The sequence below is a fragment of the Argentina anserina genome, chromosome 4, assembly GCF_933775445.1.
Source record: "Argentina anserina chromosome 4, drPotAnse1.1, whole genome shotgun sequence".
NCBI classification, from domain to species: domain Eukaryota; kingdom Viridiplantae; phylum Streptophyta; class Magnoliopsida; order Rosales; family Rosaceae; genus Argentina; species Argentina anserina.
The window spans coordinates 7,269,451-7,320,770 of record NC_065875.1 but is presented as its reverse complement, the minus strand read 5'-3'; the positions used below and the strand labels follow the sequence as shown (position 1 = coordinate 7,320,770).

The 51,320-nt window shown below is 35.0% G+C and overlaps 1 protein-coding gene across 1 annotated transcript; it reads left to right on the top strand.

The window, feature by feature from the left end:
- The first annotated feature begins 25,347 nt into the window (after positions 1 to 25,347).
- LOC126792830 (uncharacterized) lies at positions 25,348 to 26,208 on the top strand. The gene has a single exon (XM_050519310.1). The coding sequence runs from the start codon at positions 25,412 to 25,414 to the stop codon at positions 25,805 to 25,807; it is 396 nt and encodes a 131-aa protein (XP_050375267.1). The 5' UTR covers positions 25,348 to 25,411; the 3' UTR covers positions 25,808 to 26,208.
- Positions 26,209 to 51,320: the final 25,112 nt, after the last annotated feature.

Genomic DNA, 51,320 nt, shown 5'->3' with positions numbered 1-51,320 from the left:
TCCTAATTAAAATTGTCATAATTTGGACAGGGCAGAGGGAATATGGAAAATACGAATTACCATGTATGTGTGAAACTCAAGAGGAAGAAAATATCTGGTTCGTGAGTGTTTTAGCTAAGTTGTAACTTTAAGATGTTTCTAATATAAATAATTTGTGAGACGAACAACAATAAACCGAAAAGCTAATAAATGATTTATATATGTATATGTTTGCAAGATGTGGGTACATGAATATTCATGGGGATTCACATTAATTGTTATTTGTTGCAATATATAGTACTAGTGACGAACGCTCTAGACCGGGTCACATGAAGACTAATCTCTTACCAACTTTTTTCTTTTTCTACGAGCAATCGCTTACCAATTGAAGACTTCTTATATTTCTCAAAAAAAAAAATATTGAAGACTTTTTAATGCGGATTAAGAACTTGTTCTCAGGTAATCCACTTATCAAACATTTCTCCTTGACCAGCTACCCTTCAAATTAAATTATTAATCAAAGCACGACCAATCATTGGATTTATATTCAATTAATTTTGTCATTTAAGTGTATATATGAATATGTCTATAAGTTGAAGTGTCAATTCTTTGCCAACTACAAGTTACACTTGCTTATTCAAGAAATGAAATGAGGAGGAATGAAGCTTATTCAGGTCACTAAGTACGAAATGGGATGATTAACTTAGAAGCCGTTCTGCCGATGCCATTCATCAATTTCATCTATCTACCAAAAGTTCGGGTTGAACTGCACTATCTAGCTAGCTACAGTGTTCTTAGTTTCAGATTGCTCAAAAAATCTTCAGATTGGACAAAACAATAATCTTGGAGAGGTCCATCGAACAAGGATATCTATCAACGGTTAGGATATATATATATATTTTTAGAATGAAGTAACTTCATTTAGCATTAAGCCATGTAAGAGCACAAATATCAAATATAAGAGGTGACAGACAATCTCTCATACAAACTAGCCTAAGAAAGTAAACAGATGCGCAAAAACGTGCTTATTATACAAATTAAAGACTGAAAAGATCCGAAATAAAACGGAAAACACTAAAGCAAAAACTAAAACATAATAACTCTCTCGAATCTAATCTAACGACATATAACATTAACACATCGAGCCCATGACATCAATGCATACTCTCAATATTAGTGAAATCGAAAGAAAAAACAAGGAAGGTCTCCCTAACAAAGCTAGAATACTAATTGCAGACAATAAAACCTCTAAACCCTAAGTTTCCACAAAACAGATTCAAATTAGGACTGCGGGTGGCTTAAGTCGTGCTTGGCCCAAGTGAAATAGAGTGAAGCAAGGGAATGGGCCAACCAAATGAACAAACACCCAACTAACTAGCGTACCCACACCTTAAGCCCATCCCACCAACTAGGATTCCCTACTCTTTAAGCTACATATTTTTCTAGAGCCGGAAGTTAATCCATCCGCACATGTAAAATGTTTTAATTAACCGTTATATTTTGAAGTTAATCTATCGACGCATATGAAATACTTGGCTAAGTATTACAAGCTAGTAACAAAGTGTCCGACCACTTTGATAGCTTCAGTGTTCAATTTGGGAGTCATCTCACCCTTACAAGAACAATTTAATATCACTAATTTCGTGAACTTATTGAGAAATTCTTCGCCGACCATCATCGCCGCTGATCTGACATAACCCTCCACCATGGAATGAAATCACCGCCTACTTACCAAAACAGTCGATGCAGATTGATCAAACGTTCTCTTGAAAATGTGCCGCCGCTCTTAGAGAAAGACGACGTTCGGTCTGGAAAATTGAACCAGCCTCCAATGCTAGCACATACCCGTATCCTCGTCGACCCCCAACTCACCACTCACCCAAAGAGCAGGTTGGATGACATTTTTGTCGATCTCATGGTTTCAAATCTCATAAAAGACTCTAAGAGTACTCCACCTCTCTAGCCTCGAAACCGCAAGTGAGCCCTGCCAAAGAAGGAGTGTCGCCGCCCTAGTAAACCACGAGCGGCGCCCTGCCAAAGTAAGCACGCCGCCGCCTCCACAAAACCCTAGGAGGGCTTTGGCTTTAGCTCCAAGAAGTACGGAACGGTTAGGACCTATTTCTTCTAACGCCCTTGGGAAAAATTGGCACAATATTTGCCAAGAAAACAACAAATCACACAAGTGACACACCCTCGATCTTAATTTCATCTATATATTCTTCCTACCCTGATCGAGGAAGCTTCTTTTCATTTATATATAGTTGATTCTGGTAATTACCCTTTCACTCAACGACCTACTAGCCTTGGTTTTTTACTCTAAGACTAGATCTTGTATCACTCCACAACTGACAAATTTTCGTTGTAGGAAAGTTAATATATGCCAATGAGATTAACATATATATCAATCTGTTGTTAGGAACATGCACTATTTCAATATTAATAGGAGTAGTGTTAGTTAGGCGCGGCCTGCAATCTCATAATACACGTACATACGATCGACTTCCGTAGACTGTATCGAAGCTTCTTATTCAATATATTCTTTATAGTGTTGAACTAGTGCATGTTCACATATAAAGAACAAACGATAATCCAAACACACAACCCACACATACATGGTGGCTGAAAGCCTGAAGCCCCTGAAGCGCGAGCAGCCAAACGAAACTTTCCAAACCAGCAGACAGAGATAGACAAGAGTCGCAAATGCATTTTTGGTATAGTTAAGATAGATAGCTAATTATAAGATTCCGATAAGCTTAATTAGCCAGAACTCCCCAAAGGTGTAGGACCAAATGTACCAATCTCACCAACCACACCATCTCTAAGTTAATGGCCTTGATATGATCACTACTATAGTCCCTTGTTTAATTTCGTAGGACATTTATTTCCGGCCACTTTGAACGGTTGGAAAAGTGGTGGTTAGTTTCTTTGGTCCCGATTCCACTGCCAGTCTTTTCAATAGGTTCGTACTTCTGGTACTGATGCAAAATATATATATTAGAACAAAACTTTAGCAAAATGAGCAGACTATGTAAATGGAGTTCAAGGTAGATGACCGATTGAAATGATTATTTTTTTTCTGAAAATCCAAGTGAGTTTACAAATCATAGGATATGTATGCAATCAAATAGTAAAGCATGCTTCTAGTGAAAAGTACGTCTGGAGCCTGATCTAACCAAGTTTGGTTTATATTTGACTCAAAAGCCGGCTACTAACGTGTATGCTATTTCGTTAGCTTCCCTAGGAGCATAGACAAACTGTAAATCCTGCATGGTTGTACGTTCATCTAGGATGTCATCAACTATCTGAGAGAATGTCATTCATGTGTTGGTACTTGACATTTTGACAATCGATTACTTTCATGGACAATATTTTGTAGTATGAGCAGCTGGAGTGAATCAATACCCGTCCTTGTAGAAACTAGATAGTTCAATTTGCTTTGCAGACGCCCAAAGTGACATTACGTTCAACATGTAGGGCAAAACGTCATCTGCTTTCTTATGATGTTGCAATGGGCAATGGTAATTAATCTCCATCATATATATCCACTTTTATTTTTGGCTGGTAAGACAAGGCTGGCTGGAGAGTTAATGATCGAAGAATCGAACTTCTGATATAGTTTGCTGATGACTTTCAAGATTGCAGAAATTTATAAAATGCAAAGATACTGAGCTAATCGATCACCATGCATGGCTAGCCCTGTGCACATTAAGTGATTAAGAAGAGTAGGATTCAAGTTTGTTAATTCTGCTATTCCGAAAGCGCCCATATAATCATAATCAAGGACTAAAATATCAGCGAGAATAGAAATATCGAGAGTCCAAAAATTATAAATTTCGACGGAAATTTCGGAGAAATATCGATTTAAAAAAATAATTGAGGAAATTGATGGAAATTTAAATAAAAACATGGAAATTTTGAATGAAATTTTGAGAGATGTTTATTTGATCAATTATCTACTATATCTCATAAGAAATTATTATATAACTATTAGTCTATAGTGAGTTGTAGTAATTTAAAGTGAAACAATCGTCGAGAATTATTAAAACTTTACTTTAAATATTTGTTTTAATGGTTGGGACCCAAAAAGGAGGTTAGATCATCACGCTTTATATACATATGATACATTAAACATAAAATTACATCAGTGATTTAGAACCACATAGAGGATATATGAGGTACAAAATTTTCACCGTCTTCATTTTCTCTTTGAGTAGAGCCCTGAGTATATTGTGAAGAATAGTCATTAAATGATACCTCCTCTTTGTAGTTTTGCATGTATTGACTTATATGTCAACCATAAGGGTCATTAGTGATTAACTGTGAGTTTTGTTACTGGTAGTGCCCGTTAGGATCAAGCATTCCTCAACTTTGACCATAACCATAGCTTTGTGAAGATTGTCCATCAAATTAAGTCCATGTGTTTTCACTTGATTGCGTCTCATAAGGAAACGAATATGGTGGATAAGGCATTGTTGAATTTCCCTCATAAGGGTAAGGTCCATCATTGCTTTCTCCTAGACCAAATGAGTCAAAAGGTAAAGAATCATCTAGATGCCTTAACATGCTTCCTTGGCCTCTTTCCCTTGGTGTATAATGTTTTCCTATAGCACCGATCGATACCTAATTCTGCTCTTCTACTCCTGTGGTCTTCAACATGGGTTGCATGTATAAAGTGTGACTCACAAGTGAATGGGCTCATCTGACCTTCTTGGGTTCCATTGTAATCTTGAACTCCATCATTACCTACACCACCACCACCACCATAATTTTCACCACCGCTGTAACTTTCACTATCATCACCTCTAATGCTTGATGATCCTCCTAATCTTGTGCTAGAGTCATAGTTTCTTCTAGAAGAAATATGTGAGCCATGAGAGTAACGAGGTAAAAGATTAGATTGATGCACTAAGTCATCAATTGATTCATTCTCAGTTCCCAAAACATGTTCTTCAACAACTTGCCCTACATTTATTCCTTCTGCATGGGCTTCTTGTGCAACAATAGGAGATGGATTGCCTTCTTCGTCATCTAAATACAACGGTCTAATCCATTCATAAAGTTGATCTCTTTCTTCATCATCAAACTCAATACCAATATCAAAGACATCCAAAGGATCTTTTTGATCAACATGTTACTGACCTGCTTCTCTATCTGATGGAAACAATTATTTACAAGTGATTGGTGGGTTAGCAGCAATTTCAGTCGAACTCGTCATGGCCGGGTTATCGAAACAATTATTCTAGACCCGCGCTTTTGGACTCAGGCGGAGAATGTCTGTCAAATATCTAAGCCCCTTTACAGAGTATTGCGCGTCGTTGATGCAGAAGTCTATCCAACCATGGGTGCTGTTTATGAGCTCATGCATGTGGTGAAGCAAGACTTGGAGAAAAAACATGGAGCAAAATGGGTGGTCAAAATTATCAGTGATAGGTGATTTAAAACTTTGTTGCACAATTTGCATCCGGCAAGTATATTGAAAATCTATAGTTATTGTCTTTTTAGAAAATATATCTATAGTTGTTATATACATAATATACTTATTAATCATATTTAGTACTACTCATTAACTATATATTTATGTATATATATTTGATGTAGGTTATTATTTAAATCTTGCATACAACTATAGACCAAGCGTTGGAGATGATTGTGAGCTTATTGAAGCAGTGTAAAGTATTTTCTAGATTAGACCCAAAGTCTCCAACAATAGGACTATTTGGAAAGGAGGTTTATTTGATGCAACATGCTTCCTTTTATAACTTATGTTTTCAAAGCTAGTAATCATAAGCTGTAATTTATTTATTTTATTATTGTGATATCCAGCTTACATATTTAGAAGATGCAAAACTAAACTTTGGAACACCAACAACAATTGCAGCTAGATCAGAAATGTCTCTTAGTCAGTATATAACATATATTTAATAAGTTCATATGACTACTTTATTGAGAATTCGATTGACGTTATTTATTCTTAATATAGCATATTGTAATGTATGAAAGTAGTGCACTAACTGTGAGAAAGTTGGCTATTAAAGTATTATCACAAACAACATCAGCAATTCCATGTGAGAGGAACTGGAGCACATTTGCACTTATCCCTACCAAGCAGAGAAACAAGTTGGGATATAATCACCTGGAGAAATTTGTTTATTGCTATTACAACATAAAGCTTAAAATTCATGATAGAGAAGTATGTCATTCACATGTTGATCAAAAAGATCCTTTGGATGTCTTTGATATTGGTATTGAGTTTGATGATGAAGAAAGAGAGATCAACTTTATGAATGGATTAGACCGTTGCACTTAGATGACGAAGAAGGCAATCCATCTCCTACTGTTGCATGAGAAGCCCATGCAAAATGAATATATGTAGAGAAAGTTGTTCAAGAATTGGTTTTGGAAACTGATAATGAATCAATTGATGACTTAGTGCATCAATCTAATCTTTTATCTTGTTACTCTCGTGGCTCACATATTTCTTCTAGAAGAAACGATGACTCTAGAGCAAGATCAGGAGGTTCATCCAGCATTATAGGTGATGATAGTGAAAGTTACAGCGGTGGTGGAAGTTACGGTGGTGGTGGTGGAGGTGATGATGGAGTTCAAGATTACAATGGAAGCCAAGAAGGTCATATGAGCCCATTCACTTGTGAGTCACACTTCATACATGCAACCCATGATGAAGACCACGGGAGTAGAAGAGCAGAATTAGGTATCGATCGGTGCTATAGGAAAACATTATACACCAAGGGAAAAAGGCCAAGGAAGCATGTCAAGCCATGCAGATGATTCTTTATCTCTTGACTCATTTGGTCTAGGAGGAAGTAATGATGAACCTTACCCTTATGGGAGAAATTCAACAATGCCTTATCCACCATATTCGTTTCCTTATGAGACGCAATCAAGTGAAAACACATGGACACAATTTGATGGACAATCTTCACAAAGCTATGGTTATGGTCAAAGTCGAGGAATGTTTGATCATAACGGGAACTACTAGTACCAAAACCCACAGTTAATCACCAATGACCCTTATGGTTGGCATATAAGTCAATACATGCAAAACTACAAAGGGGAGGTATCATTTAATGACTATTCTTCACATTATACTCAGGGCTCTACTCAAGGAGATGACGAAGATGATAAAAATTTTGTACCTCATAGATCCTTTATGTGGTTTTAAATCACTGATGTAATTTCATGTTTATTGTATCATATGTATATAAGGAATGATTGTCTAACCTCCCTTTGGGATCTCAGCTATTAAAAAAAATATTTAAAGTCAATTTTTAATAATTTTCTACAATTGTTTCATCTTAAATTACTACAACTCACTATAGGCTAATAGTTATATAATAATGTTTTATGAAATATAGTAGATAATTGATCAAATAAACATCTCTCAAAATTTCATTTAAAATTTCCATGTTTTTATTTAAATTTCCATCACTTGCTCGATTTTTTTTAATCGATATTTCCCTGAATTTTTGTCGAAATTTCTAATTTTTGGATCATCAATATTTCCATTCTTGCTGATATTTTGTTCATTGGTATCACTTTTGAGAACTCCTTAAATATGAATAAAATTAGTGCTCTAGATACACTAAATTAAATTTATAATTAAATACGTAAAAATCATTGACTAAAATAATTATTATAATTAACTAAAACAACAAGTAAATTACAACTTAATATTTCTAAATTTCTAATGTACTTACCAACAAGGAACAAAAATAATATTAAATTAATTTGTTAGTCTCCTATATGATGTAGGATTATATTTGACATGAAAATAAAAATAATAAGAATTAATTTCAGTTTACCCCCATAACTTTACACCTAAAATCAGTTCACCCCTTAAATTTATATTTTAATCAGTTCACCCCCTATATTTTCAAATAACATCAAAGAAGGATAAAATTCAGATTTTCTTGGTTAAAATCCAATAAAAAACTATCAAAAGAAGGTTTCAAATCATATATGCAAGACCAAAATAAAATTCATAATAATTTTACAACAACACTGAAACTTTAAAATTAGGTCTCGTAGCATAATTATCGATATAATCCATATAAAAATCTGAATTTTGTCCTTCTTTGAAGTAATTTTGAAGTATAGGGAGTGATTAAGATAAAAATTCAATGGGTGAACTGATTTTATATGTAAAGTTTATGGGGATAAACTGAAATTAATTCAAATAATTATTAGTATAATTGATTAAAATAAAGTATGTTTAGAACTTAATAATATTAATATACTTACCAACAAGGAAGAAAATAGAATATAAACAAAGCCTCACTCACTAATATATTTAGAATTTGATGCTAATGTATTTAGAACTTGAAAAAGAATGGAGTTGAGTAAGGGTGAAACCGTGCAAGTGTGCAGTAATGCATTACATCCTAATGCATTTATAGTGTTTTAAAGTTTTCATTTGAAAAGTAGTTAAAATTTTGAATTGTAGGTAAATAATGTAATAAAGTTAGTAGGGATTGGACATATAACCAATTTTCTTTGTTTATTGAATTTATTACACATACAATATATATTATAAAGTGTCAGAATATAACACAAATTGACTTAGTAGAGTTAGTTAAATGATTCATTTTCTAATGAGGTGAACATGGTTCGATTCCCCTCAACAACAAGTTGGGTTTTATTTGAATTTTATTTGAAACATAGAATGAAATACATATTAAAAAGAGCCATATAGAACAATAACTTTGCGTGGTAGAGTCGGCTATATATCTTTGCTTGCAAAGGAATGACCAGGGTTTGATAATCCTCAAATGCTTATTTGAGTTTTAATTTCTGGTGGCGATACGTGACGGAATGAGTGACTATATCACAATATTTTCCAATAGTATCGATAATATATCATGATATATCTAAAATATCGGCTGGAATTACTATGGTATGTGAAGCATATATCCCTATCCGAAAAAATAAAACAAAATTATTACTGAAATATCGACGATAATTTCAATTTTTTAGTCCCTGATCATAACTAATTTTTGAAACTTTTCACTTGTCCAAATTCATGCACCGTAGTTCAAGTAATCATTGCTTAAACATGATTAGAGTCACTCCACAGAAAATTTGCACAATAAGAATCGATTCACATCGAATGTCATCAAACACAGCTTAGGAAGAGAGTAGCAGTTCAATGACATATATTGTATGTGCCTCTTATTACCAACCGAGCTCTACAACTTTGATTTCCACTCAATGAGTTCTTGGTAAAAAAATTTTTTGACATGTGCAAAATAAGAGTTTATATTCAACTATTCTCAATGGCAAACTGAAGTATCTATCATGCTCGCTTTTTTCACTTCAAGAATAGGGTATGGAAGTTAAATGAAGATGTAATTTTTGTTTCCAAAGAAATGATCATCAATCATTCAAGAATTAAGCAAATTAATGCTACTATGCTTTTACATATTCACATGCTACCACATATTTCTAGGGTAGATTATGACTTCAAGGTGCTTGTGATACATAGGCTAGACCACAGTTCTAAGAAACAACCGCTCATAGAAGAAAAAGTAACAACGTTAATTTAATCTATGCAAAACAAATAAACAAACAAACAACTGAAGGAAACGACCAAAAGGGGATGTTCTATTTGCACTTTCCAAATAGTTGTTTATACCTCCACTGTTATTAACACCTCCCAATTACTTTTAATTAAAGCAAACAAACTAAACACACCTCCTCTTGTTTACAATGATACCCTTCACCTCAATCCCAATACTCTGGATACCTAAACCCATTACTCTTGATTTTTCATTTTTATCGGGTTTTCGATCTTCTGGATTTTTGGACAATGAGCTCTGACAACTTTATTATTATCTTTTTCATCAGTGTCTACTGGGTTCCATAGGTTCTGACATTTTACATTGCTACGGTATCGAGAGGAAGATGAAATGAACTTTTACCAATCAATCCAAGGGTAACTTTAACAGCCCGGAGATTTTAATATGTATAAACTTGTTTACAAATTTCTAATTGTGTTCGTTTTGGGTTTGATAGGAATTTTTTAGCCAAGACCATAATCCAATACCGAAAAAGAAAACCCAAGCCAAATCAGATTTTAGAAAGAGAAAAAAAAAACATCTTATTGTAGAAATCCATACATCTTTTCTTTTAGAGCCCACAACTCTCTTGGAACCCAGCAACAATCTTTGACAAACCTAATAACCGCCATAAACAAGCATGAGGTGTCAAGAGGGTGGAGAACACGTTTTCCATTGATGACTCCTCTAAGCTGAGAAGTAAGAGCTGGAACCCTAGAAATATAGAGGTGGGCAATATTTCAATTGTAAGATTCAATTTGATACCTTTGATTCTTGCTTGAACCTCAAGTTCTAGCCCCAATTATGAACACTATAAATAGGACAGTAGGTGTTGTATTTTAAGATAGGTTCAGAAGTCTACGTCTGTAATAATCCGATTTTTTTCGGGGTCAATTTGTAAGGATTCGTTGAAATTTATGAACTTGATAAATTTATTAAATCGCGTATTTTTTTTCGCTTCATGACAATGTCAAATCGAAAACGGAACCACATTCGGAAATCTAAATCGGAAAAACGTTATGTTTTCGCGATACAGGAGTCGACCTTTACCCCGTTGCTCGTCTCCAAAAACTTCCTTCGTGAAAGTTGTAGAGTTTGTCGATACGAATTCGTGGACACGTCACGCGTTCTAATCGGACGTCGCACGTGAAAGTTATTAGCGATGGAAGTAAGTTTCCGATTTTAGAAAATGGTATAAAAGGGAATTAATTGGAGCTAGGGTTTCTAATTTCGGAAACCCTCACCCCACAGTCCTCCCTCTCTCTCTCTTTCTCTCTCTGTCTCTCTCCCCCCGACCCTCTCTCCTTCTCTCTCTTTCCGCCGGCGATCTCCTCCACCGGGCTCCGTGCTCGACACCGCTGGTGTCATTGGCACCGCACGGCCACGACGCGTCGACCGGTGGTGACGGTGACGCACCCCAGGTGGAGATCGAGCAGCTTCGACGGAGCATAGCCTCGGTTCCGTCGATCTCGACATTGCTGGCGTCGCAGGAGCTCGGAGGCACATTGGCGAGCTCCCTCTCTCACCCCTCGACGTGATACCACCGGCGGTGAAGCTCGAATAGAGCTGCAACTCCGTCAACCTCCCCCCGCTCGATCTGAGACTTTACGGCGGCGATTGCGACGGTTTCCGGCCGGTCCTGGAGAAGGCGAAGGTATGGTTGTGATCTCCACCTCTTGCTCTTGATTTCCCATATTGAATGCGTGTTGATTTGGTTGTTGTGGTCGGAGGTGGTGGAGCGGCGCGTGAGCGCAAGAACGATCAATACCGAACCTCTGTTTTACACTTCCTTGAATAGTTTACTGACTTTTCGAACCCCAAATGCTACAAAAATTTCAGAGCAAGTAAACATGGGTGTTAGAAATCCAATACCACTGGTCTCGCTGCCGGAACCGGTCGTAAAATCACCTAACCAGCCACGAATACTCGCCCGAGGTCAGTAACCATTTTGTCGAGCAGTTCACCATGTTCCAGGTCTCCAAATGGGCTCATATTTTGTGAGTAGGTAGCCTTGGATGTTAGGAATTAGTGGCCGCAACTATAACCTTAATAGCCCACCTAAACTTAGGTATACTTTGGGACTTGACCTCCAATTCAGTACTTGGAAGTTATATTGTATGTTGATATATAATGAATCTTCTCTCTTGTTGACGGCAAATTTGGCAATTTCATCTTGGATCTGTTTATGCACCTAGTCCAGAGGAGTAATGCAGGGGCGGCAGGAGGCCGTGGAGGGGATGAGGAGAGAAAATGGGTGAGATTTTGAAGTGGTGCATGGGCCCCACGCGCTGCCACTGTGAGCGATGCGTGAACAGTATTTTTCAAAGTAATTTCTGTACAGTAAAAGTAATTTACGTATAGTAATTATAAAGTAGTTTTCTGAAAGGTAAATCAGTAATTAGTATTTATTGAAGCAGTATTTACGATGGAATAGTTCGTATATGAAAAGTAATACGTAAACAGTACGTATATGAAAAGTAATACGTAAAACAACATGTATTTGAACAGTATTACATGAATAGTATTTACGTGAACAGTAAATCCGTAAAAACCAAAAATTGTTGAACAATAAAACATTAGTACTGTTTCGGCATTTGAGGTTTTACGTAACGTTTCTAATCACTTCTTATTCAATCTAGGTGACCGACGAAACAAGTAAAGGATTTGCTTTCGGAATTGTGGAAATTACGCACAGGAAAATAAGGTGAGTAAAATCTCAAAGTGACAAATCTACCGTTAGTGGAGATTCATAATTACGCTTATGTAAAATATTGAACTATGATATGTATATGATATAGTGGGTTGTGTATGTGTATAATTGGTAAAATCGATACATATATATGGGTTGTTATATTATATACTGTCATATTCCCGTTTTCAAATAAGTTCATTTATAGCATTGATAATTATTTTATTTGAGCATGAGTCACTTGGTTTTTGTACAATAACATGTGAGGATTGTTTTGTACGTGGTTTTAACTTGAGTTATGTTAAAACGTTTTCTATCTTCGGACGTGTTGGCATGTCGGGACCTAGCCTTAGCCGGGCGACTGTTACGATTCAGTTAGAGCTCTAGTCTGTCTGCCGGTGTACTGGCATGAGAGGTAACATATGGGTTACCGGCTTATGAGTACCCATATTTTTGGATATTGGGTAACAGATGGTTGCCCAATGTCTGGCGGCGTACTGCATGAGGGGTAACAAATGAGTACCTGGGTCTCATGAGTACCCGTATTATAAATGTATTTGGGTAAACAAATGGGTTGCCCGATTTCCCATGAGCACTTATATTTTCAGATATTAGGAGGTCTCGGCATGATTCTAAAGGAAGTCATAGAACTTGTTTCGATTTCTTTATGTGAGCTGTTTGGTGATTGTTTATGTGTTGGTTGGTTGATCACATGTATATAGTAGTTGAGGTTTTATTTTCTGTTTTTATCCTTGATACCGATCCCATATATCAAAACTCTTGTATATCTTTATGAATTCGTGTTAAGTGTTGTGATCCTAAGCCCTGGCTGGATCCTCGGTTTGTGAACGATACCCTCTTGCTTTATACTACTAATGATGTGTACATGGTTAAATATTGATGTCGAATAATCGAGCAATCATCAGAGAGAGAAAGTAACTTATTGTTGTAGGAGCATAGGTAGAAGAACTCAGGTTTGAATCATTTATTATTGTGATCAATTGTTTGTTTTGTAACTTTGTGGTTATTGTATTTGGATATGCTCTTAGTTTCTTAATCTAATTCCCTTTAGAATTTAGTCTTGTTACTTCTTTGATTAGTAAAGTTGCTATTTGGAATCATGTTTGTTTTGTTATGATTTGAGACATATGCTTATAGAAGAAAGAACATGTTTTGGTGATTAGTTCAATTGTATTGTAGTTCTTATTTGATATTATGCATGGTTTTGTCCAACATTGCTTAATTTGGTTACAACTTGTTCTGTCCATTATTTGAAAAGGTTTATACTCAATTGTGTTCTTTCACTTTAAACTTAGATAGTAGAAACTAAACTCTTGTCAAAATAATTTTAGTTTAACCAAAATCTGTTATTTTTCATGCTGATCTCTGACATTGAAAAATCATAAGTAGAAAAATTATTTTACTGCAATTTCAATTCTCAATTGATCCTTAACTTGTCCTGTACAATTGTTATGAAGACTGTCACAACCCGAACCTTGCTCAGTTTCTCATAGTTTTACCCTTATCATTTACTCGTATCGATAGTCGTTCTAAGTGTGGAGACTAAAAAAACTTGACTGTTAATTCGTATGTTATTTGTGAAAACTTTCACGTAAGTTGTTGAGCTCGACGATATGAGTTTGTAGACACGCGGCATTTTTAAAATGGTTATTGTATGTAAGAGTTAATAGCAACCAAAGTTAAGTGTCACAATTAGATTAAAGTTTATGTAAAGGTAATATTGTAATTTCACATTGGCACCCCCAATCTTTAAACTCTCCTACCTTCTCTCTCGGCCGCACTTTTTCCTCTTTCTTTTCTTCTCTTCCCTCAGACGAAAAGGGAAAGGTCAAGCTTAACAGCTTGGACCCCATCTGAAAACCTAGCCCCGCCGCCGCTGCTACTCCGGTTGATGCATGATTCTATTTGAATTCACCATGTGTTTGAATTACTTTTGGAAAATTTGGGGGTGTGGTGTCTCAAAGACACTATCTTGTTTTACTCAGCCTAACTATTTCATTTTTACCCAAAAAAATTTCTAGACAGAAAGTTTTCAAAAAATTACGGAACTAGTGGTGATCTTTGAAAATTCATAAGTAATTATATATATCTCTTTTTTGTGTGATTTCAAGTCTCATATATGATAGGATGTCTATTATGAAATCTATTAAGACACCAACTACAAAAGCCTCGCCAAACTATATCAATTTATATCCAAAAGTTTACTAGTCACGGAATCAGTAAATCAATTTTCTGATTTGGGACTTTTTGTTAAGTCACAAGGTTTGTCTAAAGTTTTTGTATGATTCTAAGTTTGGTGTTTTTATTTTCATATATACTTATCTTGTTATAATCTAATTAAGTCCTTAAGTTGCAAGATTAGGTTTGTCACTTTAAATGTTTGAAGTGTTCTATTTCAATAATAAAAAATTGTGTACCATATAGAGTTTCAGTATTTCTTTAAAATGCATTGTATAGGCATACACAACAGAATTTTGACAGAAAAATCTAAAACTGAACCTGAACTTTAAAAATTCATAACTATTTCAAGAAACATTGTTTTAAGGTGATTCTAAGTTTGAGAGTTTCTTTAGTGTGTCTTCTACAAGTTACTAGAAGAACATGAAGTCAAAATCCTAATGGTTTTGTATAATTTTTAACGTGAAGGTGACTGCTATAGTGTACTGAAATGTGTTTTGGTGTTTGGTGAAACTGTTTTGGTTAATATCATACTTGAGTCTTACTTTACATTATGAAATTGAGTTGGTTTATGATTGTTCCCTCTGATTGCATTATCTTATTTACTCAAACTTGCATAGGAAATATGAATTGCATTTGGATTTATTTTTTATGCAGGGACACGTACATTGGCGATAGCTTAGAATTTAGATAGGGGGATCGGGGCTCTATTCATTTGTATGATATGTGTAGATGTGTTGTTTGATATGCTTGTTGCTTGTTTAGTGGAATATTTGTTGATGTGCACTTTTGAATTGCTCATTATCCATTGATGCATCATTATACAAATACGTTTGACGTATAAGAGTAGTGAATGAAATATGAAATTGATCTTTTCGGTAGTTGAGTCCACAACCACAGCAGGTACCGTGCACCCATGTATGCCCATGATTGTGCAATTAGTATAGGATGTGAAAGGGTAATTTAGGACTGGAGAAAAGAGAATGGACAAGATGACTAGTAAAAGAGGGCTAGGAGTTTGATATTTGGTGGAAGTTAGTTCATATGGTTGACTACCCTGGGTCACCTTCTTGGTAAAATACATGGTATGAGACATGTAGGCTCAGTGTATTATTCTATGTAGATTAATTGGAGTAGAACATGCATTCATACATATTATATGCTAATTGTTTAAATATCTTTCTTTGAGATGAATATGTAATATCCTTCATCGGCCAACGGAGAGGGTGTGATGTGTCTTACATACATGCCCACATCCATCTAACACGAGGCCTTTTGGGTGCTTAATGGCTTCGGAGATGATAGGAACTCCGAAGTTAAGCTTGCTCGATCTAGAGCAATTCTAAGATGGGTGACATACTGAGAAGTTTCTCGTGAGCTCTTAGAAACAAAATCGTGAGGGCTATGCCCAAAGAGGACAATATTGTGTTAAGGTGGAGCTGGTCTAGGAATGTGATAGAATAACTCCTCTTAAGGTGCAGGTTGAGTTCACCCTTTAATAGTCTTCTAGGTTTAGATCTAGAATTACGATGTTTAGTGAGTGAGAGCAGTTAGAGTTGGTTAGACATTTAATTATGTAATAGCATTGTTCAGGAAGTGACTACTTAGTATACTATATGTAATCTTGTACTAAAATGAGAAGTCAACTTCTTTATGAAGGTATCAATTGTTATTTTATGTTTTCTTTAGTTTATTTCCTCGTTAACTCACACTTCGGATAAAAAACAATCCCTTTGAAAATCGGGGCGTGACAATAATCAAGGTCAAGATTAAGATGTCAAGCTCGATTCTTAAAGATTAAGAGTGATACTTGAGTTATAGAATTTTAGTTGAAGACCATATCTGCCACCATCTCTTATCTACTATAAATAGAGAGATGCTTGGTTAAAGTTGCATAGCACATAAGGGTCCTCAAATCCATTATAGAAGGATCAGAGAAAAATAGGGAGATAGATTTTATATATAATATAAGTGAGGTTTCTCCCATAATAGATTGTACAGTTGATGCATCTATCTTATATATTATAGAATAGGTATGCAGATGCATATATATTGGCCTAAGTGAATTTCGATCAAAATGACTGATGAACAATATTTAGTCATCGATATTCTTTCATAAGACAAGAGGTCTCATTCTGAACTAACTTTGTAACTACTATGAAAAAGACATCACATTTATAGCCTCGACTCGTGTCCTAGCTCGTATGAGAGCTAAATTTGCCTCAATTGTTTGTCTCTTGCCTTAAGCTTTCCTCTAAGTTAGTTTCTGCAATTTCAATAATGTTTTTGTTTCCCTTTGACTTTTTCAACTCATATGAAAAAGACAGTTGAGGATAAATATAAAATTGAAATGATAAGAATTCTCTTTATCTAAATGCAAAAATTAGATATCGAATTTAGGCGGTGCACATAGAACCCCCAAACCAAAAACCAAAGCAACATCTAAAAACTAGAAAGAAAAAATAGAATTGAAACAAAGAAGAAACATAAGCATAACTGCTTAAGCTTCTCTTTTTCCTTGGAACTCGATGTTGAAGGCTTGCCATCATACAAATATGCCAACACTTGCTCTCACGATACCTTCAAAATCTTCTTAAACTATCTAGGCAGGGTTCTTGCTCTTTACTCCCACAGGACGCCCTGGTTTTTTCTTCTTTCATCCGAGTCAGTGGAAACAACTTTTATGGTTTTGAGGGGTACCAACCAATGGCGAATCCAACCCAAGCTTGATTAGGCTGGAGCCTAGGTGAAGATTCAGCCCAGAAAAAAAAATCAACTTCTATATATAAAAAAAGAAAAAGAAAAAAAGAAGAGAAACATACAGAGAGCAGAGCACCAAGCCACCAATTCACCAAACCCTTTAATTCTACTTCTCTATCAATCAATCTTTCTTCCTGTCCAGACAGACCAACAAGGTCATCAGCAAAAAAGGCTGCTGGCCTGCCGCATTCAAAAGATTCGTGAAGACTCTAAAGCCACCATCAAGATTCAAGATCGCCAAGAGCCAAAGACATCGACGCCATCGCCGTGCCCATGAGTATATCCCTCATTTCCCTCTGTGTCACTCACTCTTGCAACTTGCTGAATTGTTACACTTGGTCAGCTGGTCCCAATCATAAATCAGAGGAGGACTAGAGGATCCCCCACTGCCGAGCACCGAGCAAGATTCCTGAATCTCGAGCTATCCTCTATCCCATTCATGAACTTCATATCCATGTTATGATTGATATATTAATGTATTATGTATAGATTATGATTAAATCTACATGTTATGTACTTGTGGTTTCTCTACAAGGAGTTATTTGCGGACAGTTTGACTCATTGTGGGAGTCACAGTTTTGTATTTGTTGATGAATGTGTTTTTTAAGTTTTGTTTGTAATATGTAGTTGTATTCTTTGTGGTAAGGTGCTTATGTGTCTTGTTATCATAGTTTTTCTTGTAGATGTTAAAAGGTAGTGTCTTTTTGTTTTAACTATGGATTTGGGTAATTGACTTTGTTGTGTTTTGATCTATTTCATAGATAAAGACCCTCTGTAAGTTATGATGAGAACATGAATATGATGTTGAAATTGTGGCTTTGATATTATTAGTTAGTAGATTTAGATGAGTGTGGAACAAAAGTTGTTTCATGAGCTGAAAGCGCATGTAGCTGTTGTTATCTTCTTACTTTTTTCACAATAACAAGCGCTAGGAATTGGCCACTACTAACTCTTTTTCAGAAACCTTTGACAAGAATTTTAATTCGAATTTGCCATACAATCTTCAGCTCTGGTATGTGAAATAGTTGCATAGTTGAATGCCTTTGAGTCATTTCAGTGATGCTCGTTCAGTTGTGTAAGTATAATCTACATATGTTTTGTGAAGAAATTTTGCTTTGTTGGACTTTAGAGAGAGTTGTGCATTTTGTTCTATAATGTATGAGGAAGAGAATGCAAAGTCATATCAGTATCACCCAAATTCTTTAAATTCTATATTGGTGCTTGTTTCTTTTTTTTTTGTGAAATGGTGGATTGATATTGGTTGAATTGGGTATATGTCTAGTGATTATACTCTTATGTGTCATTGCTATTGTTGTAGAACTTAGTACTCAATCATTTGTGTAAATGTTTCCTCACTTCTATGGTTCTGCCTCTTATGTTGAAAAATGTTGCATTGTTGGATTTATGAAATTTGTAGCTTTCAAATGGGACCATAAGATGCAAATTATTTTGTCTGTCTAAATTAGCTCATGTGACATTTCAAACAATGGTTCAAAAAATAGAAATTTCGACGGATAAAAAATTATTGAGAAAATTAATGGAAATTTAAATAAAAATCTTGGATGCAATTTCAAGAGCTGTTTTTTTTAATCAATTGTCTACTATATTTCATAAGAAAATCTTGTATAATTTTTAGTCTATAAAGAGTTGTAGTAATTTAAGATGAAAGAGCCATCGAGAATTCGTAAAAATATTTTAAAGTATAAACATCTAATTGACTTGAAAAGAATATAGTGAATAATGCATTGTTGAGCTTCTCTCATATTTCAATTTATATGAAAGTAGGTAAGTGGAAGAAAAATCTTAAGAAGAACAAATGAAATAGTAGTGGTACAATGCATTACATCTTTTTAATGTATTTATAGTATAGTAAAGTTAAAAAATGAAAGAAATTAAAAATTAGTTAACAACTGACTTGTAGTTGAATAATAAGGAAGGAAAAAAGAAACTTGTAAAATTAGTTGGGATTAAACAATTTACCAAATTAAAATTTGATCAGATTTGTAAGATGGTATATATAATAATAATTGCATAGAAGGACAATAACATGCATCCGTTGAGATGATTGGGTCATTGGGTGCCTAACCACGTGATAATTAAGGGGTGTCGACACGTGGCAGAACGAGGTTATGGTGGCGACACGTGGTTATGGCGCGCGCTGAACGTGCTTATATCGCGATATTTTCCAATAATTTCAAAAATATCGCGATATATCGGGAAATTTCGAAAATATCGGATGAAATTAAATTAGTATGTGAATGATATTTCGTTAGGCGAGAAAAACGAAATTAATGCTGAAATATCAGCGATAACTTCGATTTTTCAGTCCTTGATACATATAATGTTTATGATAATGTTCTTTATTTTATAAGAGGAAAAAACTGGAATCAGTATAAAAGACAAGATATATCCAGACTTGTATTTCCTGTAGTTATGCATGGCTCCTTCGATCCCCCCTCTGTGCATCTCTTCCCTCTTTCCCTTTCCCTTTCCCCTTCCCCTTTGATTATAGCGTTTTTTCTTTCTTCTAATTCTGTTTGCTTATTATGTTGCTCCTCACCTGAGTCCCCTCGACCTTTTTCTCCTCTTCCTCTTGGCTGGCTTTTGGCATTTCGAATGTACCCTCTTTAAAGTGCACGCTTATCTTGCTCCTCACTTCTTCTTCTAAGTGAATAGCTTTTGAAAAATTGATAGTTTGGGGTAATTCTAGGGTCTGATATACATAAAATGCCTCAACCTTAACTTAAAATTGTAAAATGAATAATCAAAATAGTACTATTGTCCTCGAATTGATATCATAATCAAGTCCTTAACATTGTAAACCCTAATTACCAAATGAGTCGTTAAAGTACAGTAAAATCTCTATAAATTAATAGTATCGAGACCGACAAAATTTATTAATTTCGTAAGATATTAATATATCGATAAATTAATAATTTATTAATTTATTGATTAATTAATAACTTTTTAATTTATCAAGGTATAATAAATATTCTGCTTCATTTTTTGGAAAAAAAAAGTTTTTACTTTGTTTATGAACTATATTGTTTAATTTATCATGTATATCTTATTAATATATTGTTTTTTCTGATATATTACATTGTTCAAATTATTATATTTTTGTATGATGATTCTATTAATAAAATCCTCATAAATTTAAAATTTATTATATAAACTATAGCACTATTAATTTATATATTTGATGGGGTCTATGTGAATTCTCAAATTTCTTTTATTTTATAAATTTAGCAAATTATTAATTTAACACGTTAGCCCAACAAGATCGGCAAAAATTATTATTTTAGCGAAGTTACTAATTAATCGGGTATTAATTTAACGAGATTTTACTGTAGTTAATATATTAGTGTTGAAAATTATAATATTAATACGTGCTGAAAGTGATAGTCGAGTTATCAAAGTTGTAACTACGTACAAATTAAAATATTTGATTATCACTTTAAGGACTAATAGTACTACTCTAACAAAGTGGTAGATAAAATTTACAACTTTACCAGTGAGTTACAACATTGAGGATAATATTTAATACTTTAATAACTCTTTTCACAATTTTAGGATAAAATTAATGCATATCATTTTTTTAGAAGAAACGTAAATAAAATTAATGCATATCATACTTTGCCTATGAGTAGATTTCTTCTACAAAAACCGGGGTACGTTTTTTGCAAAAGGTAAAAGGTAACAATACAATCTCCACGTATAGCTAAATTAAGAATACCACACACGGGCATGGAACCATCCATTCTGGCCATTCGTGCGGGAGTTCGTAGCAAAACCAGAACTCGATCCCGAACTAAACGTAGCTGAAATGCAACCACACATTCCAGAAATCTCTTGCTACCACTTACCAGTGGCCAAAACAACACCATCCTTCGCGGCTGACCATGTTAGAAACACAGCTAGCTGATCTTCAAAAATCCAAACTAATATAAATAGTGCGAGGTGTAAAAAAAAAACAATTCGGCAAACGCATGATATGAAAACGTTGAATATTGTTATCGACTTATCATCCATGTCTGGAAGATAATGAGATCTAACACTTCCTTATATACCAATTGTTTTTTTTAAGCGACTATATATCAAAGCACAAACCACAAATTAAGCATGCAAGAGTTGAAGATCACAATACTGATGCCTTTTTGGAATATACTCATGTGTTATCAGTAGATTTAGACGTGAGGGTTCCTCTTGTGCATGGAAAAGCTCAAGAAATGAGTTCACACATTCTCCCTATTAGGGAGAGAATTTTAGGGTTTTTGTTCCTGTCCGGCGACGTGCCCATTACCGTCGTCGGGCAGGGCTGGTCGACCCCAGGTGGGTCTGTGCTACGCCGGAAGGACTCGATCAACTCTTTTGTTCGTATTGGAGAGTTTCCTGTGGCGGTTTGCGGGCTGAGGAAGGGTGACGATGCGATGGCGGCTTTGCCATGGTCTGCTCGGAGTTGATTGGGTAGGCGATGGGCATCGAGTTCAGAGTTTAGGGGCTGTTAGGTGGTGATGGTTTCATGGCGGCGCAACATACCTCTGATCGGGCGACTTCAATCTGGATCATGGTACTTAGATCGGATTGGAAAAAGACGATAATTGGTAGCAGTGTTGCTAAGGGGGATTGTGTGTTAGGGGCTAGGGGATCGGCGCTGCAGGTTTGACGGAGTTGGTGGAATCGGCGACAAAGGCCGGTGACGGGTTATGCCAGACTTGGCTGGCGGCGTGCCTCCCTTTCATCCCGGGTTGAAACCTGGGCTTGGGCTCTATTTTTGGGCCCGTCTTGGGCTAAGTTGATATTGTTTGTTTTCAGCTTGGTTTTTTGCGTTTTAATTTTTGTTAAAATAATGCCCTGTTATAGTTTGACAGGGAGAAGTGGGCTTTGTCCTGGGTGGTGCACTTATCATGCGATGTTTACCCTAATGAGATTGCGAGTTCCTTGTGTCAAATGGTCGCAGCCTCCTAGTGGTAGGATGAAACTTGGTGTCACTGGTATTAGTCTCTAGTGGTAGCATAGTGGGAAAGCTAATAGACATATTATTTTATGGCTTTGCATGAACATTATCTTTCTGGTATGTCACCGAAATTGTAAAGCAAACAGAGTTGTCGTTGTACTCCTTGCTAATTGGTGCTTGTTAGAATGCATAGGTTATGTGGAGACACTTGATATTATTTCAGGGTGTTCTTCCAGTATGAGGTTTAGGTTTCATGTCTCCGCCTCCTTGTAATACGGTATGAGGGCAGCCGCCCAGATCAAAAAAAAAATACCACACACGGGCATGGAACCACCCATTCTGGCCATTCGTGCGGGAGTTCGTAGCAAAACCTGAACTCGATCCCGAACTAAACGTAGCTGAAATGCAACCACCCATTCCAGAAATCTCTTGCTACCACTTACCAGTGACCAAAACAACACCATCCTTCGCGGCTGACCATGTTAGAAATACAGCTAGCTGATCTTCAAAAATCCAAACTAATATAAATAGTGCGAGGTGTAAAAAAAAAAATTCGGCAAACGCATGATATGAAAACGTTGATCTACAATATTGTTATCGACTTATCATCCATGTCCGGAAGATAATGAGATCGTACCACTTCCTTATATACCAAATAAAAAAAAAAGGACCATATATCAAAGCACAAACCACAAATTAAGCATGCAAGAGTTGAAGATCACAATGCTGATGCCTTTTTGGAATATACTCGTGTTATCAGTAGATTTAGACGTGAGGGTTCAAGAAATATACACATGGAATATACTCATGTGCATGGAAAAGCTCAAGAAATGAGTTCATACATTCTCCCTATTACTCGTATTTGTCCTCAAACAGTATTTATGTGATGTAAAAATCTGAAATGGTCAAACACTGGTTATCTACGCGGGAATAGATATTCTTCGTGACTCAATATATACATGGATTCGATTTTGCTCACCCCCACCCCAAAGGGGTGATATCACCTCCCAATAAAAAACAAGCCACCTGTACCTTATGTTTATACTATAGTTATCTGTAGTTATCTTCTCAAAAATAAAAATGGTTAGTAAGAATAAAGTTTTGATTTTTAACTCCATTGATCTTCTCATTCACTTCTTTTGGTCTTTTATGGCAGTATCACCATTAATTGTTCCTCAAGTATCATCTCCCTCACACCGTAAGTCCATAACTAATTCATCAAGAATTAGAGTGTTGATTTTCGAATGGACAGATTCTCTAGAGTGGGAATTAGAATTGCATGAATTGGGTTCAAGCTTCAAAGACAAACAGATTAACAAACTTGATACCTTTATCAGTGAGATTATCACCACCAACAACCATGAATTGGGTTATTCATAGTGGGTGGTCACTGCCTGTTGCATTAGCGGCGTCAGAGTGATCAGGTGCCCGGATGTCTGGATCAAGATCGGAGAAGTAGGAGCTAAGATAAAAGAGGTGATAAGGTGAATCACCGTGAATGTGAATGCGAATGCGAAACTAAATTATTTTGCAAAGGTTTCTAAAGAGTTTGGTATTAGAGTTCTATTTTTGTGAGTTTTTTTTTTATATACCACTTTGGGGAGTTGAGTAGCAGAAGGTGAGTGTGAAACTAAAGTTTTGGGAGATGGAGAGGATAATCGACCATAGTTGCAGAGTTTCAGTTTTGAGAGAGAGTAAATTTTTATTTTATTTTTGATGATTAATTAACCTAATTATAGTTAAGTCTATAATCAACCTGGTTATACGTGACTGTTTTCTATTGGGAGGTAATATCACCCCTTAGGGTGGGGGGTGACCAAATTTGAGTCCTATATACAGAGCTCCCAAACTAGCACAAGAAAGCTGCGCTTGTGCTGTCATTGAGATTCAGTCGACGAGCAAGAAATGTGAAACCCCTGGGCTGACATTACGTAGTCCTACTTATTAACTGGTCAACCTTTTATAACAGAGTACAACGTTATCCAACTAATCCATTATCCAATGCATAGTACTTGGTCCTACATTTTCAGTCAAAAACCCATCATATATAACATCTTACTCAATTCTTTTCTTGCATAGCAAGTCTTAGCTTCTTAGTAAAATTAGTATCACATGATAATGATGATATATGTGTAGCTGCGTACGTACATATAATTACCAACTCCTTCGGGAAGATTTAGATCATTTCTTTAATATTTGAGTCAAATGGTGATCGTTAAGATATCAAATTTGGTGAAAGAAATGAACGCACTAAATCTGTAAAACCTAAATCGTTCATGCTTATAAGTTTAAATCTCAGTCGTAAACACCTTCATTTTGGCTGAAATTTTACAGAATCGATCTACACATTAGAATCTAAAAATTAAACGGTGAAAATGTTAAAATGTGATCGAGAAGTTGGTCAAATGAGATATCCCTTTAAAAGACCCTAAAAATGATCCTTTAGTGGAAGAGCTATGTATATACAGAGTGAAATTACATAGTGAAGTTCGTTATTTGGTTCATTTTTCGGTCAAATTTTCACATCTCTACCATACAGATTTTAGATTATAATGTATAGATCACTCCTGTAAAGTTTTATCCAATTTGATAATCGTTAAGATGTTGAAATATCACTAAATGACTAAACAAAACCTGCACCATTTGTGTAAATCACGATTGTGGAAAGCCAAACAACCTTCAAAATGTATGAAACTTTGCTCGAGTGATCTATACACTATGTTCTATTACATAAAGATGCGAAACTGTGACCGAAAAGTGAGCCAAATAACGAGCTTAAAGTGAGATCATAATTAAATTGGGACCATTTCCAACGTTAGCTGGGTTGTCTTTTTCAGTTTTTCTTGTTAATTAGCTGGGTAAAGTAACCAACGTTAGAGTTATCGCTCTTCTTCGATACTTCTCTCAAGATTTGAAAATTATCTATTCATCCATGCCATAGAAACATCCCATATATAAAAAGATTGAAGCAATTCAAGTGTACGGGCATCGACATCAAATATCTTAACCAATAAGCGATTCGATTAATCTTGACCAGTTCTCTAACACTGTTCAAACCAGTTCCTATCAAATATCAGACACGGTCTTCCATTCCAATACGCATCGTTTACCAATTGCCTGGCATCTTCATATATGAAATACGTTCCTTCGGATTCAAACAATATAATTATATAAGTTGTTATCAACATTGCAAACACATTCCTTTCATCACTTCGATCATTGATATTCATTATTCAAACCCCTTCAATCCCCATGAGCAACAACAACAGGTGGTCTTTGCTGAGCCGCCTAAGGAGGGCAGTGAAGAAGGTGAGCTTTCTTCTCGATCTCAGTATGAGCCGCTGGCGAATCGCCTCCATGTTCAGCCGTTCTTCTTCTAATGTTCTACGCATAAAGAGCTTCAATGATCGGCCGGCTGGACTGACCGCAGCTTGCGACTCCGATGAGAACACAGAGGAGGATTCCGGGTCTTCTAGGGGATCACGTCATCTTCAGAGGACTATAAGCTACCCGTCGGATCAAGATGATATTGATCAGAGAGCAGAGATGTTCATAGCGAATTTCCGGCGCCAACTTCAGATTGAAAGACAGATCTCTCTGGAGCTGAGTTACTGTAGAGGAAACAGTTTTCAGTTGGCATCTCCTTGATCACCTTAGCTTTGTGATGAGGGAGTTCGTTGACGTTCTGTGAATTTTCATTTTGTCAAGAGGAGCATTGGAGCAATGAAGAAATCTTCACACTTGCGAATTCGGAACCTATTTTAAGATGGTTCTACAGTTCTACTTCATTTTTTCATTCTTACATTTTGTGGCTTTATTAATTTGATTGCCCAACAGATCGAGTTGCGTACAGTTTATAGAATAAGTATTACTCTACACATTCTTTGTAATCTATGTAAACTCACGGTTCTTATGTATTGTCATTGCATACTGTGGACTTTCATTTAAATGAGATTTCAAGCCTAATAGCCAATGGTTTTGGGAAGAGCTGGAATTGAATAAATGAATATGTCTGGCCATTTTTTTCTAGTTAATAAATTTGCATTGTTATTAAGATTTCCGTCGCTACAATCTTTATGATTATCAACTTACCTCGTAGCATTATTCGTGTATACATGTTTTGTTTACTGCAAGGAATTTAGGTTCACTTGCATGTCTACGATTCTTTTCAATGGCCAGAAGAGGTACGCTAGCATGTAGATAATAAATGGGTGGGTATGCCCTACTTTATATATATATATATATATGTATATATTTAGAAAAGGTATATAGTATATACACCATATCTAATTAATTAAAACACACAAGAACCTGATTGTTGACAACTTTGGTTAGGCAGAGATCTCTGACTTTTCAACCAATGTCATTTAGGACGTGCTAAGGTACAGTAAAAAAGAAGTGTTTCGTAATTGTAAGTGTTTGATTAAGAGATAAAATGAATCCTTAGATAGTGATAAACTGAAATTATTAGATGGAACAAAGTGGTTAGGACACACGGGATGTTAAAACAATTCATTCAACCACATAAAGACACATGATTTGTTAATTACAGTGGAAACCTTCCCTAATGAAAAATTACTACAAGACTTTTAGCATAGTCTACACGATATCAAATCTACTAATGATCAATAGAGATATAGAATACAATGGTAGACGTACTAACGAGACTTCTTTACTAGCACTACACGCTAACTTACTCAATATTGAATCTAACTATAGAATCATATTAGATCTAATCAATGAAGGACTAAACACGTCTTCTCTTCAATCTTGATACTGAACACGATCAAGTCTCTCTTCAACTTCGATAATCACTGATCTCAATGAGTCACACATATGAACATGAGATGAATGAATGCTTTCAAACAAAACTACATATTTTGATTGACCACAAAGATCATTTGATTCTCAAGTGCAACAGTGCAAATAAGAATCAATACTTCTGGTTAAGCACACAACCAAATATAAATTATGTAATTAAAATTAGAGCTTTCACAAGTAGAGGTACTAACGGGACCTCTTTATTAGCATTACAAGCTAACATGTGAGAAGCTCTATTATAATAAACACTACATCATATATGAGAGATAGGAGATCAAAATAAACTCAGAAGTATCACAACCTATTCTATATGCTCCAAATCTCTAACCTTCACAATTTCTCAAATGCCTATTTATAAGAGAAGAAATCCCCCCCCCCCTTTACTTATAGCATCTCATACAAAGAGGAAAATATATCAATCAACAAATCTGCTATAATTTTAGGAAATCATTTTTCCATTTTAAAAAACAAAATAATTTTAAGCATATTAGATATTTTCCAAAACAAAACATCATTTAAAAACTCTTTTCAACAATATTAGGTATATATGTATGAATGCAATTTACCTTAAAATACAACTCATGATATCAATCACCACAGCTTGAATCTTCAATCTTTAATCAATTTCAATCTTTCACAAGTTCCTTTATCGGTTTGATTTTTCATTTCTTAATGAAATAACCTGTCATAAGGTTAACATAAATATTAATATCAAGATCTGAAAATTAAGGAAACAATGTCATAATCACAATATGAATTCTTTCCTTACGCACCAACATAGTAGAATAAAGAATCTAATTTCAATATAAATACTAATAAAATCAACATTAATAAAGGAATTTAATCAGATAATCAAGAACATAAAAACCTATTCAAAATAGGTTTCTTTACTTTTGGCACATATAAGTCCATATCAAATTAGAACTTCTTTTAAGCACATCACCTTAATTGTATAAAATAATTCTAATTCCACAAAATTAAAATTAAAGATAGAAAAACAACAAACTAAAAAACCGTATGCACATCGCACTTTGTATAGGAATGCCAATATAGATATGTACTTTCAATCTCCCTCTTTGACATCCCTATACAAAGCCATAGTTTTCATGATAATGCCAACATATGTCATCTCCTTGTTTTCAATCCGAATCACATAGCCGGAAACAAATCCGCAAAATAATACCAAGTTTTACGATGATAGACAATCATAGTTAGATCAATGTCACATGTGATCAGATATGCAAGTAATAACTCTTTGCTTAAGCACAAACACTCTCCCCCTTTTTGTCTAGGAATGACAAAGGGGTAGCAAAAGAGAGTAACATCAAGTCATGTAAATCAGATACATTCCAAGAACTCCCCCTAAGAGTGAGCATGACAAGAAGAATACATGAACACGAACCAGTTATGCAAAAAGAACTAGATAGAGCATTTAAGTGTGCAGCCATAACCAAAATATGGCATGATGACAACAAACCACACTTTGTTCAACCATCTTACATTCTTTTGACAATAAGCACAACACACACAAACCCTAGGAATGCCGAGAAAATAGCTAGGGAAGATATATAGTCGAATCATATCATATCTCGAGAAGCCAAGAAATTCACGCCATATTTAAATGCTAAAAGATTTCAATATTTTTAAAATATTTCAAACGAAAACAAAATCAAGAATATAGGAGAATCACGGGCACGTCTGGAATGCCCCGTGCCTCAGCTGCCCTCCTACTTTGTAATATTACGTGGTAGTCTCTCATTGGTGGAGGGAGCATCTGAAGGGCTGGCCCAACATTCTTCCGCTTATTTGGCTTTTGGCGCGTGTAGAGCATCCGAACCAGTCTCTCGGCTCACTTAAGCTGTACTGAGGCGAATGGAGCCGGTAACAAATGGAGTAAAATTTCCGTACAGAAATTTGTGATCTTCGCACGCTTTTTAAAACATAGGAGAAACAATTATGAGATCTTAAATTCGGCAAGGGGGACAGCAAAAAAAGTTGAAGTCGTGGTCAAATCCGTCGTCGGATTCCCAACAAGGGCCCAGTGCCATCACCATCTTCCTCGCCGCCTTCAGTACCTTCACCTGGGGCATGTACCAGGTCGGCAAGGGCAACAAGATCCGAAGGTCAGTCTCACTCCTTCATTTTTTTTTCGTGGTTTGTATCTTCTGGTCTGTTGGTTTGTGGTCAAATCATTAGTGTTTGTTCGAAATGAGCTGTAGAAATGTCGATTGTCATCGTGTATGTTTTCGATTTGATTGAAATTCTTGCAATTGATTGTGCTTTTGATGAATTTTTGTTAGTTTATGGAGTGTTTGGGAAAATGTGATTGGCATGATGATAATGATAATGGTGTGAGTTCTGGTTTTGGTGAGTGAGGAGCAAGTGAACTGAGCACATTGTGTAAAGGGAGGAAGATTGGAAGACAGAGTAATTTTGGGGAATTCGAACGAGTATTGGAGAGTTCTCGGTATACTGTTTAGGTAATTTGTTTAGAAGGGAGACTATCGAAATTTCGAGGATCATAGGAGAGCCAAGCAATTTTGATTATCGTTGAAAGCCGATGTTTATTGGTTTTCTTTCAGGCTTCTATTATTGTATCCTACTGTTGCAACTGTTTCTCTCAATTTGTGGATTTTGAAGGCAGCCGTTAGTTATTCATCTTTCAAATTGTCTGCTCTGCAGCCTTTTTCTTCATGTAAATTTGTGTGGTTCACAGCTTGTTCAATGAAGTATCAGAAAAAAATAATAATAATCAGCATTATAAATCTTTCTTTCTCTAAGATAGATCTCTCCAAGTCATTTACATTTTCATGAATCACCAACTCCCACGAGCTTGCAATAGGACCGTCTGGAAAGCGAGACTATCTATATCGTGTGGAGAAGTTCATATTGCTGATATGATAGTTTTGATTGTGTGATACAGATGCCAAAACCTTGTCTTCATTGTCGAGTATGGTTTCGTATGCCGGTGTGAGTATTGGTAAGTTGAGAGAGACTATTAACTATCTTCAGGCTCAATCCCAAGATTCAAGTTACTCGACTAGGGAGGTTGAGATCATGGGACCTCCGGAGCAAATCTCAGAACAAGAGAATTCCATTCATTAACTTCTTGCTAAGGTAATGATCTGCACTGTTTTTGGGGACTATCATCCTCTTTTCACGATTTTTTCACAGTTCTGGGTGTGATAGGCTCTCCATCTAAAGTTTTGATTCATGTTTCCTCTCCATCTTAATTAAGCTGTAGGAGGATATATTGGTCATTGGTTGTTAAAAGGCTAGACATTTGCAATAGAAAGTTGTGGTTGTAAGTATTTCAATAATCAATTGTAATCGAAGCAAGATTGGTTATCCCATCACCTGTATCATTTACCAAATAGTGTTATAGAATGATACATTTACACCTTAAATATTTTGATGAGATGATTTTCGGTTAGCTTTTAACCATGAGAATGAGAAAATAATACAGTGAACATATTATGCTTGACAGTTGCCTATGACTTGGTACTTAATTAAGGTTTTTGGTCGATTACTGAGAACTGTCCCCTATGAAACATAGTATTCAGCTCATAGTTAATTTTATTTGGAGATAGAAAGATCGGATCTACATTTACTTTGTGGTCCATGTGAATAATTTGCATTTATAATACTGGTATGTTGTGAAGAGATCGGGAAATAAGTTCTTATTGCCTCACTTACCTATTATTGCACACATTAAAGAATTATTGGCATTTCAATTCACATCTTGATACATCTCTTCATCATCTTATTTTACTTTTCTATTTATGCAAGTTAACCGTCAAATTTTTCTAGAAATTTTGTGTAACGTGAAGTATATGGTGGTGTAGCTAGGGATGGTGGTGGGTACATTTAGCATGACTCTTATGTAAATATGCTGTGATAGAATGTTTTATTTTGTATTTCTTCTGAAGCAAAATACTACATGGCAAAAACAATACAAGCAAGTATTCTTCTTTTTTTCTCTTAAAAGTTAGCCATACCCTAAATACCATATAGCAGCAAAACTCGAAAATATAAGGTATAACAAAAGACTACCACAATGGCTCCCAATGTAAGGTGTTAACTTGAGTTACCATACTTGCATATCAATCCTGGAACTATATATGTATGGTAATGTACACATCAGTCTCTGAGGTACTTGAATCTTCCCCAATTCCCTAGTTTACAGTTACAAGGAGAGAATAAAATAGTCATCAATTTACAAGGACATATGAACATGCAGTTTTTAATATTTACAGATCTCCCCTTATCTCACACTTGCCTTGGCAAATTCCTCCTGTTTCTGGCACTCTATATCAGCCCTTGAAGATTTACTTGTAATTTTCTGTAACGAATGTCTTCTGAAGTGGAGCCAATCCCTTTATCCCTTGAAAATCCTTCAATGCAATCAAACTATTGAGCATGCCATCAGTGATTCTAGATGCAGCAATAAAGTCACCAAATGCATGATTTGGACCTGCAAAACATTGGATAAGTATCAAAGTAGGGATGTGTTTTACTCAATTTATTCCAGGAAACTTGGCACACAAGTAAAACGGCATATTCAGAATCCAAATTTAGCTGATAGACAACATACAACCTCATGCAAGAGGTTGCAGTGATACTGCTAAACACAGCCCAAGAAACTAAAAATCTACTGGTATGCCAAAAGTCAAATATTACAACACTAGCTTCTGATCCTAACCCATTTCCCATTGCCCAAGAACTCGTCGTTCTTGAAATTGAAAACACAACTTAAAAGGAACCTATACAATAAAAATTGATTTATGAACTTACAAACTTTCTGAAGTAGCATCAATCAAATCTCCTCAACAAGAGTTCACAACCTAACAACACAACTTTCTCAATGCATCCCATATAAATCTAATACTACAGGTAAACTAGTTTGTCTATAAATATATAGACTTCATAACCCACTGTATATATGTTATCATACTTATGCAAGTTACCTCTGGCTACATCCCCTTTGACATCTAGTAAGCTCAGAAGTAACACCCTCCAACAACATGCCATATCATTGAACCCAATAACTTTATATACAGTCAGAATGATGTTTTCATTTTTTTAACTACTAACTAATTAAAGACCACTACTACTAATCAAAGAACAAAACTAGTAGATGCAGAACCTTGTGAATCACCTTTGTTTTAGTGCAACATATGCTATTGGCACTGAATGACTAGAACCCAAATTTGTCAAGTAGCAACTGTTAATGTATGCTAGATCAGTTCGATAATGTTTTAAATCAAGATACCGATGAACCAAGCATGTGCAGCTTTAGTCTATAGGCATCCATACACAAACCCTCATCATGAAGATATATATATTACAGTTTCTAACTTATCTATTATACATGTATACAAGCATAGCCGATCATGGTCAGTTCTTTTGCCTTAAATGATTTTGGTTCAAACATAAATCCAATAGCAAATAAATGGTTCCATTTTGTGTAGCTACATATTTCCATTTTGTGGACTTAATCTCATATATTATCAAGCACAGACCCAGTATCCCAATAGTTTTGTAATATTGAAGTTTTTATAAATGGGTGGGAAGGTTCTAGTGTTTTATGAGCAAGACTTTGCGACTTAATGTTATTAGGAAGCTGAACTTCTAATCACAGGGTTGAGAGGTAAGTTCTAACCACACTCTGATCATTGTTTCAGGGATGTTGGACTTCCATATGTGATTTTCATAATAACAGTATCTAAAGTACTATTCAATATCATGTTTTGAACATTCCTTTACCACAATATCGATGTAAAAAGAAAATCATATGATGGGTAACAACAATTTGACATTTACATATATTTGACTTTCCTACCTACCTTCCTCCTCAACCTATGATTCAAATCTAATCAATATACACAGACAGTTACAGTAAGCCTCCAAAGCCTATTTAGTGTAAAAAGGTTTAGTAACAAAAAAATGTCACAGTACACTGTCGCTTTAAAGCTTTAGCAATTCCTTAAAAGACCGATGAAGAACCAAACAATCAGGTAGATGTCCATCACTACATTATCTATTACGAACAATCTTCATCACTAATCTATTCAACTTCTCATAATCAATTGTAAGAAATTAACCCAGAAAACAAAAACAAAAAACTAAATAGTTTCAGAAGGAACAATCCTGTAATCTTTTGGAAACGATGTTCAATGTCTACAGACTTCAATCACATCTACAGACTTAGTATTGGACAATAACACATACATGCATAAGCTTCAAAATCTAAAACCTTTCAACCACTAACCACTTAAGAAAAAGTTAAAGAGTAATCAGTTAATAAATTCCAATGTTCCTTCTTCCTTGTTCCTTGAAGAAATTGCAATTGTATGAGCAAAACAGAAGCATGCGGAGTGCAACAGAAGCATTGAAATTATATGGAGAAATCGTCAGTTCAAAACTAAAGCATTCAAACAGAACAAGAATAAAGTCAGATTGAGTAGAGGAATTAATCATATCAAATACCAACAACATGCTATACAGATAAAACGATTTCCAACACCACTTAGCACTTGAACCCGGTCAAGTAATTTATCTTAGAGATTCAGTATCAAGCTTATGGACAAGCTAAACAAAAATCCATACCACAATTCCTATTCCCTCAACAGTTTTATGCTCCCCGCTCTGACATGACCAAGTCGGGTAATCGGTTTCATTGAGACGGAGACCGGAGAGGGAGTAGCCATTGAGAAGTTCAAACCTGGATCTTGAAAATGATAGATAAATTGCTAGAGTTTGAATCGACGAGAAGATCTACAACAAAGAGAACGAAAATGGTACCTAGTAAGCTGTAGATGAAGGTTTTGCTCGATAAACTGAAGAGAGATTGGGCATTTGGTTGGTAATTACAAATCTGAGTAAATTAGGGTTTAGATGTATGAACAAATGCAAATGCAAATTTATCTTCAAACCCAAACCCCGGACCCAATTCATCCTGCTTTACCGTAAAATCGATTTGTTACCGGCTCGAATGGATCAATACAACTCCACTGAGCCGAGAGAGAATGAGACGCGGCAACCCACCGCGCGTTGGTGACAAGTAATAAACAATGAGGAAAGTGGCGGGACCAGGGCTATGCACCAATCACAGACTGCCACGTAATACGTTAAAATAGGCAGCTGGACAACGCCGAGAATCACAAGAATCACATAAAGGTTGAACCAAAATCCGATAAAGAATTACTGTGAGCAATATTATGTGATAGTTGACGTTCCTAGATTTCTGTGCATATATTAAACACATCCTAACTCCCAGTGGTTTGGAACTTACATCCCTGCAAGGTTAGACAAAACAGCATGAACATAAAAATTTGCATAATGACTTTTATCTACTCAAACCTAAATTTCCGGAGCCTTGGTGATCCAACGGAATTGTCCATTTGTGAGCCAAAAGTAGACATCTAGAGCTACAAATCCATGTATGGTATGCCTCTTTTGGACCACAGTACAATTTGTTTCGCCTTTTATCTGCCCAGATTTCTAAATTTTCTGCTCCGATCCTCCTGTACTCAACTAGAAGCTCCCGATGCACTGGAATTGGGAGTCTAAGTCTGTTAGCACCACTGAAAAGTAGACTCCCAGAGCTTTTGATCCATATATAGTGCATATTTTGGTTCCAAATGAGCTGTGAAAGACAGTCGTTCAAAGTGGACTGCTCTGCGAGACAGAAAAACTGCTTTGCTCAAAACGTGAGTATTTCTTTATTTCCTTCACTACATGACCTGCACACACACTAAAAGGATCATATGCGTTTTGCAAGGAAACAAACAGATAGATAAAGAAGACTAATGAAAAAGCTAACATGTCTTTTGAAACATGGTTCCATGGACCATATACTTTCAGATTTCAATTCCTTATTTTCCAGAAGCTTCGTATCCTCATATTCCTCATTCAATGCTTGCAAAATCTTTGCTTTTGAATTACATCCACATTTTCCTTCTCTTGACCAAATCCTCTGGCACATGTTCACATGCATTGAACCATCCCAGCATATGACCTTTGCTGCTAACCAGACCTCATTCCACTACTTGCTTGGCTGAAGCATACGACTGTTTTGATCATCAGCATGCTGCTTATCCTATTGCAGTTGCTTTACCATTGTAGCATCAACAGTAGAAAACATATCAACTTCAGCCTTATGACAATTAGTTCCTTCACCTCCAAAAACCCTTGTCTTAGTGTCCTTCAAATCTTTGCACTAACTATCTCAGGGTACCACCTAATGTGTTCAATTGAAGAGCCATGAGAATATCCTGCAACACAATTGAAAGTATTGGCTCTCCTAGTCAACTAAGGTAACCTTGGTGTGTTCTTGCAAAACTCAAACACTGTAAGATCATTCTCTCTTTTCTAATCGTATCTATCCTTGGTAAAATTATTTCATTTAGGAAGTGATAATGACTGATTGAGAACTTTTTTGGAAAAGATAATCTCTGCAAGTTGGTGGTTTTCAAATTATTATATTTTCCTTATTTAGCTGTGTTCTAAAGGAATAAATGAAATGGTTTTGGAAAATTATCTATGTGATCAACTTGATTGCTGTTATCGTTTATGGGGGAGTCTATAATTGTGGGGGAGTCTGAGATTCAAGGATCTCAGACTTCGCCTCTATATATAGATGTGTTCTCTATTCTGTGCAGGGGATGATTGAGCCGTGTCCATCTAAGAGAGTTCAAAGAGTCTGGAACAAACTCATCCTGCATCTAGTGTGCTTGTGTGATTTTGTGAGAAACACAAAAGCTTAGAATATTATAACGTTAGTCAAAGAGTGAAGAATGAACCTATGTAGAGATCAAGACTGTGACAAAGAGTTCTTGTTCTCTTAAACAGGTTGCAATTGTGATATAGAGTTGCTCAACAAATCCTACTGTGTTAGAGTAGGTTGTTCTTAGTCTTAGTTGTGATATATCAAATCATACTACTATCTATTAATTTTTTTTCATATTCTATTTCAAATTCATTTATTATATACAACTCAAAAAATGCATAATAATCACACAAACTATCTTCTCGAATTAATTCAATCACTCTTCCACTCGTTTCGTAAATTCATAATAAATTGGTATACCATATTTTTTATTCATTGATAGTAACATCAGAGTATATTTTTAATCTCTAATTAACGAGTTTTGTTCATCAACGTATATGAAATATTTTAACCTCTAATGAACGAGTTTTTTTTTTTTGGCTCAAATCGAAGTTTATGAAAAATTCTATATAGTTATATAGTTTATACATTAAATCGTCTACATTCAATTTGATGTTTATCAACTTCATTAAATTTTTTACTAATGATGTTTATAAAAAAAGAAGGTAATCAATTAAATCATTTAATGCAATTTGATATCCCATTTTTGATTGTCTAGCAATAAATATAAAGGATAATTATCTACATTTGTATTTTATAATAGATAAGTAAATAATTATTTCCCTTATTGTATTTTTATTGTTATATGTTTTTTGGTAATTTTATATGCATTGACTAAATCAAAACTATCTAGGTAAAAGATGGAGGTCAAAGTGCCATTTTTAGAGGTATGAATAGAAGCTCCCTTTAGATATACACCCAAAAACATATACCTGTTTTAAATAGACCCATCACTTCAACTTACACCCAAACCTATTTATTACGTTGATTTTTAATTATGAAAAATATATTTTAGACATGGGTAATAGAACATAGAATTTGCAAGATTACTAAGTTTGTTATTGAAACAAATAATAACTCATACTACCTCATTTTTCCACAGATTGCGCCTACCTATTTTTTTTCTCATCCTTGATTGTAGCTTTACTCCCATATCCTTAATTGAAGTTTTTAAATTAATCACTACAACCAATATCAATGTTATATATAAGAGGTGATATGATTTCATCAGTAGGGTCAAAACTAGTTGTGTTAAAGGTATCTGTGGATTTCTAATTCGTATTTGTTTTGTGGATTTCTTCTAGCGAAAAAGTATATGTTTTTCAATACTTCTATTCGAGATATGATTCTCCATGATAGGTATGTGTTGAATTTTCTTTCTAGCATATAGGTACATATGTCTGTTTCTAGTCTTGATTACAATTACATAGTATGAATATTTTTGACTTGTCTTGTGTGGTGTTTTTAGGTGTTTTTTTTTTGTTTGCTTAGTTTGTTATGTTTAGTAGGTATAAAGGGTGGGAAATCATGAATCTCTAGTTTTCTATTTTTTGTTTCCATACTATCATGATTTTATAACGAGTTTGGAGGTAGAGAAAAAGAAAAGAGTTTTTGATGCATTCAATCAATGTGATTAACACAGAAATAAAAACTACATTAATCTAATTTTTCCTTGACCTTGCATGTAATTTCTCTGACCTAATTTATTTCCTTAATTTACATGTACACCATAAATCCAGAATTTTTCAAATGCAATAAACATGTAAAATTAGGTTAAATATTGTTAAATTGTGAATTTCATTTTTCAATCATAAAGTTAAATTGTGAATTGAACAAAAAAAAAGTTAAAATATGTTATTATTCAATAAAACCCTATAACTCTATAAGGAAGGTTGAAAAGGGTTTTGGGTGTACATCAAAAAAAGAAATGGGTGTGGGCTAATCTTAAATGAGGGCTTGAAAAATGGATTTAACACTAACTTTCTCATTAATTTTCTTCTTCAACGGAATGTTTTCCTCATTCTGCTAAGCCACATGAGTTATAATATGCTCCTTCCTAGTCACAGTGGCCATTCATGTTTGCACAATCAAGTAAAAGCAATTTAATATCATGATGACTGTCTCTATTGAATATCAGCATTCACGGTTCAATATTGTTGGCCACTGAACTTTTTTTATCTACTTTCGGTGGATGCGGAGCCAACAAGTTCAGTCGAACAGCGTAATGAGTCTAAGGGGTTATCCTCCACAGTATCCTAGTAGTGATTATCTAAGCAGCAAGATCACTGGTATGGCCGAGATTCCTTTTCATGTGCCTCTTCTAGAGACGCAACTCAAGACTCGAAGACCCATTTTGGAATTCAAGAACATCAATCAAATGCAACGGTGCTAATATTGATGTGGCCAAAATGGTCTTTCAATTATAACTTTTTTTTGTGCATTGTAGTATATGATAAAGTAGGGTATCGTTCTAGGCCGGAACTGAGGGTACTCTAATCAATTACGTTATCTAAGACACACTAAGATAAACAAATAATAATTATAAACCTAAACAACTACGACTAGACACAGTTAAACTAACTAATGACTCAATAACACAAGTAGACACGGTCAATGTATATAGATATTATGACGATCAAGAGGATATAGTGCTAGGAACTTCAGAAATTCACTACCAATATGATCAAGACATGTTATACATCATAATTCTAGTATGTAGTGAGAAAGATATCAATCAAGAACAAACCATGAACACATGCATAAGTTCTATATTACTCCCATTATGTTATCTAACTTAGTGTAGCACTCAAGTATAAAATCATTCTAAGCATGCGATCTCAAACCTCTTAGTGAAAGCACATAACAAGTCTATTCAATGGATGCAAAGATCATTAAGCATATATGGAAGTGATTGATAATATAATTCATTCTAGCTAGGGTGAAACGCCAACCTAGTATGCAATTCTAATTGATCTTCTCTAAACTATTATTCTATAGTTTTTGCTACTTATGAATAGGATCACTTAGCATAAGCCCTAATTGTAGCAACAATTACATGCTTCATATTTATAGAAAAACCAATAAACACTAAACATGCAAACGATATTAATAATACAAGATCAGAAGAATCATTCTCACAAACATACCTCAAAATTATAGATGCATAAACATATTGTCGCTTACATAAAATTGGGCTCAAACCTCGCCCCTAACTAGAAGGGTTTAGCTACTCATAGCTTCTGAACTTAAGCAACTAAGAATGACAGAAGAATTGTGTGAAGGGATTTGTTTTGAGGTCTCCTCTTAGCCTCTATATATAATGAACGCATAATATTTCATATCGTTTGATTTAGATGTCCAAAATATCCTCTAACCAATGAGAAAGCTTTCCTTTGTGTAGAGAACAAGTTAGCAAAACCCTGAATGCACCTAGACCTCTTTGCGTCTCTCTTTCATCTCCAATCTTTAGGATTTCGATTATGATAATATTTCTCCATATTTTCCTTCTTTATCATGTATATTTTGAAGATAAATTCCAAGGAATATCCAAAGGATCTTCAATTGCACACAAAGTCTCGTTCCTTTAGGATTTCTGGATTCAGCAGGACTGACCTTTGTGTAATGATTTAGTCATAACTTCTTGTAGACACTATGGATTAATGGCTTGTTGTGATTCCAAATCCTACAGAAACTAGACTCCTAAAACTTTCTATCTATATATAGCACATTTCTGAGTTGATGCGAGTTGTCCTGAGGAGTCCGTCGAAGTTGGATGACGTGCACATGCAGATTTCTTGATCTTGTAGGATTTAACTTTCCTTGCATATCTTCTTCTTCCTTTTCCTTCTAGGATTCGACATTTGATGAGGTTTCCTAATCCAAATAGGACTCTTCTTTTCCTTTGATGATTCGAAACCTTCACAGTTCTCCTGATCACAACAAGAATCATAGTCCTTTCAGCATTTGCATTCTTTTCTTCCTTCCTTCTTTGGTTCTATTTTATGTGTTTTAAGGTCCTTTTTTGTTCTTCTTACATCTTTTGTCCTATTAACAACAATATGAGTTATAATTAATATTATTAAGGAATTAAATACACTAAAAATGGGGAGTAATGTACTACAAATATGAATATTTATACACTCATCATATCCTAGTAGTGATTATCTAAGCAGCAAGACCACTAGTATCGCCTATATTTTTTTTCCTATGCCTCTTCTAGAGACGCAACTCAGGACCTTAAGGCCCATTTTAGAATTCAAGAACATCAATCAAATGCAGCTCATAAATATCTTGAATCAGTAATGATTCATAAAAAAAATTCTGCAAAGGATTCATCTTGTGCATCTACTTTCTGATTCATTAAGTCTGTTGTCACACTTGTACACAAACTGGTCAAAAAGACCGGAAACAAAAGGCTTATATCATTCTATTTGATGGAAGCAAAATAATCAAATTTTATTCTTACCATAACCTTAACCATCGTAAGATGGCTTACGTACCAATACACCATCGGAGTAAGTGTGTCAATTTCTCGAACTAGCATGTTCCATCTTTAATTCCACATATATCACTAAGTAAGTGTAGTGACCTACACTGATGCTAATTGACAATATTATATGGGACAATGTGGTTAGAAACTTAATTAGATGATGTTAAAACAATCACACAACCACATAAGGACAAATGATTTGTTAACTATAGTGGAATCCTTCCTCAAAGAAAAACCACTGCGAGACTTTTAACGTAGTCCACATAATATCAATTCTACTAATGATCAATAGAGATACATGATACATAAGTAGATATACTAACGAGATCTTGATACTAAACACGATCAACTTCAACTTCTATAGTCATTGATCTCAATGAGTCATACATAAGTACACAACTAAATATCTATGATGTGCTTAAGATTAGAGCTTTCACAAATATAAGTACTAACGGGACCTCTTTACTAGCATTACAACCTAACATGTGAGAAGATCTATTATAATAAACACTACATTATATATAAGAGATCGGAGATCAAAATAAACTCAAAGGTATCACAACCTATTTAATATGCTCTAAATCTCTAACCTTCACAATTTCTCAAATGCCTATTTATAGGCGAAGAAACTTTCCCTCTCACTTAAAGCATGTTTCATACAAAAAGGAAAATATATCAATCAACAAATCTGCTATAATTTGAAAAACAAAATAATTTTAAGCAGATTAGATATTTTCCAAATCAAAACATCCTTTTAAAAACTCTTTTTAACAATATTAGGTATGATATGCATGAATGCAATTTATCTTAAAATACAACTAATGAGATCAATGACTAATTAGATCAATCACCACAGCTTGAATCTTCAACCTTCAATTAATTTCAATCTTTCACAAGTTTCTTTATTGGGGTTCCATTTTTCCTTTTTTTTAATGAAATAACTTGCCATAAGGTTAATATAAATATTAATAGCAATATTTGATAATTAAGGGAACAATGTCATAATCACAATAGCACTTCTTTCCTTACGCACCAACATAGTAGAATAAGAAATCTAATTCCAATAAAATCAGCATTAATAAATGAATTTAATCAGATAATCAAGAACATAAAAACCTATTCAAAATAGATTTCTTTCCTTTCGACACATATAAGTCCTTATCAAATTAAAACTTCTTTTAAGCACATCACCTTAATTATATAACATAATTCTAATTCCACAAAATCAAAATTAAAAATAGAAAAACACAACAAACTAAGGAACCGTATGCACATCGCACTTTGTATAGAAATGCCAATATAGATATCTACTTTCATAAACCATGATATATAATAGGACATATAGATGGCCTCACCATTATTTGACCTCGTAAGCAATCCTTCAATCAAATGGATTTCTCGAGAAGAAAAATGACGATATTCCATAACCTTTGAATAAATGAGCATAAGAATAGGTAAATATCATTGCTTACCTCTTACCAGCCAATTCTTGGTTTTACTAATTTCGATCCCCCCCCCCCCAAAAAAAACCAACTACCACCTAGAACATATCAAATGTTGTCAAAACCCCAATGATTTTGAGGCTCCATGTGAGCCAAATGGGGAGAATTTTTATTGTTTACGGATATGGAATATATTGCATAATGAAAACTAGCCATACCGACTGAAGTTTACACTTTGAGGGTCATGCGAGAGAAAATGCCCAATACAATTTCATACGTCTAGTCAAGTAGGAGATAAATGTTTTTTTTAGAACTGATGCAAGTTCATATATTAATCATGAAAATGTATGAAACAACATGAACGCATTTCGCTCTTGCAAGATACAATAGAATTTGAAATGTGCAGAACAATCAAAACCCTAGACTAGAGCTCTAACCATCCCTATGTTGAATCTTTGAAGAGAGGCATAAAGAACGTCACCAAAGGAACCAGAGAAGTCGGTCATCAAGGAGAGTGTAATATGTAGAATGCACCATAAACATGGAATGCCCTTGTGGGCCACCAAGGAACCATGCGAAAATACTGAGGAACCTAAACACTTTTAATGTTGCAAACCTAGAATATAGCACCACACGTAACACATAAACAAGAGAACACACCAGGTGATACAACTTCCTGGATCCCAAACTTGAAACACACAACGAGTGGGCCTTGAAGCTTGAGCCTAACCCATGTTAGCATTGTCCAAACCAGTCCAGACCCAAGAGAAAAGGGTGCCCAAATCAATTTGATCATCTCCCGCAAACTGCTACCAACACCAATGCACACATCGTCATCTCACCCCCCCCCCCCTCCGTCGTAGGGGACCTGAAGGTGTCAAGTTCCAACTCTACCGCAATAGGGTCCGCTAGGGTTATCCACTCATACCCCACTTTGTAAAAAAAAATTCTTCCCTACAATTAACATGTCGCCAATGCCAAACACGGAGGAGGTTAGCACACCGATCGGTCTTGTAGTCTATAACAAAGAAAGTGTCGTTCCTAGATCCCAAATGCGGGTCATTGTGCCCAGCCCAACAACGACATACAGCCTCCTCCAGAAAGAGGTTGCTATTTATAATTTGGGAAATTAGACCATTGCTAGATTTCTCATAAACTCATAAATGATAGTTCATAAGTTATAGATGTTACATAATAAATATAGAAATGACTTCCTTTACATAAGTTACGATCGTTACCTCCATAATTTTATTTCACACATTATTAATGTCACACATTAAACCTGTTATTATATAATTTAATCTTATTGAATCCAAAGTTATAAAATCAAAGTTACTTAGGGTTAGTTTAGTATTATCGTGACCTTTAAAAATTTTGCTTTTACTGTACTATGAAAAAAAAACAACAGTGAATTTGGGTTTAGAAAATATTACTTTTATAAGTGTTGTCAATAAATAAATTGTTTGGTTATTGAATTTCAATAAATAAATGTTTGATAAATTAATAACTTCTAATTTTTCACTCCTATTGTTGTGTCAGATATTATTTATGTGGAGAGAACTTGGGATATTGATCATCTTAAGCCGATTCTCGAGAAATATGATTTTGAAGCCATCAAAGCCATTCCAATTGGGGAAGAGAATGATAGTGACACGCTTATATGGCCTCATAATAAGAACAGCTTATACTCTATTAAGAGTAGTTACAAAAAAAAAAATCTTTTCCAAGCTTGCTGATGGCATTTCCCCCAAAGATTCTTCTTCTTACTCCATTTGTCCAAAAGTTTGGAAGTTGATTTAAGATTCTACCTTCAAGCCAAAAGTGTCCAATTTTATATGGAGGGCTTTGTCGGGTGCTATCTCAACTAATTGGACTGATTTTCGAAGGAAAATCATCAAGTCCCTTATGTGCTTTTTATGTGGGAAGTTGCATGAGACAACTAAACATTGTCTCCTTCTTTATCCATGCACTTCCCTGGTATGGTTTGGAAGCTTTCTTAACTACAAGATGAATATAGCATCAGTCACAACTTTTGATGATTGGTTGATGGGAATCAACAAAATTAGTGATAATGTGGCTGGTAAGTTTGATCACCTTTTCTAATTTATTTGCTTTCATCTTTGGGAAATTTGGAAGGAGAGATGTGCAGTTGTCACTAAAAGAGTGGCTCCAAATCCGATAATGGTGATTGAGAATGTTAATCTGTCTTTTCAGGAATGGTCTGAGGTTTGTTTAATTGAAGAGGACAGACTATTGTGTGAATTAACTTGTAATAACCCGAATTTTCAATACCATTTCTTTTAATATCTCAAATATTAAGGGAATGGTAATTTGATTAAATTGACATTTTACGCCTTTTATTTTGTCCTTGTTCGAAGTAGAAATTGGTTTCGAGAACCAAATGTGTGTTATTTGATTAAGTTCATTTAACCCAAGAGTTGACTTTTAATCCATCACTCTTTTCAGAAAACTTCCTTCACGAAAGTCATAGAGTTTGTCAATACGAATTCGTAGACACACGACACGCTTTAATCGGATGTCTTATGTGAGAGTTTTTAGCAACAGAAGTTTGGTTTCCGATTTTAGAATGAGTATAAAAGGAACGAGATGAGATTAGAAATTAAGAAAATCATTTTTTTCCCAAAATTAGCTCAGTTACTGTTCACCCGAGCTCGGGTAATGTTCACGCGATTTTTCCCTCTTGGTTGTCAGATCTTTCTCTAGCCATATCTTCAATTTTAGAATGAGTGAGACTGGTGGCGTTGCGACCGTCTCTTCGTCCTCTACTGATCTGGGTTAGTTTTTGGGAGTGATTCGAGTTGTTTGAATCCATAAAGGAAGAACATGAAACTGTCCCGTTTTGAAGAAGTGAGGAGAACTCCCTCCTCCGGCAACCAATCAATATTGTAGGATGTATACCAACCCTCTAAAACATTTTTATATATTTCGAAAAACATAAGGAGAATCGACGATTATATTTTTCTAGGGTCTGTGAATAGTGCTGATTTTATGTTCTTCGTCGATTGGACTATTTAGGTTTGGATTTAGACTTTTTTGTCAACTAGAAAGTTGTTGGAAATGTTGTTTAGATTGTTGTGGTAAATTTGGTGATCATTGGTGGCCACCGGAACAGTGGTAGTGCCGCTACTGTTGGCGGCGTGTGGCGGTGTGTTGGGTCATGTTTTGGAGTAATGGTTTACTCCATTTTGATATGCTCGTCGATACGAGTGTTTTCATAGGTCATTTACATGTGTTAGGTTAATTCTTGAGTAAGTTAGTTGTTGTTAAAGATTTGGTGATTTTAGGTTGAATTTGTTGTTGATTGTTTTCGGGAGTTACAATATTCTCGGTTTGGTGATTTACTAAGTGAGACTTGTGTCACTTAGGTACTTGGAGTTCGTTGAACCAAGTGAGGGAATCTCACTTGAGGTTGCAAGTTGCTAGCGGGAGTGAAGAAGTGAGTAAACCTCACGTTAAGCTAGTTATCCATGGCGGTAACTAGGCGTATTTAGTATGCGTTGATTATTTGTATGTTGTAAGATTGGTATATATATATATATATATATATATATATATATACCTTTAAGTGATAATGAGATCGTGCATATAATTTCATTGTTTATATGTTGTTATATTTTATTTATCGCATTGAGATATTGTGGGTATTTTGTTGGATTATATTGATTGTGGAAAATGGGACTGAGAGGGAATTAAATGTACCTCTCGGTAAATTGGTGGTTTGTGGAGGATAATTGTATAGTTGAAGTGTATGGGTGTTTTGTTTGGCCGGAAGGGAAGAAAAATGTATCTTCCGGTATTATTAATGTTTGAATGCAGTAGTGTAAGTAGTATTGATGTTGTGTTTGTGTGGTTTCACCTTGGTACAAAAAGATTTTGCAGTTGGTTCTTTTAATTTAAAATGTAATAACCCGATGTTTCGGGACGAGTGAATCGACTATTTCTAAAGTTTTGAGTTTTAGAAATTATTTAAATCGTGTTTGTTCCGTTTTGTAACATCGGGAATCGAAAACGGAAACGTCTTCGGAACGTTTAATAAGTAAAACGTTACGTTTCCGAACGAAATTAGCGACTTTTATTCCGTCGCTCGGTTGCAGAAACTTCGTTCACGAAAGTTGTAGAGCTCGGCGATACGAGTGCGTGGACATGTGACGCGTCCGAATCGGACGTCGGAGGTGAAAGTTATTAACGTCGGAAGTTAGTTTCCGATTTTAAAAACGAGTATAAAAGGGCATTTTTGTGATTAGGGTTTCCATTTCAGGAAACCCTTCTCTCTCTCTTCATTTCCGCCGCTCTCAACTCTCTCTCTCCCCGATTTCTTCTCTTCTCCTTCTCCGAAATCCTCCTCTTCGATTCGCCGTCCCTGGGCCTCCGTGTCGTGCACCGCCACTTCCTACGGCATCACGAGGCCCTCCGCACCAAACCCTGAGCTCGCGCCGCCTTGTGTCGCCGCCGAGAGTCTTCCCTCCCTCTCCAAGCCTTCTGCATCTCGTCGCAACCTTCGTCTCCAAGCCGTCGCGTTCCTCGTGATCGGTCCCTGGAGCACCGTGTGACCTCTGCATCAACCCTCAGGCGCACCGCAGCTCGAGTCGACGTCGCCGGCTTCCCACGCATCATCGACGACAAATCAAGCTTCTATCGTTCGAATTAGGTAAAAAAAAACTATTGTAATTGAACTGTTGTTGTGTTTGATTGGATGTGATGGGATTGATTTGGGAGTTTGGATCGGTTGGAGGGTGGTGGAGGAGAATCGGTGGTGAAGGGTGAGCACCGCTGCCTTAGGCAGCGCGTGTGAGAGAGTGGGTTAGTGTAGGGGCGGTCATGGCCGTGGGGAGGGCAGAGGGGGAGAAAAGAGGGAATTTTGGGGCGGTGGTGATATCACACGCGCCGGTTTTGGGCTCGGCGCGTGGGTCCCACGCGCGGCCGCCAGAGGTGGCGCGTGTGCCACACGCGCCGCCACGTGCGGCGGTGGGAACATTTTTGACAGAAGGGTATTTTGGTAATTTACTGTGTACGGTAAATGTAAATGTAATTTTTATTTACTACGGTAAATGTAATTAAGTTTTACCTTCGGTAAATGTAAATATAAATTACTTTCAGTAAATGTAAAAAGTAATTTGTAAAAGGTAATTAGTAAATTTTATTTACTGAGATTGTATTTACCTTTAAACAGAAATACGTATATAATATTTATACGTACAGAAATACGTATATAGTACTTATACGTACAGAAATACGTATATAGTACTTATACGTACAGAAATACATATTAATTGAGTATTGTACAGTAACCGTGAATAGTGAACAGTGAACAGTAACTTCGTATAAACCAAAATTGCTGAACAGTAACCGTTTATTACTGTTGTGGCATTTAAAGGTTTAACGAAACGATCCTAAATTCCTTTCTTATCTTTTCAAGGTGATCTATAAGCGAGGGAAGGAAATTAGCATCGGGAATTGTGGAAATTACGCTCAAGTCAATAAGGTGAGTAAAATCTCACTGAATTACGAATCTACCCTCATGGTGATTCAACATTTTTGCAAGTGTGTTTATTAAATGAAATTACAACATGTATATAATTTAGTGGACTACGTATATACAGTATAATGGTAATAAATACATATATATATATATAGTTCATTAAATTACATACTGTTATTAATTCATTAAAAATAGTCATTTCGGTGACAGAAAAATTGTGCATGTGTGATTTTAATGGTACGATATGATGTGAGATTATCGTACGTAATTTTTCAGGTGTTTATGAAATATGACATGTATATGATATAGTGGACTATGTATATATTGTATAAATGGTAAATAAATACGAATATATATAGTTTGCTATATAATATACTGTTATGATTTTTATTATGGATATATTGTGAAAGTTTTAAAACGTACAATATGATGAGTGATTATTGTACATGATTTTATCACGGAAAATGTGAAATATTGTGATTTGTCTTCGGACGTGATGTGTGGTGCAATATGATGTGAGATTATTGTACATGTGATTTTATCACGGAAAATGTGAAATATTGTGATTTGTCTTCGGACGTGATGTGTGGTACAATATGATGTGAGATTATTGTACATGTGAGGCAAGTCGGAACCTAGCCTTTGGCCGGGCGAAAGTTACGATACAGTTAGAGCTCTAGTCTGTCTGCCATAGTACTGCATGGGAGGTAACGGGTGGTTATCTGCTCATGGGTACTCAGCTTGTTTTGGATGTTGGGTGGCGGGTGGTTACCCAACATCAGCGGTATACTAAGTGAGGGGTAACAGATGTGTACCAGCGCTCATTAGTTACCATTTTGTGAAAGTATTAGAGTAACCAGATGGGTTGCTCGTTTTCTCATGATTTTCATTATACTGTGTTGATGTGGAGTTGTGTCTTTTATGAGACGAGAGTTATTTTAATATTTTACTCATACGAGCTGTAAAGCTTACCGGGTTTGTGTTGCAATCCCGGTGCACCAATTTCAATGGTGTAGGGGATACTTCCGCAGGTGCTGAGTAGTGGTGATTGAGTGACGACTCCGAAGACTCGAAGTCGATCGCATCCAGTCGTGGTGAGGTTCCAACGTGGATTGTGTGTGAGATTTGGTGTGATTTTATTTGTGAGGTTGTTGTGAGGATTATACAATTCCATTTGTTATATGTTCAATTATCATTTGGGTTGTAATAATCGGCTTGACTGAGTTATATTTTAAACTCAGATGTGATCCGCTGCGACATTAAAATGATTTCGATTTCATTGAGATTATTTTGTGTTTAACGTTTTTAAGATTTTGAGTTTTTAAGCTCGAAATTTTAGGGTCGTTACATAAAAGGTCGTTTGGAATTAGGTCCTAAGGAAAGCTGACTATGTAGCAGATGCAGCGGCTGAACTTGCTATGGCGAGGTTGAGCTTTTCGGAGTGGGAAAGTATCCCCTACCTCCCTGATTGATGTTTTGAGGAATGATGGTCTGTCAGGACCCCCTCTTTCTTCTTAAGCTTGTTTGTGTAGTAGTGTTTTTTCTTTGTTTTTTTTCTGTCTGTTATGTTTTTCCTTGCTTTCGGTTGTTCTGTTGGCTTTGGGATTTGCCCTTTAATGAATTTCTAGTTGATAAAAAAATTAATAACCTCGAGTAAATAATAATGTTTTTCGGTCCCGACTCGGGACCAATGTATATTACTAGGAACATCGCATAAGATAATTATGCATTTAATAAAATTTAAAAATCAGTTAAAATAATTAATAATTGATCAAAAGAAATAGTGAACAAAATTTATAATACAAATTAAGGAAAATAATTATTTAAACTTAATTTAGGCATGAAATTATACTAAAATTTAGAAAGTGAATAATATAGAATCCTAGCTAAAAATAGACATAGTAGTCAAACTAAACGATTATCATCAATTCAGTTAGAATAATAATAATAATAATAATAATAAACTCTCTATTAAATAATAATTCATTAATTTATCAATAAATAAATAAATTATTCATTTAGATAATGTAATAATCTCGCTAAAGTAATAATTTCCTCTGGTCCTGACATTATTCATTTATAGAGGTTTTACTATTATAAACAAAACTGTTGTAGATATGGTAAATGAAAAAAAAAAGATATGATTTTGTTTAACATATTGAGAATGATTAAAAATAAATGTGTTATTCAAGAATTTGCAGAAAAACATTAACATTTATTGAGGTTTAATTAAAAACAGATTGTAAGCTATGAGTTATTCAAAATAAAAATAAATGTGTTATTCAAGAATTTGCTCAGAGCTCGGTTTTCAGATTGTAAGCTATGCACTTAAAGCTTGTAATTTCATCTTTCAATTGGATCATATTTCAATAGATTGTACTAATCTCAGGTTGGTTAAAACCGAAGCTAAAGTCAGTGGGTTACTTGGAAGAACATGACTTTTTGCTTTTAAAAATGAGTTATTGTTTCAACTGTTACTAGTGGTGTTCCGTAGTGTATTGTCTTTATATTATAATTCATGTTTATGTATTGTAGTATGATTACTAAGTAGAGTTCTTGATTTACAATTGCTATTTGACATATAGTTTAAAATGACAATTTTACTAATTTTAGTTTCATTATTGTTGTGTATGTACTTGCTCCTTCGGTAAGGTTCCAGAGACGTTCTTCGTGAACCTCATTTCTAGGAGCAAAGTCGGTTATTGAGTTTGCGCTAGGAATTCGAGGTAGGGTTTGATAAGAGTGTTAAAATATGCAATTGTGTGATATGCTTGACATTGTTTGATTTAAATGTTGATTGTTTAAAGCATTATTTGATATAAAAATACCTCTGTTGGGAAAGCATAAATTTTTTTTTAAACCGATATTGTAAATTTATTTTGGAGAATATAAGTTTTTGCTTTTAAATATGTGATGCATGAACATAGACATTTCTCATTCTGAAAAAGAGTGAGATGGAAGTAGAATGAAGTATATGTGAGTGTTGGGATATAGAACTATGAAAAACCCTTGTGTAGTTGAGTTTACTCATGAGGTATCCAAGTTCCATGGTCAGCCCACATGTGCACATATTTGGGGAAAGCAAGCCCCTTAGACGGCGGATGCCGATAAAATGATCTCAATAGGGTTTTGGGTTTGAAGACCATGAGTTTTACGAGATAACTAACAAATGAGAAAATTTATAGATTTAAGAGTGATGTAGGGCTGAGTGTGAACATCATATTCATGCATTGCTATTTGTAATGTGATTTGTTGACTGTATTTGAAAGTGAAATTCTTGAAAGAATTTTAAATAGCCTACTATATTTAGCTCACCCTTTTATCAAACCCATTGCAGGTATGATATTGAATGTATAGGACGAATCGTAAGAAACCGTTATATAGTATATTAAGGTTTTCAACTTTTAAGTTTTCTTTGTAAAATATGGTTTGAAAAATAAATAGTAGTTTTGAAAATAAACGTTATTCCAGTGTGAGTTGTAAATACGTTAAGCACATGTTCCTAAATGCTTGTAACATAAAATAAAGGTATCAGGATTATGTTTTTACGTCATGTGAAAATATCTATCTCATTTTAATTATGGATTTTAAATTGTTTATAATTAGAGTGCGATTCACGTCCTAACTCGAGTTTATACCTTTAATCGAGTCGGGGCGTGACATAATTATATATAATTTATAAATAAATTTAAAATACTTTTCAGGCCTGTGATGAATACTTTGAATTCAAATGAAGTTATAATATAGAGAATTGATGTAGACGTAGTTCTAAATTGGCTAGATAAAATGATTTTAAGCTATTTTGGTTGAATTTTAACTAAAATATGGCTAGCAATACTAAAGATGAATAAGGAACCATATATCAAAGTTTAAGTGAAAAGATATTATTGAGTATGTAAAATTGAATTCTACTTCTAACTGAAATTTTCTGATCGGTTGAAGAAATTTAGAGATCAAGTTGACATCACCTATATATAAGCCACATGTTATGATTTATTTATATGACAAATCCTAAAACAAAGTTCAAATTCTCATACCTCAGCTCCTTTTTTCTCTAAGTTTTCAGCCCCAAACCTTCAAGATTTAATTTTACAAGCAAAAACACCCAAAAATTGATCAAAACACCCAAAACTCAAGAATAATGTTCTTGAGCTGCAACCTCAAGAACCCAGATCAAAACTCACTGTTTATAATCGATTTCTAATTAACATATTTAAACATGCAATACGAATCTGAAA

What these genes read in the sequence shown, in the direction of transcription:
- LOC126792830 (XM_050519310.1), top strand. Translation starts at nt 25,412, where the DNA reads ATGAGCAACAACAACAGGTGGTCTTTGCTGAGCCGCCTAAGGAGGGCA.